At 40.6% G+C, this 72089-nt stretch overlaps 4 protein-coding genes across 4 annotated transcripts in view; 1 reads left to right on the top strand and 3 right to left on the bottom strand.

Annotated features, from left to right (window-relative positions):
• Positions 1–2765: 2765 nt before the first annotated feature.
• med30 (mediator complex subunit 30) lies at positions 2766–41388 on the bottom strand. Its single transcript, XM_078267960.1, has 5 exons — positions 41304–41388; positions 40042–40361; positions 37363–37521; positions 31881–31988; positions 2766–3564 (listed from the first exon to the last, which is right to left on the bottom strand). The coding sequence occupies exons 2-5, from the start codon at positions 40267–40269 to the stop codon at positions 3469–3471; spliced, it is 591 nt and encodes a 196-aa protein (XP_078124086.1). The 5' UTR covers positions 40270–40361; positions 41304–41388; the 3' UTR covers positions 2766–3468.
• A 6296-nt stretch (positions 41389–47684) lies between these two features.
• On the bottom strand, positions 47685–55794 carry slc30a8 (solute carrier family 30 member 8). The gene is made up of 9 exons (XM_078267769.1): positions 55724–55794; positions 53559–53725; positions 52297–52443; positions 51571–51724; positions 51271–51383; positions 51021–51133; positions 48533–48638; positions 48266–48400; positions 47685–47868 (listed from the first exon to the last, which is right to left on the bottom strand). The coding sequence occupies exons 1-9, from the start codon at positions 55792–55794 to the stop codon at positions 47723–47725; spliced, it is 1152 nt and encodes a 383-aa protein (XP_078123895.1). The 3' UTR covers positions 47685–47722.
• Positions 55795–65991: 10197 nt separating this feature from the next.
• Positions 65992–66543, bottom strand: aard (alanine and arginine rich domain containing protein). The gene is made up of 2 exons (XM_078268288.1): positions 66319–66543; positions 65992–66114 (listed from the first exon to the last, which is right to left on the bottom strand). The coding sequence occupies exons 1-2, from the start codon at positions 66541–66543 to the stop codon at positions 65992–65994; spliced, it is 348 nt and encodes a 115-aa protein (XP_078124414.1).
• Positions 66544–71653: 5110 nt separating this feature from the next.
• LOC144528413 (double-strand-break repair protein rad21 homolog A-like) overlaps positions 71654–72089 on the top strand; it is a 9418-nt gene continuing 8982 nt past the window's right edge. Inside the window, exon 1 of the mRNA XM_078266959.1 lies at positions 71654–71833. Within this exon, the coding sequence (XP_078123085.1) occupies positions 71690–71833 (144 nt within the window). The 5' untranslated portion in view covers positions 71654–71689. The remainder of the gene's footprint in view (positions 71834–72089) is intronic.

A 72089-nucleotide genomic window follows, 5' to 3' on the forward strand; every position in this document is an offset into this window, starting at 1 on the left:
ATCATAGATAAGCTCTTTTTGCTGACAATGTAATTGTATTCTTAAAACAATTAAACACATCCATATCAGCACTGTTAGAGCTAATCAGCCTGTTTGGTAGTATGCTTCAAAATCATCACTAATGCTGCTTAACGGAATGAAAGACCAATATAAACCGATACTTATTTACTTTCAAGCTCTCATCTAATTTTACATATTTGAACATCAAAATAACACCCTATTTAGAAACTATAGCACCAACAAACTATAAAGTAATAATGAACTCAGTACATAAATATACAGAAAGGAGGATGACCTTACTACCTTACCCTATATCTACGATACGGATTGCCTAAATTCCCTTTCTTGTCACCTGCAGGAATCTTTAAGAAACTCGCAGCTCTCTTAGGGAAATGTATATGGAATAAGAAATGTCCTCGAATCCGCTTATCTCTGCTGTATCTTACAGTTGATACTGGAGGGCTGAAATGTCCAAATCTTTATTAGTACTATTTAGCAACACAGTTGAGAACTATAATGTTCTATTTTTCTTCGGGAGAGGCTCCGTCATGGACGGACATGGAGTCATGCTCCTTTAAGGTACCACTGCATTTGTACCTGTATTTAGCTAAGCTAAATTACTTAAGGACACATACTGCTCACCCTAAAGTTCTTCACATGTCATAGTATAGTATGTCATAAGTCATATGTCTCAGTTTGTCAAAGTGCGGGCCACAGGCCAATGGCGGCTTTCAGAAACATTTTGTGTTGGCCCTGAACATGACATGAAATGCATGCTGCGCAAATTGATTTATCAGTTTAGCTAAAATTATACATTGTACCATTGACCCTGTCTAATCTACATATGACTTATACAAACTTGAAACGTATTAACTTTTAATACTTTTTAAGCGCTTGCTGAGTTTTGTCTTAGATCAAGAAAATGTGTCTGGGACAGGCAAATTGTGGAAAAATGTATTTAATCTGCATTAGACTAGAGTGAAACAAAAATCCAGTTTGGGCCTCAGTTCTTTAGAATCAAGGACCAGTTTTGCACAATTCGCACAGCAAATGGTCATTCCAGCTTCTCCTAAATGCCATTCCTCCACTGACACTGTTTAACGATGTCTGAGGATTCCTTTTTCTTCCTGAACATGACACAAGCGCACATTGTTAACATCAGAGTATAACCCAGCACATTTTTATTTGCCTCATCATTCGTACTCAGTCCCTGACCTCTACCTTGGCTGAATGAGAACACACTCCATTTGTACAGTAATAATTCTGCATTGCCCTCGGCGATAAAATAACCACCTCTGTATTAGACAACTAAGGAGGGGTTTATTAGTCACTAGTCAGAGCATTGATTTACCCCGCTGAAAGCCTTCTCGCTGCTCCAATGCTGCATCTGTCCTTCTGCGTCTCCCTGAGGACGATACCCTCATAACACATCTTAGATATGACCCCAGCTTTGCTCTGAATTATTAAACGCACCCATATCACACACTGATATTCTCATGCATATCTGTGACCTGACAGTGGAGTGTGTGTTTGTGCGTGCGCACATGTACTCAGATTTTAGCTCATGTTTCATGTTTGTATTGAATGAGGTCCTTTATGAATTCTTCTTTCTCTCTCTTACTTCATCTGTCATTTCTCTTCTATAAAACAATTGTCTGGGCAAAGATACAAAACGTAAACAGAGACCAAAAGCTCCTCCTAGTTGAATTAGCTGGCCTCCCATCAAAAAAGGGCCAGTATTTATCATGCACCTGAGGAAATCACTCTAAATGCCTTAAATTTCCTGAGTGATGGGGAAGATTTTTAGTCCTACTTTTGAGCCTCACAACCAACTATTTCTGCAGAAATAAATCAAACTTTGATCACTCTCACACATCATCAGATAATGGTCAGATTATTTATTATTTATCTACTTACTAAAAACAAGCTGCACTCATGCAAACTGTGGGTTTATTGATTTGATAGTTAATATATTCATTTAAAATAACATATGGCTGAGACATATTTAAGTTATTATTTTGTTACGGTGCAGTTCCCAAACGAGCTCGACTGATAAATTGGCTAGGTTGACATAACTTCAAGCATATTACCTTATCTCAGATACATCAGTATCTGTGCATATGACGGCTAAGTGACAATAAATGCCAAACTAGGTTTAAGATCTTTAAAGTGCTCATATTATGCTTTTTCCCTTTCCTTTATAGTGTTATATATCTTTTTTGTGCACGTTATAGGTTTACAAAGTGAAAAAGCCCAAAGTCCACCCCAAAGGGACTTACCATCTCCAACAGAAAACACTGTTCACAAACTGCTCCAAACAGCTCTACTGTAGTCCAGCCTTTACTTCCGTGACGAACGTGCGTCACTTTGTAACAAACGTTATAATGCTCGCCTAGCTGCTAGCGTGGCACGCCCTCATACTCTGCTTCTGACTGGCTAGTTGTCCTTACCTAGCTACTGCACATGTATGACTCCCAACAAAGATGCAACAGAAGCACGATGTCTCACTCTGTAGCTAAAACAGAGAGCTCAACACACAGGGTGAAAATAGGAGCTGCAGCAATGTGCAGTACAACAAAAATATGGTGTTTTTTGAAGATTAAACCATGTAAACCTATTCTGATATAACCTCTAAATACAATTATGAACCTGAAAATGAGCATAATATGGCACTTTAAGAAACACTGTGTTTTTTGAAATGCTTGATAAATACAGACGGGATAAACAACAGATACACAGACGAAAAATCACAACACAACACAGCGTTGATTTTTTTTTTTTAAATCACAGCAAGATTTATAGTTCAGCAGAATCCTTAACAAGGCATTGTATTGACATGTCAAGTCCAATCAGAGCAGAGCATAGATGAGTTTACATATTACATCAAATAAAAAAAGCAGATCAATATAGTAAGAATAAGACTCTTTTGCCACAGTGTTTGTCCTTCTTATTAACGTTTTTAGGGATCATATAAAAGCTTTTTAAATGTAGGGCTTCACTTGAAATTGGTGTTGATACAGGCATAACCCCCTTTCTTGAGCTAGTGCCTACAAATACATACAATTTAATATATCAACTCTTAATTTAACTATTAATTAAGTCATTATGTGGATTGAAATGCAGAATATCGAGGTAGACAGAATTTTTTCTGCCTCTGATGTCACCTGCCCCCTCCCTCCCGGTGTTTTATTGGGCCTCTCTTCACGTCTCTGTGGGGTCAAGCGCTTTTCGTCTTCATGTGTCTCCTCTCGGTTTTCCTTCTATTGTTTTACTTCTTCTTCAGGAAACAGGTTTATATTGCCAAAGTCCCAATTTCTTCTGTAAAGTGCAGCCTCAGCCAGCCTGTGGTACCCTGACCAAGTCCAGTTCACGACCAAATAATCCCATTTTTGGGGCAATTGTGTGTGTGTGTGTGTGTGTGTGTGTGTGTGTGTGTGTGCGCGCGTTGTATATAACGGTGTGTTTGTTTTAGCTCCTGACAGCCAGCATGGAGTTGATCTCCCAAATGAGGTTGCGGAGTTGGTCCATGATCTGCTTCAGCTGCTGGTTCTTCTGCTTTAGCTTCTACAGGAAAAAATAACAAAAAGAAAAAAAATATTACATATTTTTAGATGTAAAAAAACCAACAAATATGAATGTCATAGTGCCTTTTTTGTTTGCTAAAACAATGAAACTACAGGTTTACAAAAGACCAAACAACCAACCAAACACTTCAACAAACACCAAAGCAATTACCTTTCAGCAGAAAAAAATAATTCATGGCTTACAGGGTATTAAAGTTGCACATACTGTAGTATGTGTAGTCAGCACTACATTAGCATCATGCTATCAACACAGCATAAACTTCACACTTTCTACACCACTGGAAGTCCTGTAAAATATAATTTATTTAACTATAGTACTGAGAAAAACAGGTTCCAGATGTAATCTCGTTCCTAATGACTGTTGCTGTTTTGCTGCTGGCATGAGAAAATGGACAGGGAGGTTTTTCTCAGCAGGAAATCCTGTGAGAAACACATTTAAAAGATTCTGTTTCCTGTCTTCAAATTTAGTATTAGTCCAAGTTATTATTGTTGTTACAGTATGAAAACAAGGTTCAAGGTTTTTATGCTTCGGTAGTTTCAAAAATGGAGACCAATTCTTTGGAGAGTATAACAGCTATTGCCAGATATAAGTGTGGCAACAAAGCCATATAAAAGCCTAAAACCTACAATAAATTCAAATTGAGCCTACTAAGTATTGTGTGTGTGCAGCCAAAGCCTGATATAGCTTATTCCTCTGTGCCATTGAGCTCTATTGTGTGCAAAAACGTACAAAAAACACATCTCTAGATAATATTTACCATATTCACCATCTTAGTTTAGCATGCAAACATTTGCTAATTACATTAAAAACAGCTGAGGCTGATAGGAATGTCATTACTTTTGCAGGTATTTGGTCATAAAGCAAAGTATTGGTACATATAAAACTTTGACTCGCTGGTGGAAGCAGATGAAAAGTCAGAGAATCATCAAAGTCATGATTCATCGCATGGAAACCATGAATGTCTTTACAAAGTTTGATGGCAATCCATCCAATAGTTGTTGAGGTATTTGGACTAAAGTGGGGGATCGACGGACCAACATTATATTTGTGACCTATTTCTGAAGATTAACATCCTCAGTAGGAATGAATGGGGCCTGGGGTTGAGTACCATAAACACGGCACAAGTCAAAGTAGAGAAACGGACTAATGTATTGTTGGTTTAGTTTTTTTCATAGGATTTATTGACAGTAAAATAAATAAATAAAAAAACCCTGCCTTATTGTTGTATGGGGTGGGACAAGGATAAATAAAAGGTAGAAAGCCATCTTTAACTTCATTTCTTTCATTGTATTTTTTCCTCCAACATACAATAGACAAAGTCTTCCCACCTGCCCATTAACCTCTCCCCAAACAGTACTGTAGTTGACTTTATCAATCCTAGCCTCTGCTAATCGCTAAACTAACACATCTGGCCTGCCTCAGGGTTGTACAGGTACATCACAGAGGAGCAAACAACCCAATCACCCCGTCAGTCACTGAGGGCTTTGCCTGCTGATTGCTTCTGAATGTACTACCAAGATCTCTAAGTCAACAGCTACCATGGTCTGAAGTACCTCATTGCCCGAGCTTTATACATCAACAAATAATGGCTCCGGAGCTGCTGCTGGAGAGTCAGAATAAAAACAGGCACAGCTGCCAAATGCGTGCTGCCTCTGAACAAGTAACAAAACATCTACAATTGAAGGTTCAGGCAAATTAAGCAACAGCAGTACATCACAGCTACTTACTCAGCTGCTTTTCTTCTGATAGATAGCCAGAGAAAGAGATTAGGGGGGGGGGGGGGGGGGCTTACTCACTCAGGAGCTACTGTATCTGCAGTGCAGTGAAATCTATTAAGATTAAATCCATCTCACTCTCTCGGTAACACTCCCTTAGCCATGACTAATTACCAGCCATTTTAGCAGTGCAGATAACACCTTGAGCAATCGATTCCACACAGCTCTCTTATTATCAGCTGTTTAGCTGATTGTCCTTGAAGATATTCCAGAGTGGAACATTTGGAGGCCTTCCAGTCTCTCTCTTTGGGGGGCTCTCACTTCCTCTTAAGCTCTCTCACTCTTTTCTCTTTCTATCTCTCTCTTTGACTTTCACTTTAATTCTGTGTGTGTGTGTGTGTGTGTGTGTGTGTGTGTCTGTGTGTGTGTGTTACATGGGATATGCCTCATTTCCCTGACGAGCAAGTTCTTGAAATATCTCGGCCATTTACGCTGTATTAATGAGATGATACCATGAGCCTTTGTATTTTCAGTCAAACACTTTTTAAGAATACAACACTGGTCCTTTTTTATTTTTAACAGCAAAACAATTTTTTATACATAGCACTTTAAATGAAAAAAGCTGCAATAACAGATATAGTTTTCAAGCGTTAACAGGCAGATTTGGCTTCAAAGACAAAATGTCTTACTTTTGAATCCAGACTCTCCGCTCCGCTTTTCTTTGAAGCCAGACATGAAATTCCACATTTTTCACAGTGGAAATAAGACTATGGAGGCAGCGAAGCCTTCATGGCACATTCATCACAAAAAGGCTCGCTGGCATACCTTGATTTATGAATAACAAGACTGCTATTATTACAGAAATTGTTCTGCAATCTATAATTCCATTCATAACCTTGTAATTAGCATAACTCTAATCCTTCACACCAATAATGCGATGTTTGGAAAAAAGGGTATACTACAGCGAACAAAGCAGAGAAAAGAAGCTCTGAACCTTTTTTTTTTATCTCGATAACAAGGCTTTTACACACATACACACACAAAAACAGGTATCCAGCGGATGCACTCCCTCATTTCTTGGCATGCCACTCAGCAGGTCAGCCCCACAATGTTTTTGATGCTTTTTTCAATCCGCAGTAAGCATTTTCTGACACTGCATCGGCCGCGGCAGGGTGGCCAGTCAACAACTCATGAAAGTAAACAAGGAAGCGCTGTCTGAGCTCCTGTCTCCGAAGGCCTCCTGCAGACTGGCAGACTGCCTACCTGCTTCAAATAACCTGAAAATGCTGGCAGACGTCGGCGGACTAGCGGAGGAGAGAGTGGAAAAGCACAATGACCCGAGATGGAGTGGAAATGGAGATTGGCACGCACAGAGGAGATGGTGTGATGTGAGTATGTGAGTGTGTGTCTGAAAGTGTGCATGTGCATCATTTCCCAAAATAAATGTCTTCAAACAACTAGTCCAAAACCTAAAAATATTCAATATACAGTAATATAAAACAGAGAAAAGCAGCAAATCCTCACATTTTGAGAATAAGAAACAGTAAATTCTAGCATTTTTCCTTGAAGTATTCTTGATAATTACAACACAGTTGTTGGGAGGTTGTTTTGAAAAATTGCATGGAAGTTTTTATTACATGTAGTAGGTGTGCACACCCAATATCTGATCAGAAGGGTTGGGTACCGAACCCGGTACTTTTACCGGTACCGACCGAATCATGTCGGTACTACCGAGTATTGGTTCACGTAAAATCAAACGGTGCCAAATTTCGGTACCTGAGAGTAAGCGCAAGCTTATCGGTCCTCTCTGCATGTTGACAGAGAGCAGAGGTCCAACACACACGCTCGCGCGCAGAGGTGCGGCAGGAGCAAACTACGTCGGCTACGCTGGCTCTACAGTTTTGTTGAAGTCACAGTGAGTCACGGCAATGCCGATAAAGCGGTTTCAAGTGTGGTTACAGTTTTTCAAAACTTCACGCAGGCACCTTTCACTGTGATATGATATTAATGGCGAGCCGAAAGTGGTCACGGTGCTGTTGACGTTACACTTCCTCTGAGACGAGCAGGCACAATGGTGGTTTCTGTGCCCTGGGGATTGACTGACAGGCTGAGGTTGTAAGGCAAGGCAACTTTATTTCTACAGCACCTTTCAGCAACAAGGCAATTCAAAGTGCTTTACATGAAACATTAAAGAGCAATTAAAAACGGTCGTGATGAAAATAAAACAAGCTAAAAAAAAGAATAATATACAAATACAAGAATAAAAGTTACAGTGAGTAAGAAATTAATAACTATTCAATTTAATAGGTTGTAAGGACAGGTTTGGGAGGAGAGAGGGAGGGGTTTTATTTTTGTTTAATTTCTGTCAGTGTAAAATATTCTAAATAAATAACATAATGTTCTAAGTAAATAGGTTTGGAATTATTTTTACAACTGAAATAAATTTTTTGTAATTACAAAGGGAAAGTACCGAAAAAAGTCCCGTTGTGTACCGGGAAACGAATTCCAGGTACCGGTATCGGTAGTGGTTCAGATGCAAAAGGTATCCAACCCTAGCAATCAGAGAGCCAGAAGAGAAGGTCATGTAAAGCTCTCGGGTGCACTTACAGCAGATCTGGGCAGAGGACAAGCCAGGGTGAGATCTGTTTTTCAAACAGAGTCTTGCAAGCAAACCAAGTCGCCTTGTAAACAAAAGTCACATGGACTTATAAGTAGTTTGTTTATTGGACAGAGTTTTGGCAACCTGTCCTCTTAAGAGATTTAACATTTTGGCAGTGGGGGTGGGGGGGTCAAAAACAAATCCGATTCTAGTCCCTGTAACTGCAGCTAAGCCTAATGGACATTTTACAATTTACTTCTGATTCATATCCAGTAAGAACGGATTCTAAAACCAAGTTGAACATAGTGTAACTAGAGTCGCACTGTGGTTTAACCTACATTTGTTTAATTTCCCAAGCTTGTGAAACTGTGGGTTTTCAGATGTTAATCACTCCCACATAAACACAAACACAGAAAAATTTGATGGACATTTGACACAATTTTCTGATAAAATAATCTAAAGTAATCGGCAGAATAATTGATAATAAAATTAATCTAAAACACCTTGAATGTGGTTAATATGGACATCTTTATCGGTGGTTCTAGCTTTTCAAAAGTGAAGATTTGCTGCTTTTCAGTGTTTTATATTATTTAAAATTAAATAAGTTTTAGACTGCTATTTGTAGTAAAAAGACATTAAAAGAGGTCATCTTTTGTTCTTAGAACTTGTGATGGCCATTTGTTTAATATTTGTTTTACATTTTACCGACAATAATCAGTAGATTAATGGATGATGAAAATGACTGTTGGTTGCAGCCAGCCATATTTAAAAGCAACAAGGACAGCGATTCACTATAAAATTGATTTCATTTTGTCTGTTAGTTATTTACTGATTTATTTTTGTTTTTTAATTAAGTACTTGTATTTGACTTTTCTATGTAAAGCTTTGACTTGGGATTTCCAACATTCAGAAACACAACTCTCACTTGTCTTGTTTAACAGCCTGTACAACTGTAGGATTACCATTGTCCACGTTGTTTTCCTGTCCTGCCATCATTGCTATAGTAAGTGTAAACGCCTCACTTCTTATCTTTGTCCTCCACTGTCTCTTAAAGAAAATAGTCCTATACATCTGCTGAGTCACAGACTAACAACTAGAGTCCATTAGTATCTGCAGCTTTGATTCTGACAGTATCTGATACTTTGTTCACCATCAACTTTATAACAACCCAATCAGTTTGAATTTCAGTGATAAAATAGCCACAGATTACACAGAGATGGCTTGTGCATAGTGGAGTGGAGGACAGCAGCTCCTTAGCTGCGGCCTTTAAAAACAGAACAGTAGGAAAAGGGATGGAGAGCTCTTAGCTAACAGGACAGATGACAGTTTGTTTGAATGACATAGATGAGGGGCTGTTACTCCGTCTCCTCCATCCTTCGCTGCTTCTCTATCTCTGCCTTTCGCAGACACCCTTCTTCATGCTCCCTTTCTCCCCTACCCATCCAAATCAGATCAAAGAAGCTGTCCTCAGTGGAAGGGTGTAAGACAGATGTAAAAGAAAGTAAAAAGATGAATTTTTCATCAAAATCACTTTATTAAAATTCTGCTCCAGTGAAACGTTGCCACAAGAGAAGCTGGAACTGCTGTATCTCTGTGTCATGTCACGACAGATCCTGGCTCGGGGCACCAAAAGACATTCCCTGACCTGCAATCCATTAGTCACACAATTGGAGATTGCTTTTAATTAAAAGTGAATGGATTTTTGTGATTTCATTACATCACTGCTCGAAAGTCGTTATGTGACAGATCGGACGCAACAACTCAGCACAACATTGTAATCTGTAAACACTTGGGATTTGTCAAATGTAGGCCATCAAACAACAGGGCTTCTTCAGGCTTATCAAGCTTGATAACTGGCAACTCTATATTAATTAATTCTGTTGCTCCACAATAAAGCTGATTGGGGAGTTTTTTTTTTATCTATTAGACATTATAGAAAAATCAAGCTAATCTTGTAATTATATTATTATATGAATAAGATGAGGTATTCATCCGCTTTTTAGCCATTTAACCCGTTTCATCTACGATTAAAAACATGACCACTATGCTTTAAGAACGCTAGCGTTGCTTTTTAATGAGAAGCTTTGAGATAATGGTGGGGAAAAACAACTTAGATTGAAAAATACACACACACACACACACACACACACACACACACACACACGCACACACACGCACACACACACGCACGCGCAGGAGGAGAGAGGGGGAATATAGCAAGTGGAGCGGAGACGTGCTTTCACTCAGGATTCCTCTGCTAATCCGCCCTGTCGCTGACGACTCAAATCGCAGCTTTGACTCCGACGGATCTGGCTGGGAATTACAAGTGTTAGTGTCTGTGAGTGAGGAGAAGGGATTAGGGAGAGGAGAGGAGAAAGAGAAAAGTAGGTAGGAATGGGTTCCAAGTTGGTAAAATACCTGAATTATTTAAGCTCTGCAGCCAATGAATCCCTTATCTAATGTTAATGTTACAAAACTGACTGAATGAACATGAAGGACCGCCTTAAAGGTGCACTATGAGTTCCTGCATGGTTTCAGCGCAATTTCATTTTTGTCTCAAATCGTAGGCATCTCTCCTTGATCCGCTAGCTGCCTGCCCCCTGAATACACTGTAAAAAAGCCCAGTCTCGGGAGACAACACAGGGGTCGTAAACGTCAAACAAACACTAGAGGCACAGGCTGTGCACCAAAATACAACAAACCACTCCAGCCAATCACCGACAAGATGGCTGGGGGAGGAGGTTAGGTTAGTGACAGTTTGTGAGTCAGTCATGGCAGTTACGGAAACATGGGGGGAGGGGCGAGCTTGCTCTGTTTTGTTTTGTATTTACTTGGAACGTCAACAGAATTGACCATGCAGGAACTCATAGTGCACCTTTAACTTAAACAATCCAAAGTGTGGAAAAACTTCACCAACATCAACAAAACAACCGCCAAAAGCAATAACTGCAGGAGGCCACTCATGACAAAGGGAGGAACGATAAGTCCCTTGCTTAAAATATTTATCTACGGCCAATTATGTTAAAGTTTCCTAAAAAAGGTTGAGTGTTTGGGAAAGACTTGATAAAATACAACAGAACCTGATCCCTAATGGAGAGGAGAGAATGACGTGACTGCATCTCCTATATATATATCTTCTATATCATCACTGCCAGAATGAGGCAGGTTGAAAACTCCATCACCATCCACACACTCAATACCTGCTGTTCTACTTTAAGATGCCTTACATTTCACATGGTTTACAGAGGCTGAGGTAAAACCACTTGCTGTCCTCAGACAGTGAGATTGAGTGTCATGGCAGAAACGCAGGTCAAATTTAATTAAATAATGTTTTATAATAAGTAGGACAAAACCTTGGAAATGAGCCTCAGCTATATGCAGTCCCACCAGGATTTCGCGATGTCACGATCGCGCCAATTCACGCGAATTCAACCAATCACCGTGACTTCACACTTTCAACAAACATACAACAGACATCGCAACTTTTATCGCAATTTTTTACAAAAGCTCCCGCAAAATCAGGCATTTTGGGCTGCAACAATCTTAAAAAAAGTCTGCGAAATCCTGGAGGGACTGTATATGGAGAGGTGCCTTTCCAGAAACCAGCATTCTCCTAAAAATTGCTTGTTAGTTTATATAAAGTATTTATTTTGGAGCACATACATATTGATTCAGGGGAACAGATCCACATACACAACTAGTTGAAGATCATTTACAAACATGGACCAAGGTAAAGCAACATCAATGCATGGTTCATTTGAAATAAAAAAAATAAAAATGATTTGTTGAAGATTGCTGTGGATTGCACTTGCAGTGTGAGTGCATGCGTACTAAAAATATGCCAAAGTGAAATGTAACTTGAAGGAAAACGCTCTGCCCACTCTGAGGAAACTTAGAGTGGAAAAGTAGAAAGCACAAGTGAGTTGGGGGGGTAAGTAAGCTGCTTACTGCTCTGTGCCCTGCCTGGGGAACCCTGTGACGCTAAGTGGGCCCTTGTTGACCCATCTGACAGTATACCCATAGGGAGCTGGGCCAAGAAGCTTTAATTTGCCTGACATCAGTTAAAAAAGCCTTAATTGACTTTATAAAATGTATTGCTTTCTCTCAACGGAAGGTTTAAGTGCAAGTGTGTTCTGTGTTTGGCAGTGGATTTCCAAGGGGAATAAAGCCATTTAAAGGGATTTTGAAGGCAGATAAAAGCCTTCTCTTCCAGGAGTGGCAGAAATACAATAGCCATGTTGTCATCTTTGCATACTCCTACCAACAGGTTTCTTTCAATACGTCCTCAGCACTGAGATGGAAAGCATGCAGTGTCAGCCGACTGGTGCAGAACAGCTACAATCGACTTGGCCTTTTAGAGGTATCTGAGGCTAGGTGCCCCCTCGCTGTCTCCTAAGCACTTGAGTCTCTGCCAGGTAGCCCCATCGATTTCGCTTACCTTTGTGATTTGGTTCCCAGTCATAATAAATGAGGGTCAAGAAGGTTGAAGCGCTGTTTCTTTAAAACCAATGATGGGCAGCCATGCAAGTAACTTAACCATCACTGCAGAAGTCTCATTATGTTAACTACCTTTTTTTGTAGACCTAAGAAAATGCAATAAGTTCTTGTGCCTGAGTGCATAGCTAAGTTCATACTTTAGTTCAGGAGAGCAAAAGGGGTAATTTGTACCGAGCAGCAGATTAGCTACAGCAGGGGACTGATAAGGAGAAGGAAATTCAAATCACAACATTCTGGGTTTCAAAATGTGTCATCTGCATACAGGGCTCCTGACCATCGCTGTCATGACAGTATAAATATAAAAAAAATATATATACCATACATTCAGAATAAAAAAAAGTGCTTAGTAACCTTTCGGTCATTTCACAGTTAAAAACAATACTTAACAAATGTATGTAAACATTAGGGGCACTGATCCTCCTGTGTTCCACTAGGAGGCTCAGAAGGCGTTACATTTCAACATCATCTCTACCTCATCTGCGCTCTGATTTACAGCCTCTTGTCTTCTAAAAGCAACCGGCAGTGGCGTTGCTTTTTCAGTTATTAACATGTCACGGCATACTCTATGCTTGAGGCTAAGATTGTGTTTAACTAGTGTATTGTGTTTAATCTGCGAAGTGCCTGCAAACTTCGTGTTCCCCGCAGTTCTGGGATAACGACTACAACATTCGCAGTTCATGGAGTTCGTCTCCTTACAGTACCTCAACCAGCTGAATTCCCGCAGCCAGTCTTCCCGAAAATGGTGGGTTCGGGCCTTTTTTGCCAAAGAAACCTCTGACTCTGAATCATCATCCGACTGTGACCGGTGCTCGAATTACGTGGGAGCCAGAGGGAGCCGAGCTCCCATAGAGTGAGGACTGGCTTCCATAAAAGCAACAAAGTAAAAAATCTGAGGGGGTCTCTCATATCTGAAGGTGTCTGCCATATGTGGCATTGCAATTTAAAATATAGGCTACTACGGGACGTAGACCTAAGCCTACTCTACGCTCATGAACGCAGCATGACTTCACCACCACACCACTAGGCTATGTGAGCAAACCGCATACGATCGATTTGACAGCACTCGCAAGTCCGAAGAAGTCACCTTGCTTTTAGCTTAATGGGCTTTTGAGGTAAATGGTAAATACCACCAATACATCTTAAATATAAATATCACTGTCAGTTATGCCACCGAAAAAAAGGCCACCTGCGCCAAATTCATATTCGGCCCCGACAAGTTTCGGTTTTACCACCAAAAAACAAAAAATAGTCTCAGATTTAGAATCAGAAAATATGGCCCTAGCAACAGCTAGTTCTAGCTAGGCGCCTACTATCTCTACCGAAGAAACTCAGAAACTAGATTACAGTAACTGCTTTCGATGCGAGTTTTTTGTCTATTTACATAGGCGTTCATTGGGCTACATGGTTTGACAAGTGCTGAAAAAGTCCTGTTTGCTGTTGATCTTGCACTTCGCCTCTTCTATATTGATTGACAAAGCCAATATACATAATGCAGCCTACTTCAATGATTGTGTGAACTGATCTGTAGCTATCCTCTGCCATTCAGAGCTGTGGAAAGTTCCCAGATATTTTTGAAACACCTGTCAGCAATCTCTGATGGCGGAATATTCAGTGAATAGGCTACCCGACAACATCTCAGTGCAAATTCCAAAATTGTTCGTCTATTTATTTCCACGGTTCAACACACGAGATGACTGAACACCCAGGTGTTGTTATCAATACGTGTACGTTATAAGACTAGAACATAGTTTGGCTGTGCAATGGCTTTATTAATTTTTGCCAGTTAGTGCATTTTGTGTATAAGTTAAAGACTACATGCATTATTGTGTTTGACACTGAGGATATCTGAGACGGTGGTCTGGTTCAAATGAGTTACGTTTTATTTCATTGTGAAATGAATAATGACACTCAGACTAAATCGTTTCAATGAAATGAAATAAGGACTATTACAATCAATAATATTTTGAAATTAATTGAAAGGAATCCATTTCTGTAAAAAAAATCTCTGTCTGTTGTGTGTGTGTGTGTCAAGTTATATCCTAGGCCTACCATGCGCATATACTGCGCAAAAGCGCCACTCGCGCCTAGGCTATTTAATTGTATAGCCTTGTTAGGCTATAGATGTGCGGGGTGCGGCAACTTTTTTTTTTAATGAGATAGAGAGACCCCCTTAAATACAAAAAGATAATTCGAGCACTGACTGTGACACTGTAGACTCTGGCACTAGCATACTAGCCGCAGGTCGGAAGAACAAGTCAATAGTTCGCTTGCTCATTGTTCAGATGCACGTAAGTTGTGATATCTGTCTCCTTCCTACAGACGTTTACGCACGCTCGATTATCTCTAGAACCCTCCCCCTCCACACATTAGCCACTTACAGTGGCCATTCCCTATCCTTCTCATACTCATTGGCCTGCCACAGATTCCGGATTCATTGACGCGCCCCTTCCACGTTTAACGTGTAAAAAAATAAATTAAAAAAAATAAATAAAAAAGGGGCAAATTTACTGATCGCACATGTGCGACTGGATGTAAAATTCAGTCGCACACTCTCAAATTTTGGTCACAAAATGCAACCATTTGGTCGCAGTCTGGAGCCCTGGCATATGTATGGTCGCTTAAGGACAGACATAGAGTAAAAGCCATAGTTACAGGTAGAGCCAAACAAATATGGGACTTTGATCAATATGTGAGAGACAAAACAAAACCTGATGAGGAGGATGCATATGCAAACATTTTGTTTTTAATACACTTGTAACGTAGCATTTTGATCCTTTTCACACACATCGAGTAAACATATTTCTTTGCAATTACCTTGCCAATTTGGTTATTAAGATACAGTATGTACAGTTGAGCAATAACCTTTACTATCAAAGATGATAGTAACAGAAAATTTAAGACAGCAAATTCATAACATTTAACTTTCCCAATAAGAAAATAATTATACTTAGTGTAGTATATATAAATCTTGATTTAAGAAACATAAGGGTAGGGAAATTGTTGAAACAGTGATTGATAATTGGAGAATAATTGAAGATCATTTTCAAATGCACCATTTTGTTGATTTCTTTAAATCTTTAAATTGGTATAAATAAAAAGAGAAAAACAACGGATAATATCTCCCACTCCCAACATAACAAAAACACCAATATAGCGGTCTTAAATTGATATCAGCCAACAACATCAGCCTACAGATGTATCGGTCGGCCTCTAGTTAGAGGTTCAACTATTCATCAGTCAGCATGAAATGGTGTCAAATGGCTGAGGCTTCCAGCTCACTCTGTTTAATTAGAGTACGTTCCTGTTTGACATCTGTGCTGCTAACTAGCTAACTTATGGCAGGGCCAGGGGAAAGAAGAGCTCAGTTTAAAAGTAGCTGCAGAGAGTGAAGGCTTGCTTGGAGGGCTGATTTGTAGACTGGAGCAGATGATGTCTGAGCGTTAAAAAAGTGTGTGTGTATTTGTTTTGTGTGTTTGTGTGTACTGTAGGTATGATTGTGCGTGTTCTGTAAGTGTTGAGTTTGAAGCATTTGCAGAGTGATACCCTGTCGTCTCCATCTCAGAGCAGGCAGGACGTCTGTCTTTCATCTCTCTGAGGTTTGTCAGGAGCTAATATCATCTGAGGCCAAGCTGTAAACCTCCTCTCACACTCTAAGTAAACATGATTAAGGTTGCAAAATTCCAGGAATATTCACGGTGAAAACATTCCATTAGAATTAACGGGCAATTTATGTGAATTAACGAGGGGAAAATGGAAATATAGGGGTTATCTGCTCACACTGTCATATGCAGATAAAAAACTAACCTTTTACCATTTATTTGCCATTTATTTGCCAAATAGGCAATTTGTCATATAAATACATACAGTGTGAAATGCGATATGTGGTGAGTTAACTAGCTAGCAAGTTAACTAACAGGAAAAAGTTCTTTGAAAATTTGAGCCGACAATGTGGGCTGTGTGCAAACTTCTGGTTTAAAGTGAACAATGAATATAGAAAAGGAATGTTTTAAAATAAAGAATGAAAATAGAATCGTTAAAACTCCTCAGCTCATTCAAGCAACATCCACATGGATGGTAACTAGCTAGCAAAAACTAGCAGAAGGTGTTAAGTTATAAAATGTGTACTCTGTTTTAGGCTACTATCCGCTGCTAAAATATATAAAACATATATTCACTCCAGTAATATAATCAAGACTTAAAGAATACATGTAGTCCTTTGGCTCAGACAGTGCAGTAGTGTTGGTGTGGGCTGCACATGCGATGGGAGAATGCACTGTGCATGCAAAGTGTTAATTATAAGTTCACTAATAAAATGCCTTTAAATTGAAATTGTGCTGAAATCCCAAAATTCCTGAACTTAATTTACAGACCCTTTGCAACCCTAAACATGGTACTTCAAGGGCTTCTTTAATTGGCAGTGGAGACTGCCTATGAGGTTAAAAAATTGGTTGTGAGGAGGAGTTGAGGTTGAAAGGAGAACAATTATGTAGGGCTGGGCGATAAAAATATTTTTCAGCTCAATATTTTCATATTTCCATAAAGCAACATAACTGTTTGATTCAACCATTTGATGCTTCTGATCCTTTGAATTTATAGGTAAAACGGCTCATATATGACATTCTAAAGAGCTTTCATTTTAAAATTCCACATCAGAATGTCCTGATATTGTCTGAGTGGCACTCTGAGGTGGTCTGCTGTCAATTTGAAGTGAAAATGTTTCCGTGGAAACGGGAAGTTTCTTTATGACACTCTGAGGTGGTGTTTTATCATTCATTATATTGTTTTTGTTTTATTTATCATTGACAGACTGACTGACTTATTGAATGAATGTGAAGTTGCATTAGTCACCACATTGTGCTCAATGATGAACCCTGAACCCATATTATTAGAACTGAGCATCCAAACTACTGCCTATAACTCTCCATGTAGAATGCACAACAAACACCTTTTAGCTACCATGTCAAGCCAATATTGTGGCACAGTGGTGCTGTCACTTATTAGTGGAAAAAAAATCAACTTCAACTCAAATTTGATTTGAAAACAACCCACGCAGCCTAATCCTAAAATTGTTTCAGAGTTGTTTGAATGCATTTTACCATTTCTACAGAGTGTAGAGGGTCATACAATCAAGAATCAAGGTCTACCCATTAGAATAAAAGTTGAATGTCTTTTGTGTCATCACAAAGCAGTGAAATTAAAATCTCAGAAATGCCGCCCTCGAAAAAAATAAGAAAAAACATGTCAACGCCAATGGTTTTCATGCTGCTCACACTAGCCAGCAGAGAGGTGGTGCAAGATGGTAGTAGCAACATATTGTCCTTGATTGAAATGGAGTTGTTAGGCTGGCACTGTTCTGCATCAAAGCTGAGTGTGGCACAACTGCACCAAAAGCAACGGAATAACTGAACGGAGAAAGCAAAAAGCCGCAGAAAAAAGACACGTACAGTAAATAATGGTATTGAAAGAAGAAGAAAGAGAGAAGGTTTTGCAGGTGGCATTGTTTTCACCAGACTAGCAAGTCATGAGGTGTCTGGCTTTGCAACATGCCCGTTAAAGGGGCTGTACTCGATTTTCAGAAAAAAGTGGTCTGGGATTGCCTCCACGCGGCTCCTCCACACTCGGCGTCTGATACCGACGCTCATTCTCTTCTTAGGATGCCATTACTGCTCAGGATGCCACTCTAGCAAATAGTTGTTTACTGCTATATTAATTTTCTGAATATTGAGTACAGCCCCTTTAAAACCGGACACATCGTGTTTTGGTGAGAATAACTCAATCAACTTTAACAAAACATTTGCTTCCACTGAAAACTGTCTGTCTGACACTGCATTAGTGAAGGTAGTACATCCCTGGATGACAACTGAAGAGAGGCCAAAGACCCCGACCTCCTCCACATAGACTTGGACTACAGATTGTGCTAGGAAGTGAAAAGGAAGACGGGGCATGTTTCAGGCAATCCACTCCGCAATCCTACCACTTCTACATCTACTGCACCACGTCTACTACCACTGCCACCTCACTACAAACCCCTACGTTTCAGCCATTATCTTCCACGTAGGATACGTAAGTAATATAAGTGTAAAAACTAAAGATAGATTTCATATACATGTATGTTGGATTCTGATGAGTCCACCAACCTGCTAGAATTAATATATCCTCTCCAGCATGTACTGTATTTGAACATTGATTGAGAGCATTTAGGGCATACTAAGGGTAATATTTATTCAATAATCTGTTTTAAAAGTATAGTATATTGTATGTGATCTTTTTTACGGCTTCTTTTAAGCAAACAGAATAAGAAAAAGTTTCTTTCCTCAGGCCATCAGGATGCTGAAATCCGTCCTCCAACCACTGCATATCCTAAGCCTTGCCTTGCACATTATCTTCAGCAAATCCTTTGCACTGCCCTGCATTGCATATTTGCAACTGTGACATAAGTAGATTTTACTTAAAAAAAAAAAAAAAAAGTATAATCTTTATCTTGAATTTATATCCTTTACGTTTGTTTTTCTAATCCTTATTTTTCACACTTTTTTTTTAACCCAAACTTAGGAACAGCCCAGATTGCAAATCAATAGGGCTGCAACCAACAATTCTTTTCTTTAACGATTAATCTGCCAATTATTTTCTCAATTAAACGCTTAGTCTACAGAATTTTAAAGAGGACAAATTCATTGATTTGTTGCATCTCTACAGCACATTTCACAACAAATATTGCTTGTTTATGTAAAAAATAAACCTTGAATCCTTGCAGAAATGTAGACATGTACAGCCTTGAAGAGTCAAGTATTTTACAGAAATGTACAGACAGTGGCTAACTTACTATATAAAGTACCACGTCATTTATGCTTCCAGAGGATGCCTGACGACCTGAGAGTGCTCCGCGCCTTGGCTCCTTTAAAAATGATTTAAAAACATCTCTTTTTAATGGAACCTTTGGTCTTTTACGTTAACTTCCCTCTGATGTATATACAATTGCATCCATTCTTCTTTAAAGCAGTCTCTAAGGCATCAGAAAAATATAAAACTGGCCTTAATGTGCCTTTTACTTATGTTACACAAATGTCCTACCTTCAACGCAACTGGCAAATAGGTGCACAATATAGCGTGAGCAAAAAAAAAGGCTGTCCAACTTACCTCACCTTCCTTTCATGTAAATAATAGTTCTAAACACCACAACAGACAGACAATGGTTTAAAACTAATTGCTTACATGGCCCTTAAACACTGTAACACAAAGCAGAAATAATTGGGGTTGCACTTGACACTAAATGCAGCAAAATACTAGGAAAACACTTATTCACCAAAAAAAACCCAGCTCTGATACTCCGCAAAAGCTTTGCAGCTACAATGCCCCTCTGACCCCCGCAAAACAATTAAAAAGCCCTAGGCATAAAGGGAGCCTCTAATGGGCCACATATGAGGCTGCTAATAAGACAGAGGTATGGGCACCTGCTGTGCACAGACTACTAATTCTGGAGCCTGAACATAGCGGTGGAAGGCGGGATGGGAGCAATAGAGGGAAAGAGGAATGGAAGAATAGAAGGTATAAGTAGGAAGGGAGACAGAAAGGGAGAGGAAGTGGAGAACAGCAGGGGGGTAACATGGAGTTTCAACATGGTGGGAGTGGAAAGAGAGACACGCCTAGAGAAGAGAAACAGAGAGGAGGAGGAGGCAGGGAATCAGAGAGCAAAGCGAGGGCGATGGAAAGAGACAGAGAGAGAGTATCTGCCAACCAAGCTGCATCCCTCTCTCCTGGTCTTATTACAATTAGGAGTAGGGTTGGGCATCGAGAACCAATTCCTACTTGGAATTGTTTAAAAAATTACAATTCCATTGGAATCGTTTCTTTATTGGAATCGTTTAGAGGATTTGGTTTCAAATCCGATCATCGCTTCCCAATTTAACATGCGCAAGTTTTGGTTTCCGTAGCGACCAGGCGCTTGTGTTGCAGCCTTGGAACCCAGTAAGCAGCGCTCTAGTCTGGCTTTATTTTACGTTAAAAAAGCAGTAAAACTGCAATCCACCGTTGACTCAAAATAAAACGTTCCTCTTATTTGTGAAAATAGGCACGTGACCCGTTCCAACTCCACCCCTCAAAGAATCGGAATCGAGAATCGATGAGAACCGGAATCGAAAGGAAGAATCGGAATTGGAATCAGAATCGTTAAAATCTAAATGATGCCCAACCCTAATTAGGAGGTTGCGTTTGTTTATCATCAGGCCTCGGCAGCCAGTAACACTGGAATTCATTACACACGCCGAGCCGGCAGCTAGCTCGCACAGGTCTGGAGAGGAGAGAAGAGTAAAGCCAGACAGTGGATGGCTTTTCTATTTGAAATTACAAACAACCCCCTGTTTTTAATTTCTCCCTATCTCATTTGAATAAAGAGGACAGACGCGGTAATTAACGGGGTATTAAAAAAGCAAGGCAGTGTGCAGTGAAGGAAAGGAGGAGGAAGAGGAGGAGGGTGAGGGGGCATGGGAGGGAGAGCAGCAGCAGAGTGGAAGAGATAGTAACTAAAAAAGGGGAGAGAAAGAGAGGAGCTGTGGAGAATTAATAACAGGCCAGATCTCTCCAAGGCCTCCTTAATGGGCTGTGACAGGAATTTATTCACACTTAGGCTGGTATTAAATCAAACGTGAGGCGAGTGGCAGTGGCAGACTGCAGCAAAGGGGTGGGGCAGGGGGGCAGGTGCAGCAGAGAAAACGGCGGGGGTCTGACATGTCGCACAGGTCCAGCATTACAACCCCCTACCAGGGTGGAGGGTCAACATCAAGGCCCCTGGGATAGATAGAAGGATGGAGAGATGGAGCGATAAAGGAACGTATGAAGAGAACAAACGATGAGTGATGTGCCAATGACAAGACAGCCTGTCCCGCGCCCAAGATGGAATGATTATCAAGTAGTCCGGAGAGTCGCTATGAATCATCCTTCCTCCATTCTGCAAAATGCTGTCACTCAGCCAGCCAGTCAGTCAGTCAGTCAGTCAGGCAGAAAGGAGGCAGATTCCCACAGCACTTGCTACAGACAGCTGGTCGAAAACGGAAGCTGCTCATAACAGAAACCTCTGTACAAATTAGTGCTTGGTGAAAAATTCTGCTGGCAAATTTACCTGTCATATGTTTTGTTTTTCCTTCATTAATTGGCGTGTGTCCAGTATTGTAGGATATTCATTAGGGCTGTTGCATTTGTGGTCACTTGGGTGCCACAGAATTCGGTCCATGTATTGGAGTAGAAACAGTCAGTATGTTTACATGCACACCAATATTCCGCTATTATTCCGAATAGGACAATATTCCAAATTTGATACGGATCATGTAAACAGCATATTCCGGTTGGATATTTAGAATGAGGCCTTTTTCCAAATATAGCATCTTCAGATTAAGACGTGGGATATTCCGGTATTATTCAGGTTTTAGAGGCATCGTTTGGACATGTATACAGCGCATTCGGAATATGCGTTTCAATTTGGGTTTTCACGGCAGGCATATGGTCAGCTCTGTGCGTTGCTATGGTTTCTGTACACAAACCAACCAGCCAACAGTTTGCAAGGCTGGAGAAACACAGCTAATTTTAAACATTATGAAAGACTTGGATATCAACAGGTTTTTGGATATGCGCAAACATCGCTACGCCGACATTTTCAAGAAGCTGGTTAAAGGAATGAAAGAGGGACGCTGTGTTTGCACGGTCCATCAAGTCCGCCGCTGCTGGTAAACTCTGAAAAAATCCTGTTTTGCACGGCTACATTGTAAACAGAAATATTAGTGGAATATTCACTTTCATTAGCCATGTAAACAGCTTAGTCGGAATATCGTCTTTTTCGGAATTAGGGCAAAATACAGAATATTATGTGCATGTAAACGTAGTCAGTGTGGATGACTGGGGACCCTGAACTGAAATGCATTCACATTCTACAGCACCAGAGGTATGCAGCACAGAGACTGAGCAATCACAACCCATTAGGCACCAATGAATTATGGCTAATGCATTTCAAACATTTATGCAAACACTGGACTTTCACACATGCTCAGATAAACTCTACTTCTTCATACACACATCAATTGCACACTGGGACGCATGACATAGAGTATACGAGTATTGTATAGAAGCAACAAGGACAAAGAGGCACACACTTATATTTACATCCAGGCACATGTACACTGGGGGAATATACACATTCAGGGCTCCAGACTGCGACCAAATGGTCGCATTTTGGGGCTACAGAGCTCCTAGTAAAAAAAGTTAGTGTGGAGCCCTGATATTCAAACAAACTTAAATTCAAATACATATTGTCACACGCAGCATACTTCCAAGTAAAGACACTTGTGGAGAGTGATGAGAGTGATGCCTCCCCCTCCAACGCTGGGCAGATTGCATCACCATCCGTCAGCCAGATTTCGACAAACAGCAATTACCCCAATGGACAGATAACAAGAGCAAGGCTATCACTCACAGCCAGGACATCCCATAAAGCAGCCAGACATTACCATGGAGGAGTCATTTATCTGCCTCTCCTCCAGCCATCCCCCTTCAACCACCACTGCACCCCACAGTGATCTTTACTTCTACTACCTGTTCAATGCCGTTAGCTTGCGGGGTGGGCTTCAGGCTTCAACTGAATAGAGGTAGGATTATGGGCCTGGGGTTATAGGGGATGGAATAAAACCTGAAGTGACATCTACCGCAAGGGTCAAGGTCCCTACCTTTCAGATGCAGTTTATTTAAAGGCAGCTAGACGGTGATGACGTAAACTACACTACTGTACTACAACTGTAGAATAGGATGTCAAGTGCATTTTTTCTTTTTTTTCTTTATCATTACAACTCTTTTAATCATGTCACAAAGCCTTCTTCTTCTGCAATGGTTATCTCATTGGGCCTAACCCCTAATACTTACATAACAGTCGTGGATGGAAACAATTTTCTGCACTATATTTGGATGGAAACATGCTAATTATAGCTGAAATGATAAGCTGATTAATCATTAAGCCAATCAACAAAAAATACTGCAATTTCCATGATCAATTAATAGTTTAAGTATTTTTTTAGGCAAGAATGCTTAAAAAAAATAATAAATGTGAATATGTTCTAGTTTTCTAAGGCTTCTATGACCGCACACTGAATCTACGGGTTGGACAAAACAAGCAATTTGAAGAAGTCACATTGGGCTCTGTGAAATTTTGATGGACATTTTTCACTATTTTCTGACCATACAATTAATCGAGAAAACAATTGGCAGATTCATCTTTAATAAAAGAATCCTTAGTTGCAGCCCTAATGGCAATAGCAAGATCCCCAATAACTCTCCGGAAATCAATTGTGTGTTTCCACCTCATGTTAGAGTCTCACTAGTTAATTTCACTAGTGCTAATGAGTATTTTGGTGGCCTTTTCAAAGATTATTGTTTTATCAAGGGGATATCAATGCTTACAGAGACACGTTTTCAAGCATGTTTGCTTCAGTGGACTTATCACACTCAGAAGTGGTGTCGGCGGCCACACGCTGCACCAATATAAACTTCACTAAGGTGCCACCCTACCTTTGGAGGATTTTATGGCTATGGTAGCAGACATCCGGCCTCCCTCTGTGACATTACAGATACAATGTCAATATTTATGCAGTCTATTGTGGAGGCAGGGCTTGGGACAGGGCTGCAGACAAGGATTAAAAGGTGCTGTAGGTAGGATTGTGAAGATCCAGGACTTAGCCCAACACTTTGAACATCGACAACTTCTCAGTCCCTCCCCCCTTTTCCGCTAAAGCCCAAAACGGTTTCCTAAGCCCCTCCCCCCACAAGGGAGAATGAATATGTGCACATGAGCAGTAACTGACATGCAGTTAGACACCCCCCCCGGCCCTGATTGGTGCATCTGAACAGGGAGCGGTAGGTTTTTGCAAATCGCACTACAGGCTGTAGGTGGTGCCAGAGGAGCCAGATTTTTTTTAAATTACCTGCTTCATGTAGTTCTACTGGAACATAGGGTCAGTTTCAGCAAATATGACGGAAAGTTAGTTTTATAAGTCTTACCTACTGCACCTTTAACATGGACATTGTGAACATTTAGGGCTGTGCCAACACTTCTACTTTCCATTATTCCCTCTTGTAAGCACAGAACACATACTTCAATGGCTCTCTTCAGATCACTCTGTTCTGTTATATTGTAACAAGGGTGGTGTCTGTTCCAAGGTTATTTCACTCAGAACAGAGCGCACAAAAATCCCCATCCATGGATTTAGAATCCCATTAACCTGTCATCCTATCACTCTGCCTATCACAACCATCCCATAAAGATGCATTATATCACTGTCCATTACTTACAGCATTGAGTGATATTCAATTTTAAGTCATTGAAAGTTGCTTTTGTGAGGAGAAATATAACGCTAGCGATCCTAAACCAGTGTGACATATCAGGTGGAGAGTCTGAGGCATGATTGTACTTATCTTTTCACTTATGCATCAATCTTCTCTCTTTCTTTCAGTATCTCTGGGCATCCTGTCACAGAAGGCATCCTATTTTCTCTGCTGCAGCTTAATTTCATCAGTCTCCTGTTATTCCTTTTCAAGACCCTATCTGAATGGTAACAGCTTATCTCTGACAATTCACAGCTGCCTACACATCTATCAATCCATTCTTTCATCAATTGTTTTACCTGTCTCTTCTTTCCTGTACATCCCTGAATCTTTGCTACCCCTATAGACATTTTAATTCATTTCAAAAACACCACACAAATGATTTTTACCTGCGTTTTGCTACCTGTTTGCTCCTCTGTGTCCCTTCATCCTTTACCCTCAGCTTTACACATCTACTCTCTCTGACAACACAAGCCATTTGTCTGGTCATCCATCTTCAAACACCTTTCCCACCTGAACAGTTCATTTATCTTTCTCCTTTAACTCAAAGGCTTTCTTTCCATCTTTCTTTTCCCCCTCTATCACACATCTTTTATCTATCACTCCATCAACCTTTACATGGTAACACCAGTCTGCCATTTAGCTCTCTTCCTACCCATTTCTCTCTTTTTTATGTATCTCTCTTTCTAGTTTATGCCACCTCACCCTCATCTCGATCACCCCCCTCCTCTCATCCAGAACTATCCTATCTGGCTGGAGTAACTGCAGCAGATGTAGCCAGGCCACAAACATCTGCTTCCCCTGTACTGCTGCATCTCTACTCTGCTGATCAGACTAACCGCTTTAACTCCCCAAAGCTTGCTGTCCTTACTGCGGCCTTAATGTGCAGCTGGGCAGCCTGGGCAAAATCACAGTTAAATATGCTGCAAAAAAATTTAGCCTCTGGGTATGGTTGGGCGATATGAAAAAAAACAAACCCTAATCGTGATAGAACATTTCTTCAATAAGAAACTGGAAATGTCAATATACTGTTGCCAAGTTACATTGCTTGACAACGTGTTATCAACCAATCATGTCACAGAAGAAGACTGGCTTTGTTTGTATCATTCATTTACTTAAGTAGATTCTCTGTTTGCAGCTCATATAGTTCTTGGTCATTTTCAGGTTCTGAATCTGTAGAAGGATATTTAAGCTTAAAGGGGTAGTTTTTGACCACTGGTAGTGCTATGCAATTGTAATGTATGGGTCCCGGTTGTGTCTGTTCTTGTGCACACAGGTAACATGATAGACATTTGTACCACAGTTTAACATTATTCCACTGTTCAACAGGTAGTGTAATGCAGCAAAAAAACAGCATTGAGACAACAAAGGCAGAGAAGAAGAAAACTGCAAGATAGTTAACATGTCGCAGGTTTCAAAAATTAGCTTTGCAAATTTGTTAGGGGAAAGGAAATGCATTCAACACTTTTGTTAGGTCTCAAGGATGCACACACGGGCGAGTTGGTAGAGCGGGCGCCCATATATAGAGGTTTACTCCATGACGCAGCGAGCCCGCGTTCGACTCCGACCTGCGGTCCTTTGCTGCATGTCATTCCCCCCTCTCTCTCCCCTTTCATGTCTTCAGCTGTCCTGTCAATAAAGGCCTACAAATGCCCAAAAAATAATGAGGATAAAAAAGATGCACACACTACTGAATTGTAAACAAAAGAGTGAGCAGTGAACAGAAATGATCCTTTACTAATCAAGACTAATCATAAAGCGATCTGATGTAGATCAAGAAAAGCAGACTAGTTTGAGAAAGACGACTGAGATGTGGCTAAAATCTATCATCACATCCTTTATATATTGTGCATTCAATGTATGATATATTCCACTTCAAAATAAGTGAAATGTATTGCATACACAATACAGTATAATGAGCTGTTTTTTAGATATACTACATAATAAGGTCTTGCTATGTGTTAACGGATTGTATTCTGTATTTCAGTCCGGTATTGCATTTAAAGAGTTGGAATAAGCACTTGGTTATTTATCTACCACAATATCAGCATGCTTTAACTGTGCTCTTTGTGGGTATGGAGGCTTTGTGTGAAAAGGCGATGCAGTTTGTTTTGGATGGAGCTGAGTGCAGTTGAGCGAAGGTTCACTGCAATGTTTCACTGTTGTGTTAACATTTAAAAGCAGCCAGGGGAGCTGTGCTGAGCTCTTAAAAATAACCAATTCGCATCTCTGTTTGCTGACACTCCTGACCTTGGACCATTATCATTGCAGACAACAACACGAGTTGGCATGCACAATCTGTACAGATCCAGCACAATGCACATACAAAGAGGGGAAACAGAGAAGGGCTTCAGCCAGCAAGCGCACATACTGAAAGCTTGTGTGAAAGCAAATGTAAACGAAATCTTCTCTCTGAAGAAAGAACAAAAGCTCTTTTGCACTCTCTCAAACTCAATATACACACACACATACATACACATATATAAAAAAATATATAAAAGCAAACTAAAAAGGCCTCCTAAATAATGCATGCTGTCTTTTCCTTGAACCTTTGCGACGCTCCACTGTCCATAACTACTGTACTCAGGTGATATGGAAACTGCTTGGAGGTATTGTGTCTGACTTATGGCTGTCTACCTCACCTGCATCTGATGCCTATGCAGGATCTAGGTTTCATCGACCCAAAGCTGATATTAGTACACAGCGCTTTAATGTCATCTTGATGGGCCCCATTTCCCTGGGAGAGATTAAACCTAATCCTGGACTCAAAAATAATCTATTATGGCAACTGCCAAAACATCAAGGGGCAGGTTTTTTTTTAGTGTTAAGAGGTCCTGTGTTGTGTCCCAGTGGTCAGTTCAGCAATGCTAAAAAAAAAAAACTAAAAAAACACCTTAAACATGTATTTTGTCATTTTTTATTTGCTTAACATGTCATTTATCCTGTCTTTGTCTTGATAACACTGGAGTGATTGGTCTCGTTTCTAGTCATGGACATAGTTCAACCCTGTACCTCAACTGTAACAGTGGAAGTAACGTAAATGGGATTATCTCATCACACTTATCTCATCACACTCTCATCACAATATTTTGAACCTTTTCTTTAGAATGCTTATTATGAAATCACAACCCATGTTTGATATTATTCATGGTTGGACGTTTTTTGCAACACCCACTCAATGTATTTACATTCAGTAATTACCATTCAATATTGTAGTTTGCATGGTTCGTGGCGGGGTCCGCTATTATCACGCTGGATTCAAATTGCCTTTCTATGCACAAGGGATTCACGAGAAATTACATGCATGCATGTAATCCAGCGTTACTGTTTGTAATTGTATATCATTCTATCTCCTCAGGTTACAACTAATGCAAACCGAACATTTCCTACTGCTGCTGCTTCACATTAAAAGCATTCAAAACACTGGGTGGCTTTTATTGTGAAGGAAAAGCAATATATATGAAGCTCAGCACAAATTCTTTCAGGAAGACTTCTAATTACTGCAAAAACCACTATCTCTCCCTAAATCTATTCAGCTGTTAAGAGGAGTTCACTCTTCAGTAAACCAATCAGAATTGGCCACGAAATTCATGATCCAATCACAGCTTGACTTCCTGCTTTAAATGTCTCTCTCCTTGCTATCAGCTGTCTTCTCAGGTAAACATGCAACCCTCCTCCTCCCCTTCCACCTCCGGTCATCGTCAACCACTGAAACCTGAGTCCCTTTCCGGCAGACAGGTTCTTCGTTTGGCCTCCGGGTTCCCTCTCCACCATCACCAGTGTCTAGGCTCCATCGGGGGGGAATATGTTCCGTGTACCGTGTATGTTCCTGTACCATTTTTAATGATGGAGTCTAATCCCCAAAAACTCTGTACATTTCATGTACATTTCATATTATGCTTATCTACAATAAATATTTGCATATCTGTAACAAGGTTAGCTTTGACAACTGTTCATCACAAATGTGTAAACATATAAACATAAAACACATAATATTCTTTGGCATTCTTTGACAGTGCACTTGCTATTACCACAGTAACCACAGGAGTCGGAAAATCAACCAGGACTCATATTACATAAAAAATGATATATTACACAAAATTATTTTCAAAAATCAAAGTAAGATTTTTATTTATTTTTTATTGTTGGATTATGTTTAATTAACATCTGAGACACCACCCTTCACCCTTCTATGCATCTCTATGCTCAGATTCAACATGTTTGTCTGTGGCGTGTAACTTAAGCCATGACTCAGGATTAAAGCTTTCCCCAACAAACTTTCAGACTTTGATTGACAACATGGCATGTCAGTCTGAAGAAAAGCTCTCTGCTCTGCACTTCAGAGTGTCATAAAACCGATTCTCTATCGGAGCTGGCCAAAACATATCTGACAGTAAATACATTTGAAAAAGCTCTTAGGTGTGTTTGATGTCTGCCACTTGAAACCACTCCAGAAGTGAATACCTCACTCACAAGATATATATAAAAAAGTAAAGGCTTCTTCCCTTCTTTTAATATTTAACACCATCAGCTACTATCTTGTTTAAATCAGCTCTTGATCAGTTCATTCACTTTTATATTGGTGTGAATACAAACTATAAAAGGTAAGTTATTAGCTTACTTATACTAGTATTATAATCTTTGTATGCATTCTGGCAACTCAAAGAATGAATCTGAGGTTCTGAGGTTGACAGGAGCCTCCTTTAGGGCACACTGGCATAATGTTTAAAGGCCGTTACAGACCAACCAGACGGCCGACCGTTGGCAGAAAAGGCAGTTGGACTGATCAGTCTCCCCGAGTTGGTCAAAAAAGTGCCTCGGAACACACCAAAGCGATGAGACGTAATACGTCTCCATAACAGCAGGCGCCGCTAATCTGTATTGTCGCCCAAAAAATGAAAACCGGCAGCTGATTGGATGAACGAGTCACGTGGATCTGGCTACTGCTTCCAGATTTTGGATTTTTCAACTGGCCATTAATGGCGACTCATTCAGAATACGATCTCATATTGTACTAAAATAGTTCACCGAAATGTGTTTCTGAAAACATTTTAAGCGAGAAATAGGCCATGCAGTTGCTGAATCTGTCTTCATTTCAAATCAACAGATTTTCATCCGATTTTGAGAGGCTTAGTCACGCTCATCCCGCTTGCCATTTCCGGGTGAGTCCCGACCGCCCTGTCTCTGACTGAGCATGTCAGGTCGGCCAAAATGAAGGCCGACAGCTCCTCCAATGGACGAAGGCACGGAACAGACCGAACAGACTCGAGTCACTGACCTCGCCAGACTGTCCAACGGCCGATTATCGGCCCAGTGTGTAGATGCCTTAAGAAGGCTGAGCAAAGTGACACACTGATAAAGGGGGCACATCCTCCAGTCCCCTTTAAAACTGGGAACCATCAGCCTTGTCAGTCAGTCCATGGGTACTCTGCCCAATCTCCATGTGATATTGAAGACGCGTTTTGAGTAAGATAGCCCAACAATATCCAGAGCCTTAGCATTACCCACCAGCACATTGCCCCCCTTTAAACACACAAACTCTATTAGCAAACAACAGATATGTTCACAAGTCATTTTTTGGAAGTCCAAGTCGAGTCTTAAGTCTTTTGCCACGAGTCCAAGTCAAAGTCTCAAGTCTCTGGCCATCTGATCTGTCCCTAACACTGTACTGTTAAATCTTATGAATTCAAAGCATGTCCTGTAGCTACCATCCATACAGTATCAAAATCTGTTGTAGGATAACTTCATGGGGTCTACTTAACACATCCCTCTAGACCTCGGACCTGGTGAAATATTAACCTAAGTCTGTCACATCATATGGATACAACTATAAAGATACAATTTGCCAGTTCCCAGCATTAGCACAACACTTTGCGATGGTTAGCTTGTTACCTGTGACGATATTTGCTAAATGTAACGTCTCTTTCACTAAAAAAAATGTCTAATGTCGAAGTGGAAATCAAGAGAATAGTGGCAGCGCCACACCAGTTACAGAACAACATGCATCTCAGTGTCAGTCTAAATTACGCACAATAAGCAGTTTGAACTCACTGATGTAATGCCATTTATTTTCTAAGATCCGACTCAAGAGAAGGAGAGGTTAGTGAGGCCACCGTCTCCGAAGCAGGTGACAGTGCGCACGGATCCGCTGCGCCACGCATGGATGAAATAAGGAAATAATAAATAGGACTACAGTAACAGAAATATGTGCAAGTTATCATTTATCTTGGTGCCACACACCTTGCATGTAGCTGTTCGCTTACTGCCACTGTTTACGAAGTTATTGAAAGCTAAACTAATGACAAAAGGCACAACTCCGGGAGGACTTGGTGTCGCCATCGTCAATGCATTTTTTTATGTGAGTGCGCGCACATAAGGCATGGCGCATGCATTATGTTGCACATTATAGCAAAGGGCAGGGGACATGCAGCTCGTCATACGTTTCCCCAATGTATATGCGCCAATAAAAGAAAATAGAAATACATGAATGAATTTAGATTTAAAAAGCAATAATTGCATGAAAATAGGTTGTTGACGAGTCTCGAAGCTCGAGTCCAAGTCAAGTCTGAAGTCTTTTGGGTCGAGTCGCAAGTCAAGTCTGAAGTCAGCTGTTTGTGCGACTTAAGTGCAACTCGAGTCCGAGTCTCAGACTCGAGTCCCCATCTCTGGCAAACAATAAAGTTCATCAAGTGTAGCCTCTTAATTTTGTTTTTTATAAACCACATCTTTACAACCTGGATGGTTGCTATCCAAATAATGAAAGCTGGGCTATTAAAGCTTCAGGTTAATGATGGTGAGTAAAATTACTAATCTGTAATGAATTTCATGCCTAATTATTATTTCAATCTATCTAATTATTATATCTTTAAGATGATATTAAACTTTGTTTTCCCTCAAGCTCAGGTAGATTTGAAATGCCTGCAGGCCAATGGATGTCAGAGGTGAACTGAAACTTTACTGATTTGAAATAACATGCTAAACTGTGATAAAATCTCATATCACATCACTTTTTGAACCTTTTCCCATTTTTCCTTTATCAGCCCTACCTTCTCATTTCATTACCATTGGCTGGGAATGAAACCTGTAACCCTAACAGTGTTGTGCTATTGAGATACAGAACACAATACCTTGTTGACCTCCAGGATTTCTCTCCTCTCCTCGGTGGCAGGGCGGCTCTGGCCAGCTGAGCGATCCTCGTGTTTAGAGCGGTCATCCTCCACAAAGGGTATCAGTTGCTGGAAGGGACAGCAAACAAAAATCGGACTGTATTATTTACTGTAAAGCAAGACGACTGCCAGAGGATCATTTCCAAAATGCTGACAAATTCAACTGATATGGATTGCATTCGGTTTAGAGATGGCCCGATACCATTTTTTGCTTCCCAATACCGATTCTGATACCTGAACTTGCGTATCGGCCGATACCGAGTACCGATCCGATACCAGTGTGTCATATATTTTATTGTTTTAACAACTGTATACTACTATCCCTGTATGGATGTGATATGATTTTTATCTTTGTTGTCGGTCTGGCTCAGGTTAAACTCTTTGTGAAACATGAACAAACACAAACAATGAACGCCACAGAACTTTCTTTTATTATCCAGTTTGACAGTCAGTTATAATGGAAAAAGAACAGAAATAAACTACTTTAACGTAGATTTTCTTACGGGCTTTATCACGTGGTATCGGATCGGTGCATGAACTCCAGTACTTCCCGATACCGATACCAGTGTTTTAGACAGTATCGGAACATCTCTAATTTGGTTTATCAAATACAGTAGTACAGCACATATATAATCTACAATGTGAAAGTACAGTTTTATTTTTGTGACAATCAACTCCATTTTAAGAGTAGTTGTGAAGTACAGTACAGAAGTTCTGGAATAAAACTCATATTCACATTTTTCCTATATATGCCAGCTGAGTGCAGTTATAGGTCAAAATTATGTGTGTATGGGCAAGCTCAACCTTTGAGTGCTATCCTACACTGAGCTGTCTCATAATCTTGTTCCCATGAAGTGGTGAAAATGGGGATTCTGTGTAAGCTCTCGAACACAGTCTCACTCGTCTCTCTTTAACATAGAGAGAGACAGTACAGAGACAGAAAGCGAGTGGGAGATTAATACATTTTTAAACGCTCTGTGTGCTTGACCTTGTCTGCTTGACACTACAGTGAGGCTGATGTGCGAGAGCCCTCAGGCGAGGCACAGTTCCTGAGCCGACAGGGTCACCGCCTGCTGCTTTACCTCACACTGCCCCCTAGTGGCCACCTCAGGGAGGAGGCTCGCAGGAGGCTCGCTGCAGTACCACATCCAAGTGATGTGTGTATGTCTTGAGAACACACTGTTCTGTACATAACGTACAGCAAGGACATAATGGGTTTTATACTGAGAATGTGTGATTAATGACATGATTGATGAGCTACTGAATGGAGACAAATGTCTGTGCTATTGTACAGTGCTATTGTATAGTTTCCAAGAAATACACAGTATCAGCTATGTATAAAGTCAATTTTGTGGATTAACAAACTCTCAGAAATCTAAAAACTATTTTCATGACACCACTTTTAATGGGCTTTCAATTACAGATGCAAAAATAATCTGCATCTTTATTACACTGGAAGCAAGGATTTGCTGTTCCAAGGAAAAAATAACATCAACAAGAGCTACCATCGCCAAAGTTTCCTTTCCAAAACAAAAACTGTCATACCAGACAAGATCACAAACACAGATTAGGTATGAGACTATCCAAACAACCAGAAGCCAATAACAACTGCCATATAATGGGAAAACATACCTTGCTCCAATAACGACTTGGCACGATGCTAATCTAAATCATGCAAAGTTGGCTCTTTAGATTAGTCTGCTTTTCTACACCATTTGACCTGAGGTTGTGCAGCTGGAGTGGAGACCCTGCGGAGACTAGACAATGATTGGAGTAAGCTGGTTCGTCTGGAAGCAATGACTGACTGGTGTTTGAATACGGCTAGAGCAGGCCAACATCAAGACGAACATGTAAGGAATGAAAAGGAAGGTACGAAGGAAGCTGGAGATAAGTGTAGACAAACAGATGAAGAGAGAGGTGAGGACTGTAAGACAATGGGCAAAATGTCCGATAGAGAGAAAAAAAGCTAAGGTTAAAAAGAAGAGAAAATACAAACAGAAAGAAAGAGAAGAGAGAATATGAGAAACACAAAGAGGCCAAGGGGGAGGACAAAAAAAGAGCGACTGAAAGATGTAAAAATGTGGATAACTTTCTGTGCTGCTGTCAGTTTTCAGGCAGATATTCATGCCAAACTGCAAACTGACTGTTGGAGGGAGAAAAGACAGCAAAGACATGTGCAGGATATTATATCAGACAAACTATGAGCTTGTCTCTGGCTCAAGGAAACTTTAAGTAGGAAAAGAGGAAAGTTCTTTCATTAGATAATTTCAAACCAAAGCCAATGACATATCAAATTTTAAAGGTAGCGGGCTGATTTTGGCAGCTCCTGAGGGGAAAATGAAATGTGCTGAGTAGGGTGGGAAAGTGGAGTGTGTGTGTGTGTGTGTGTGTGTGTGTGTGTGTGTGTGTGTGTGTGTGTGTGTGTGTGTGTGTGTCATAACCCCTGCCTCTTCCACAGAAAGATGGATGTGGTTTGCCGCCTGACAGAGAAGAATGGGCTATAGAAGTTTTCCAGGTTGCCTCGCTGAGACAAAAAGGGTAGAAAAGACAAACCCAAAAAATAACAACAACAAAATAGCAGGGTGAATGTATAAGGGGAGAGGGAAATGAAATAGCATGGCTGAACAGGGCAGGAAATGATAGAGGGGAGGAAGACCACAGAAAAGAGAAAAGGAAACGTAAAGAAAAGAAAAAGAAAAGGAAAAGTAGAAGAGAAAGCTGGAGAGAAAGAGAGTGAAACAAAGCCAACATGAACAAATAGATTAAAAGAAAGAAAGGGAGAAGGAAGGAAATGGAGAGAGCGCCAATGTTGAGCAGCTATCAGAGAGAGAAAGAAGACAAAAGGTGGAAAAAGGAGGGATAGGATGAAGAGAAAAGAAATACAGAAAGTGTAAGAGTTTGAGAAAAAGAGGAAGGAAAAAGCTGCAACGGAGCAGCAAAGAAAGACAGCTGGAAAGAAAAAGGGGAAAGCGCAGACGTGTGCATTTGGTCCAGCTGTTCATTAAACGGGTCTGTTGCTAATTAGACTGCGATGAGGTCACACTGCCCGAGTCATTGATTCCACTTCCTGTGTCGGGCAGCCAATAGTGAGCGGCTGTCAGGCAGGCACCTGAATTCTGCGGGATGATAAATGGCATGCATGCTGGGGCCAAAATCAACTACCCTCAGCCCCAGACAAACATGGTGAGCCGAGCTATTGGCTGGTCAGCACTGAACTGGGTCTCAGCCTCGAGGGGAAACAAATACATTTAAGTAAGGTGGAAATAAAAAGGGGGAAATAGCCAGATGGCGTAATGACTCAATAAGGGTTTACACTACTACAGCAAAGGAAAATGTCGAAGTGAACCACTCATAGGCTTTGATATAGGAGGTGGAACTCCAGATGAGAGTCATTCTGAATAACCAGTGGATAGATCACTCAAAATGCTTCTGAGCAACTGCATTATTCAATGTGGAAAATGTACACAGTGGCAGCCATCACAAATTTGTTCCAATTTAAGACTGGTCTCCTCCCACATTCTCCCTTTATCCTCAGTATGAGTCTGGTGAGAGAGATTAGCTCCAAACCAATCTGTCGAAATTGGGAAGGGACTGCCGCAGTCATAAATCCAATCAAACAGTGGTGGATAGCCTAGCTGTAGCCCTGCATGGAGCCTCGAACAGTGCATGCCCAGTGAGCCTGTGTGTGCCTGTGTGCCTTTGCGCGTGTGTGTTTTGTTGTTCCTGAAGGTGGATGGCAACCATAACCAGTGGTAAAGAGACTCTGGAGACTCACCTAAGCGACTGAATCTGCTGCGAGCGGAGAAAAGACAGACCTGGAGGGAGTAGGTGAGATAAGAGTCCCCCAGGGTAAAGATGTGTGTGAGTAAGGGGGGTTGTGGCAGTAACAATGGCCTACTTTCTTTAAACTAACAGCTTCCTAATTTAGCAGGCAGTTAGTGTGAAACGCTGGGCCACATGTAGATGAGATGTAGATGAGGCAGTGTCTGAAAGCACACACAAAAAAATCCTGACAATCTTAAACAGTACGAGTTGACATTTGCATCTGAAAGGATCAATCAAGCAGGATACGCCACTGTCCTATTTTCCAACTTTAATGAAAGTTATCACAATCGTCCCAGATCCGCTACTGTACCCTGACTACTACTTTTGTCTGTATGATGCATGTCCAGTGTGTGCTACAGCACCAACACTCAGACCCCATTTTCACCTGGCATTAACATCCGTCCTGAGTGGTCAGATCACAAGTGGACAGCTCCAAGTACAGGTGAAAACCCTCTCAGGACGCATTGAGATCGAATCGCAAAAATAAACGCATTTGGAGGTGGTTTGAGCCACGTGTCCACATTCTAATAGCAGTGAAAACGGGAACGTATGCTGTGTCCACATTAAAGTCCCAACTGTCTGTTGAAATACGTAGGCTAGCCTACTCATTCAAAGTATTTCTCATGTCACAGCGACCACTGAGAGAATCGTGTGTTTTGGATGTTATCATATTCTGTTAGTAGTGCGTCTGTGTTTTTGTTCCTGCATGCTGCCTGATCCTATATCCCCGGCTGTCTTGAGCTCTCTGCAGCTCTGTTGCCCTGGAAATAACGTTACTTTTAGTTTCATAAAATATCCCTGAATTCACCAATATAGGACATTAGGCTGCTCCCAAACTTCCTGCTCTTATGTCATCTCCTTCTGTTATTTATTAGTCTTGTATTACCAGAGTTACACAGCACTGTCTGGAGGGTTTCATTTCCTATAAATTCTTCACAATAAAAGTTCCCTGTTATTTTGTTATTTAAAGCTTTTATTATGAAGCCGCAAAATCAGGAAATGTTGGGGTTTCATCAGCAGTAACGTCTCTTTCTCTCCTGCACAGGTCCCGGCGCCCCTCACTAGACATCCTTATATCGGCACACAGGCAGACTGTAGGCAGTGCTTTTTCATTAGTCATTGAACGTTTCTAATGTATGATTTATGTGAGTGTAACAACTGACATTTATAGACACACACACTGATAAACACACACACAGCCTATATGCAATATATATATTCTGTATATACTATATACATAATGATGTACCTGTTCATTTGCAGTTAGAGCGGGGAAGTGAGATCCGATCACAAGAGGTCACTCAGGACACATTTGGAGACACATTCTACTGCCAGGTGGAAACCCACGTACCTACAGCTGTCCACTTGTGATCACTCAGATCAGATTTAAATACCAAGTGGAAATGGGGCTTATGAGAACTGTAAGTGAATGACGGTGAGCATGATTATTTGACTCTCAACTATTAGTAAGACTTCATAGTGTGCAAAACCTTGGTTGGAATTATTACCTGTATTCACACTGGCCCAAACCACACACACATGTACACATCCACTTGCATTTTAATCACATTAATATAAGAAAACGATGTCAAATCTTGTCAGTGTCACTACGGCTCACCTCTGGAGGTATGAGGTCCATCCCGGCGCAGTTTTCATTGCATTTGTCATAGACAAGGCGCAACTTGCGGAACAGCACAGAAAGCATTCGCAGGTGCTCCTGGAGTTTTCCCAGTCTGTCCTGGTGGGTGTTTGGGTGGTAAGTGACTCCATTAGGCAGCTGAGAAACACCACAGAGAAAACATTTTGTTAAGCAAAGTACAAGTCTACAATTTTAGAAGAACTAATAAAAAGAAACAGCCATTGATCCCCACTGACTGCAAAAAGCACTACAAACCCTCTGTTGTTCCCTAACTGGTAATAGTTCATTGGAAGCCTTCTGCTAATGCACATAGTAGAGGCACTTTCATTTGAATGAAGTGATACTTTCCTTTCTACTTAAGAATGACAGCAACAGGGGTGGCCTCTAGCTCACCCAGCAAGAGCGGTCGCCCCATGTTGGCTGAGTCCTGCAGCGGCACAGAGTTTGAATCCGACCTGCTGCCCTTTGCTGCGTGTCATCCCCCATCTCTCTTCCCCTTTCATGTCTATCCACTGTCACTTCTTAATAAAAGGGAAAAGGCCCAAAAAATAATCTTTAAAAAATGACAGCAACCTAGCTGTAGAGAAACCTTAAAAATGTACTGTGATCATGCAACAATATGGTAACTGGTCCTGATAATATAATACAATTACAGTTTAAACTCAAAAACACAAATACCAAAAAATCAGCTGCAAAGGTTAACTGCATCAGCTGCTGCGCTTTGAATGTTTTCACTCACTCTCATACTGAGATCTGGCATCACTGGCTTTTAACCACAATGGGTGTTAAAGAGTGACAATACATGTTTTTACTGAGAAAATCGACAAGCCTCTGGGGCAGCACAGTCTGATTATAAACATCCTACATAACATGAAACAAGCATGCCTTCGGGGCAAGCAAAGTGAAGAGAGAGAGACAGTGAAACAGGGGGGAGACAGACAGACAGACGGACAGACAGGGGGAGAGGGAGAGAGGCAGGGAAGATGAATGAAGATTTTTTATGACTATAAAGGCAGTCTGTGATACAAAAAAAAACAAGTCACAAGAATGCTGTTTGTGCATTCTGTGGCTGAGGCGTGTTTGTTTGGCCCGTCTCTCAATTAATGCATTTATATGCAGTTTGAAAACCCAATTATATTTGAGTAAAGGCAATACCCGGTTTTCTCGAACGCCATGTTAACACATTACCCGGCTAATACCCCCGGTTAACAGACCTAGATAACTTCTTCAGCAACCGGGGTATTTAAGCATGTATACACCTTAACCGGGGTAAGCTCGGGTTACGCGTGTGGGCATGCTCCGTAGATTATAAGTGCCCCTGCCCACTCCACTGCAGTGGTTTTTGACCCGGAAATGGAGGAGAGCAGTTGGAAGCAAAGGTGTCAAAAACATCAGCAACAACATGAGCTTTAAACCTTTAAACCCACTGAGGACTTTGCCATGGCAGGTACTATCAAGAAGACCCATTTCTGAAATGTACAGCACTGAAAAGTCATCCATGTTCCCCCTACCTACAAAGTTGTTGTGATTTTATACAAAGGTCAACCCGAAGAAAAAGCCTTATCCTGACCAGTTGTACTTTGGCAGAGCGCCACCTACTGTACCGGGTGTAAAGTTACTCCCATCATTCTTTCTATTCTTCCGTGCTCATGTATACGGGAGAACTGGCATAACAACTTTCCTTAATCACTTGATTGCACTAATTTACCGTATACAGTACAAATAAGAGACATATTTGTGCAATCGGTATGACTCATAAGACTGTATAATGATAATATGTCAGACAACATACTGTGTGTGATGCAGTCACGACTTGTTCAGCTAGTGTTGGATTTCCTATCATAAACACTTTGACAACAAATGACATACAACACCAGTGTCAGAAGTGTGGAAATATGCATTATTTAGCCAAAAAGCTTTGATTTCAACAATCTGTCCACACTAAATAGCTGCTTAGTCCCTATTCCTTATCCTCTCCTCACAAATTCAACCACTGCTTGGACTCCTCATTCCGAACATTGACTTTTTCTGTAAGATCTTTGGTGTTATTTGTGACAGTGGCCATGCTTTTACCAATTCATTAGAGAATTAGACCTGCTTTTTGTATCCTTACACTGGAATCCGTTCTTTACCTGCCTTAATGCTCAAGCATGCTCAAACAATTTGTAGCTGAGCTTGAGTAAAATTCTGCATGCTTCTGACTAACATTTCTCCTATATTACTCACATTTTAAACTTCTTTGCAGCACTTGTTGACATTTCTTTTACAATCCATATAAGGTCTTAAACATAGAAACAAGTGCCCTTACATGATCCCCAGATTACATGAACTTTAAACTTTCTAATGTCTCATTGATCCACTGGTGCAAACTTTTGAGCTGATCCTGAGTTTATCAATCAATGGTTATTCAAGCTTTTGGTTGACTGTTGGCTTTTTTATGATTATATTCTGCTGTTCTATCTTTTGCATAGATCAGTTCAATTATGTTGTGTCTTCATGTTGTGTCTTCATACTGTTCTTATGATATTTAGTGTCTTGTAAGGGTGTTTGGGCTTTGGGAAACATACGCAAAAAAAAATTTGAAAAGGCAGAAGGAGAGGCAAACAGAAGACTGAAGGGGGATATTTGACAGGCGTGTGGGCAGAGAGTGAGACAGACCTGCATGTTCCTAAGGAGCTGAAAGATCTCCATGGTCCTGAGGACAATGTCTTGGACCGTCTCCTGGCCAATGCGACAGAGTGAGGCTGTGTTGACATCCCGTGCTGCCTGGGCCTGCTGCTGCTGCTGCTGCTGCTGCTGTTGTTGTTGTTGCTGCTGCTGCTGCTGCTGCTGCTGCGGGGGCGGAGGCTGCCCGCCAAAAGGCGACACCAGCGGAGGGGTTGTCATGGAGACAGCAAGAAAAGATGCTGGTGGAGGAGGTCTAGGTCCTAGGTGAGACTACCTGTCAGGCTATTTCAAACCAGCACACCCTTACATGCCTACATAAAGTGTTTTACAGGAGTAGGAGAGGAAAATGTTGAGGGGGGAGAAAGTAGGACAATTTAAGTCACAGAAGTCACTGAGTAAACGATAGTCACCATAATGTATAAGGATACTGGCATAACATTTAGCTTGTATCATCAGTCAAGTTCAAGTTATTTATTTATTGTCATATGCACAACAATTACAGAAGAGCAGTCATTTACTGATCTCAGGCTTCCTCTAACAATGAATGCATACAAATATAAAAAGAGAGTAACATTTTGAATCCAAGACATAAAATAGTGCATAAGTTAAATATAGTGATACAATATATATAAAAATAAAATATATATATTTGTGGTAGACAGGTGTACAGTAATTGAAAAATGAATCAACAATAATATAAGTAGGAATATAGTTAATGTGCGTAATGAGAAGTAATAAATAAATAGATATAGATACAACGTTAAATCAGCCACAGTGGTATAATGTGCAACACTCACATATACACTCAAGACATGAAGTAACGTTACAGCTCTCTAAAAGCTTCACAGCTGTTACAAATCAACTAAAACGAAACGCGGTCTAACTTAGCTAGCTAAACAGAATCAACATTGACAAAGTCTCTGAGCTAACGTTATAGCCTTTAATATAAGTTGTATACCGGGTTTTTAGAAACAGTTAAACGTAGCTTTAAACCAGCACTAGTCTGTTAGATGCTGTCCTGGACTTTTAAATGCCACACCCAAAAACATTCAGTCTGATAACGTGTTAATTAGCTAACAAAGTGGAGTGGTTGATACCAAAGCTAAGGGGACAGTCACACCACACACGACACTTCAGCTTTTTCTCGGTTTATTATTCATGTGTCGATTGATTATTCCTGCACGACGTTAACTCAACACCGCAGTGCGTGTTCATATTAATTTAATAGCATATTAGACAACGTGTAATGTTACCTGTGTGGTGATAATTTATCTGTTTTGTTGACATGTCAAGTTGCCTGCTCTGCTCCTAGGATTTTCAGCTACCGCAACTATCGCGAGAATTCGGCTTGACACTGCGACTGATTATTGTAAATGATGAAGGAGATGTGCAACTTGAAAATGCCATTTATTTTTATTTTTATTTAATGTTATTTTAAGGAAGGAGATATGATCTACATGGATTGAGATGTCATTATTATTTAGATTAAAATAAAAACATATTTATCGATATTTACCTCCCCATCCCTCCTAATGGTTCGAAAGAATTAATGACAACAATACGGTAAAGCAAGGCGCACTACAATGTGTTCAGGCTACTTAGGGTAACAGCGCCATATGCTGGTCTAGTCTTATATAACAGCCAAGTCACACACATGACTTCATCAACCCTCAGGCCAATTTACGCCACATGGTTACCGCTCATGGGTCATTATAACTTTTTAAGTAAGCATGATTCAAATTCATCACATAAATGGATATGTTGTCTAATTTGTGTTCAATAAAATCCTTCAACGCATCCATTCATCCATTTATTAGGCCTGCCTATACTGTACAGCTGTGCTTGGATTAATTTGTGAGCCATCAGAATTCAAATTAATTTGAAATACAAGAGGTGTCATAAATAGACACGCTGCTTCCTCAGCATGTGTGCTGCCATGCAGCAGAATTACAGCTCTGATTTACAGAGACTGGAAATAAGAGCTTTTGAAAAAAAGAAAGGCTTTGCCTTCAGGCTTGAGTAGGGCTGAAAAAGTAGATTATGATGCCTATTACTTGATTTACATTATTTAAATTTGGGGTTACAGGCTGGATTTCAATTTCCTTTTATCTAAAACACATTTTGTGTAATAATAACCTGTAGGCCTAGTCGTTTCTTTTCACATATTCTCTTTCTTTAAAAAAAAAAAACCCTATCTTCAACATGCAAAACATATGAAAAGCACAAGTTCACTTGACTGCCCACAACTTCTTAATTGCAAAAGGAGCTGTCTTCTTGGTGTTCGATTGGGACGATAGTGATGGTGAGTGGGTGGAGGCAGCTTAGTGAGATGAATATGCGTTCCCTCATTTGTTGCTGAATTATACATTTGACATTAGAAGAAATAATTGAAACAATAGCCAAGTTCATTCACACATCATATCAATGGAAAAGGTTGGAAAATGCAAATATGTGTGTGAGTATATGTGCATGCTCATTTTGTGTGTTTGTGCAGTAAATGTGTGTCTGTCATGGGGCCAGGGCTGAGAAAGAAGCTGTCTACAGGTCCTTAGCTACTTGAGAAATCATTTATCATCACTGATCAATGTGAATAGAGACACATCAAGGCAAGCTGATGGAAAACGTATAGATTTTTCATATTTATGTAATTGAACCTCATTGAGACAAAAACATTCTTGTACATTCAAAAATACTAAAGACCTTCATTCATCACAAGCCAATGAATCTGAATCTGAACCTCTGTGTGCAGCATCCTGTACATCATGTGCTGTTGCATGTTATTGAGGCCTCTTGCATAAACAAAACATCAGGCAACACAGATTACCTTAAAATTTGCAGCACTGCATCATCTCATCAATGCTGTATGGGCTTGAAACTTGAGCATGAGAGGGTGAGACAGCAAGAGTCAGACAGACAGAGAGAAAGAGGAGGAAGTGGTAGTGAATGGAAGAAGAGAAGTAGAGAGGAAAACACGTAAAAAGAGTTGGAGAGGAAGCACAAGGTAACAAAAAGCAAAAACAAAATAAATGTACTTAAGTTCAAGGTAGAGCTTTCAACTAATATAATGCTGGATAGTTTAATGAATACTACTGCATCATGCATCATATATACATTAGTGGTTATATATACTGTATATACGATTTGATGGACGGGCGCAGCCATAAAAGAAAGTCCATGAAGTGTGGAATAAGATGCAACTTTACTGAAGTAGAATTAAAGACTTACATTTTGTGTTAAACACAACATTAAAATGTTAAATGAAAATACCTAATGTAGAGAAAATGGTTTTGGAAAAATAAAATGCTAACTTTATGTACAGTCTATGGTGGTGATTATAGAAGTGCATGTATGAGATTATAAAATGTGTCTTAAATCCAGTGATGAAAAAAGTACTCATATATTTTACTGAAGTAAAAGTAACAATGCCACTATGAAAAAATACTGTTTACAAGCAGGCTAAGTGTCTTACATACCTACTATCAAAGTAAAAGTACTTGTCGGTCCTTTTCAGAGTGTTATATCATATATTATTCTATAATATTGTTTATACTGTAAAGGTTTAATTTATAACTATCATTTTATATATATTGATCATATGTTGATTGTAAAATCTTAATTTTAAAAATCAACTCCAGCTGTCAGATAAATGTAATGAAATAAAAAGTACAATATTTACTCCTGAAATGTAGTGGAGTAGAAGTGAAAAGTACATGAAATGGAAGTACCTCAACATTGTATATTACAGAACTTAAGTAAATGTACTTCATTATTTTCACCACTGCCTAAAATCAGATATTTTTAAAATAAAAGACCGGCCAGCTGTGTCAGTTGTTATTAATGATGCCCTTGGCCGTGTTACTGCTCAGGACACCCAGAGCTCTTACCGCAGACAACAACCGGAGAGAAGAGGGACAAACTGAAACGAGCCGTAAACACTTCAGCGTCAGCAACATGTCAGAGGGCCCTGGTACCCAAAATGGCTGCACAGGTACAGTACATACATTTTTTTTTAAAAAGACAAAAAAATATTTTCCCCCCACAAACAGGCTCAAGGTCAAGTAGATGGGGGACTGTTAACTGGGATCAACATGCCCCTCAAAACAATGGATCCATTTGTGAGCTTGTTGCCCAGCAACAGAGGAGCTGGTGTTGGCAGTACAGTGCTTCATCATGAAGAATGTTATGACATTGTAAATCAAACTTTGAAAGCAAGACAGAGTATTTGAAAAATGAATATTTTATTGAATAATTCATTTTACCTTATAACTGTACTAAGGCAGTGGAAAGACATTTGTATTCAAATGCACGTGATGCTCACATGCAGTACATCGGAGGTTGCTGGTGGAATAGTCAATGCATATAAATATGTATTCTATATTTACATTCCAGATTGTGTGCAAATGGCTGTATGCTATGTCTTACATTGATACTATAGGTTAATTCTCAAACAATGCGGTCTGAATGCTTTACATAAGGTCACAAAGTAAACACAGTAGTTAAAATTTCTGTGAGTAGAAGTATAAATAAACAGTCATCTAACATGTATAAATTCATAATGGAGGAACATTTAGTTTATACAGTGCGTTGGGATTTCTATTTCATCATAAATACACTCAAAAGCAACAACAACTCAGGAATATTAAAGGTGCAATATGTAATACTGCCAGCTAGTGTTTAAAATAGTTACTGCAGTACAAATTCAAAATACTGTAGAGTCATCTCCCCCGCCCCCTCCTACCCAGACTCGACGTTCACAGAGGTTGCCAGGCTGAGACCGCAGGATCCATAGTCTCACTTTGCAAGACCCTCCTCCCAAGCACGCTGAAGGAGCATCCACAACAATGTTGCTAGACGCTTGTCTCACATAGCCAGACATTACTTCACAGCACAGCGGAGTAGCTAACGTTAGATGCTGGCTATATCGACAGTCATAGAAGCCCGTGCTCACGCGGAGCTCTGTAACCAACTGACAGACACACTTTTTTCGGCTTAGAATTACGGTAGGAACCACTAAAAACACAACAACCTCGTCGTCCTCTCCACCCGACGACAGACACACGTCCTAGGCTTAGAATTACAGAAGGAACCGCTAAAATAACAATACCTTGCCGTCCTCTCTGTAAAAAGCTGTGGTCCGCTTGCCTGGTCCTCCGGTAATGTTAGCAGGGTTAGCATGGCAGTGTTAACCAGGACCAGTCAGGATCACTTTACTGGCTGTGTCTCAATTTGTTTTTGCGAGTAACCAACTTGGGAACTCTAGCTATATAATTTAATGTGAGTACCCAATGTTGAAATGACATAAAATGCCCGTCCCTTGTAGCCGTGATAAATTAGCCTGAAGCTAATGCTTAGCTACCTGTTGAGGAGGAAATCAGCCAACTCGGCGTCCTTTTGGGCTCTAAGCTGTCTCCATCTTTCAAATACATCTCCAATATTCACCAGGGTTTGTAACGTCTCTGGTCACGCAACTGTTAGAAACATGCCGGGGGTTTTTTAGGTCGGGTAGAATTTATCTCCGTTGATCCTGTGCGTTTGTTTGCTGCTTTCATGGCTGTACTAACGTTACAGCTGTAGCCAGTGGCGTTAACGAGCCAACACCGGGCCCCTAAGCAGGATTATCAAGGCGGGCCCCCCTACTACAGCACGTGATGACGGCGCAATGTCCACGAGTAGGCTACTATCAATAGGACAGGATAGGATCATAGAGACACAGCATATAAGAGCTGAGATGACTGACAAAATCAGGAGTAGCCTACGCGCACCACAACAACAACAAAAAAACACTGGTGAATCCGCACCATAACACATGAAAAAACACAAAGGGCAGTCCCTCCAGGATTTTGTGGCCTTTTTTTTAGATTGTTGCGGCCCAAAATGCCTGATTTTGCGAAATAAAAGTTGCAATGTCTTTTGTATGTTTGTTGCAATGAAGTTGCAGAAGACAGTGAAAGTTGCAAAAAAAACATTTTTGTATAGTTCTTTAAAAAAAAAAAAAAAAAGGAAACTTGTTTTGGGGAGAATAATAATTATTACTATTAATTAATTACTCTGGACTGAGATTTTCTTAGGAACCTTACCAAAAAGGCTCAGGATGCTGCAAAAGTTGGTATAATATGAAAATGGCTGGTGGATTTAAGACAAAAAGTAATAATGTATTGAGTGGCTTGTTGATCTTTACATTGTTAGTTAATGTCCTATCCTGGCCTGGGACACACATTCATACGGTTTGATAAAGTACTTATTGGACTTTAACTTATCATTGCACTTACAATAACGGTGCACGGTCTTTCGTTGTACGTTTTGTTGGTAAATGTGAGATGTTCGAGTCACACACGTGAAGAGAACGGTCTCTGAAACAAGGAAATGAATTTGACCCGTTCTCACTCCCGCTTGGTCAGTGGCCAAATGCGATAGGGGGCCCCGGCTGTCAATCAATATCTTCCAGTCACGGGCCCCTGATTGGTCCGGGCCTGTAAGCACCGGTTACCCTGCTTACCGATAGTTACGCGTCTGGCTGTAGCTCATTGGGCTTACATTTTTACAGGTATATCTGGCAACCCGGCCTGGCTGTCAAACTGGGCAGTTGATAACAACACACAGGCCAAAACACAAACAGAAATTCCGTCACGGATCGGAGATTTCAAAAAGGAGAAAATACTGGCATTAGCATTGTTGTTAGAAAAGATAACATTTCAACTTAACATGTTTCCTTAATATCTGATGACGCATTGGGGTCATTTTTTGGATTCATTACAGTAAATATATTACATATTGGACCTTTAAAGTTTTTGACTACAAGTTAAAACTACACAGGAAAAGGATGTGCTTTTCTAAAAAAAAAAAAAACTTGCCTTTGATTGGCACATGCTCATTTCAATACAAATATTTCTTTGGGAATGTCAACACAAAAGGCACTTAAGGCAAGACACTACCAGTTAATAGGGTAATAAATTTAACTAATACTATAGGTATCACCATGAAACTTCCCCAGTTGATTACAAATTGTGTGACAAATTGTAGTAAAATAAACACCACTAGTCTAAAAGGCACTTAAGGCATACTATGCAAGATTTGTACCTTAATATAACAGCTTCAAAGTTATTTCGATGGTAAACGAACTTGTAGTAGGGCGAATCATCCTGATAGCAAAGTGGGGGGCGGGGGGACGCCGCTGGTAAAACCAGCAATGCAGGTTTGAGAGGTGGCGCCCCGCCAAATCCCGTGAGAATCACGACTTGCCTTACAGCACAACGTCACATACATCAACAACATAAGAAGCAGCCTCTATGGAAGACACTAGCACGCATTTCAGACGTGAATCATGGCAGAGTCGACGAAGAAAACGAAGAAAGCGCGTTCGGAAGAGTCAAGGAAAAGAAAACGAGAAACTGACAGCGTGAGGAACCGGACAAGAGTCCCATTCGGTCAAGCTTTCACTCGTTAGTGAGAGCTAAAAAGCACCAAAGGTAACGTTAAATACAAGTACTCCACAGCGACTCTAGTGGTCGCTGTTTGACAAAAATGGAAACTGCATAGTATGCCTTTAAGGAACAGGCCTTAGGATCCAACGAGCAGTGCAAAACAACTTGTTATAATTATTGAGGTTACAAGAGCAAAAACATATAGCTTGGCCTTATTCTGCTGGAATCAGATCAAGAATTTAGGCAGATTCCTACTTCTTGGGATCCTCACACAGGTAACATCCAGGCTTCAGGTCGGCCTGTCTCTCCATTTGAATCGTAACAGAGTGGAAGTTGTAGGAGGAGAAACAAGCCTGTGTCATTTCCCTCAGGACAGTGTGAGCATCCCCTGTCTCGTCTGTGGAAGGTAGAGGAATACAAAGGAAATGCCGGTAAACAAATGTTAGTCACCCTGTGTTTATACTGTAGGCTATGTGTGTGTGTGTGTGTGTGCCTAAAAAACAGTTTACAGAAAAAAGTCCAGAGGCATGTTAGCAGCCCATTAAGGTTGTAATGGTCATAAGATAAGAGAGACTTTATTAATCCCACACTGGGGAAATTCCTGTGCTCATCATAGACTGTGTATAGTAAGGGTCTATGTGCTCATTAACAGTGGTGGAAAGAACTTCACTATAATGAACGTTGACTGGGTTTTGACTCCTTCATGACGTCTGGTTACAAGTGGCACCGATTTAAAAAAAGTAAAATATGATTAAATCGTGCCAGCAGCTCATATGTTTACATTGTTTTCTCACCTATGGCTACGTGTGCAGTCATTACAGTCTGGTTCATGGTGAGGGCCCAGATGTGAAGGTTGTGGACCGCCGTCACGCCCTTCACTGCTAGCAGACCATCCCGCACTTCACCGTACTTCACCCCTGCTGGAGTGCCTTAATAGTAGATCAATAAAAAAGGAAAATGTAAGACTTTGATAGATGATAAGGCGTCAGATAGAGCGAGAAAGAAAGCTGCAAACACTGTATGTTGTCATTGTTTTTAGGGCCAGAGAATGAGAATCTCACCTTCCATCAGGACAATTACAATATCCCTCAGGATGGTGAGGGTGGTGCACAAGACAAATATGGAGAACAGGAACGTGCAGATGGGGTCAGCAATCTTATATTCTGGCTGGAAGAAACAAATTGAGTAGAGAAGAGAAAATTGAGTAATATCAGACATGTTAATGTTAAATGTACTGAGTATACTTTAAGAGTAGTATTTCTCAAAGAGCACAATATCTCTATAGGCCGATATTTGATCCAAAGGATAAAGCTGAAGTAAATATTTTTAGTAATGGTTATAATACTAAATGGATATAGGACATTGACAATTTCTTGTGTAACTGTCCATCCATCCATCTTCGTCCGCTTATCCGGTATCGGGTCGCGGGGGTAGCAGCTCCAGCAGGGGACCCCAAACTTTCCTTTCCCGAGCCACATTAACCAGCTCCGACTGGGGGATCCCGAGGCGTTCCCAGGCCAGGTTGGAGATATAATCCCTCCACCTAGTCCTGGGTCTTCCCTGAGGCCTCCTCCCAGCTGGACGTGCCTGGAACACCTCCCTAGGGAGGCGCCCAGGGGGCATCCTTACCAGAAGCCCAAACCACCTCAACTGGCTCCTTTCAACGTGAAGGAGCAGTGGCTGTACTCCGAGCTCCTCACAGATGACTGAGCTTCTCACCCTCTCTCTAAGGGAGACGCCAGCCACCCTCCTGAGGAAACCCATTTCGGCTGCTTGTACCCTGGATCTTGTTCTTTCGGTCATGACCCAGCCTTCATGACCATAGGTGAAGGTAGGAACGAAAACTTACCGGTAGATTGAGAGCTTTGCCTTCTGGCTCAGCTCTCATTTTGTCACAACGGTGCGATAAATTGAATGTAATACCGCACCTGCTGTACCACAGCTCCTCACCGCAGCTTCAGCAATGGAAACTTTGAACATTGTCCACTCGGGTTCAATGCCCCCAGCCTCCACAGGGATGCACGAAAAAGCTCCACCGGAGGTGTGAGTTGAAAGTCTGTCGGACAGGGGCCTCCTCAGACGTTCCCAATTTACCCACAGTACCCGTTTGGGCTTACCAGGTCTGTCCAGAGTCTTCCCCCCACCCCCTGACCCAACTCACCACCAGATGGTGATCGGTTGACAGCTCCGCCCCTCTCTTCACCCGAGTGTCCAAAACATATGGCCTCAGATCAGATGAAAGCGATTATAAAATCGATCATTGACCTTTGGCCTAGGGTGCTCTGAGTACCAAGTACACTTATGAGCATCCCTATGTTCGAACATGGTGTTCGTTATAGACAATCCATGACTAGCACAGAAGTCCAACAACAAACAACCACTCTGGTTTAGATCAGGGAGGCCGTTCCTCCCAATCACGCCTCTCCATGTGTCTCCATCATTACCCACGTGCGCGTTGAAGTCCCCCCGAGCAGAACTATGGAGTCCCCGACTGGAGCCCCATGCAGGACTCCACTCAAGGTCTCCAAGAAGGCCGAATACTCTGAACTCTTGTTTGGTGCATATGCACAAACAACAGTCAGAGTTTTCCCCCCCACAACCCGCAGGCGTAGGGAGGCGACCCTCTCGTCCACCGGGTTAAACTCCAACGTAGCGGCGCTCAGCCGGGGGCTTGTGAGTATCCCCACACCCGCCTGGCGCCTCACACCCTGGGCAACTCCAGAGAAGAAAAGAGTCCAACCCCTATCCAGGAGTATGGTTCCAGAACCAAGACTGTGCGTAGAGGTAAGCCCCACCAGATCTAACCGGTAGCGCTCCACCTCCCGCACAAGTTCCGGCTCCTTCCCCCACAGAGAGGTGACATTCCACGTCCCCAGAGCCAGCCTCTGCTGCCCGGGTCTGGTCCGTCGAGGCCCCTGACCTTCACTGCCACCCATGTGGCACAGCAGGTGCGGTATTACATTCAATTTATCGCACCGTTGTGACGAAAAGAGAGCTGAGCCAGAAGGCAAAGCTCTCAATCTACCGGTCAGTTTTTGTTCCTACCCTCACCTATGGTCATGAAGGCTGGGTCATGACCGAAAGAACAAGATCCAGGGTACAAGCGGCCGAAATGGGTTTCCTCAGGAGGGTAGCTGGTGTCTCCCTTAGAGATAGGGTGAGAAGCTCAGTTATCCGTGAGGAGCTCGGAGTAGAGCCGCTGCTCCTTTGCGTCGAAAGGAGCCAGTTGAGGTGGTTCGGGCATCTGGTAAGGATGCCCCCTGGGCGCCTCCCTAGGGAGGTGTTCCAGGCACGTCCAGCTGGGAGGAGGCCTCGGGGGAGACCCAGGACTAGGTGGAGGGATTATATCTCTAACCTGGCCTGGGAACGCCTCGGGATCCCCCAGTCGGAGCTGGTTAATGTGGCCCGGGAAAGGGAAGTTTGGGGTCCCCTGCTGGAGCTGCTACCCCCGCCACCCGACCCCGGATAAGCGGATGAAGATTGATGGATGGATGGATATTTAGTGCTTCATTATATTGTTTTTTTTTCACTTCTAGAGAGACTCCTAACCTTAAAGAAGATAATGATGGCGCTGAGAAACACGCTGACGCTCTGGAGAAGATCTCCCAACACATGGGCGAAGGCTGCTCGCACACTGGCGTTGCCCTGCTGTGCCCTCTGTCCTGAAAGAAAGAAAGTAGTTCAGTAAGATCTATAAAGATAAGTATACATCATTTTATAATCCACTAATGCAGTGCAGTTCAAAACATGCCTGTTGGAAACGGGCCGATTGCGAACCACTGTACTCTAATAAACTTACTGTGTTCCTTAATGTGGCTGTGCCCTTGACCCCCGTGACTGTGGCCGTGCCCGGGTGAACTGAGACCCCCGTGACTGTGGCCGTGGCCGGACTGGTGAAGAGCGAAGGCCATGCTTTTGAGAGTAGGAACAAAGTTATTTCAAAGTGTGAAAATCAGCTCTGAGATACAACACAAACTTCTTCAAGAGTCCATGAAAGTAGATTTAGTATTGCCCTCCTCTCTGTATCGGCTTTAATTAAATCATAAATATTCAAAGATAAAAGCAGCATAAATGAGAACTGTGTGTGTATTTTACTCACATAATATTAGCCACCACTGCACAACCAGAGGTAATGAGCATGATAGTGCCCTCGATGGTGTAGTCATCGTTGAGAATGCGCTCCACAGCCAGGTAAACCAACACTCCTGTTACCAGCCAGATGGTGAAAACTGACAGCAGCGCACCCAGGATCTCTGCATGGGACGAGAAATGAGGAAGAAACTCAATCAAGACAAATACAACAACTGCGGTCAATAACTGACTGGAAGCTTTTTCAATACAAGATTTTCCAACTCCAAATAATCCAAAGAAGAACCGGAAAATTATTAGATTAAACAAACTGTTCACAGAAGTGGTCTGCTTGCAAGTTAATATGTACCAAAACAATCACCTTCATGTGATTCAGAACCCACCACACGAGTCTGTGGCTTTACTGTCAGTCCAAAATTACGATGGCTTGCAAATTTTGTTTTAATTTTCCTTTAGTTGTTTAAAAAAACATATATACATTTAAGTATTTTCTTTTAAAACATCCTATTTGATTTGAATTTAGATAAGCATTAACTATCATAGTCAACCGACAATTAGTCATCCATGTAGTAACTAAGTGGACAGTAAAAACGATGCATATCGCAAAAACTAGGACAAAGGACGCTCACCGTCGGCCAAACTTGGACAATTTCACATCCATCACCCACTCAAGTCGGATGAAAACAGCCCCCACCACACCTTTAGCAACAGTAGATAAAAGTTGTCAGTACTGGACCTGCACGATGCCAGCCGTAGCTGAGCTTGTGTGTAGCAGGTCTGGAGGAGAGCCAGAGGGATAACAGGCTGATAATGAAGCTGACTAGGTCCACAAGCAGGTGGGCAGCATCTGTCATCACCGCAAGACTGCCTGCAAAATACCCACCTGCAGAAGGAGACAATTAATTCATAGAAATATTATAATATTGTATGGCTAAAATGCTAGATTGATACTTGTGTGGGAAATACTAAGCAGGGGTAAAAGTGAGACGGAATGATCGCCGTTCCTGCACCTTCGATTAAAGGTGCTCTAAGCGATGTTGGGTGATGTCACTTCTTGTTGACGTTTGAAGTATTGTCAAACAAAACTGAGGCTAGCTCGCCCCTCCCTCCTCCTCATCCTGTCCACTCCCCCTCCCTTCTGTGCACTAACCCCCCAACCCCCACCCCCAAATCCTTCTTGTCGGTTATTGGCTGGAACACTGTTTATGTTTCGTGGTGCAGGTTGGCGCAGTTTGTTTTTGTTGCCGTTTGTGGAGCCTGGGCTGTCTACAGATACTGCGTTTTTTTTTACAGTGTGTTCAGGGGCCAGGTAGCTAGCAGATAGTGAGGAGATGTTTGCTGTATGTGACAAAAAATGTTGTAGCCTAAAAAACGCGTGACATCGCTTAGAGCACCTTTAATAAGTAAATTAATCCCATGGGCAGTTTCATACATCAGTGTTTTCCGTTCCTTTAAAATAAAAGTTTCCCCTATTTATTCTCAGCAGCGCACCGCCATGAGTCCATGCAGGTGAACAGGTGAAGATCACGTTGTCGGTAACCTACCGGTTACAAACAGGACCGGCTTGCTCTTATTGTTCTTAGTGAAATTAGCTGGAAGTGAATGTAGCCCTGGTGTGTTTTATGTGGACTGACTGCGTCAGACACGGTTTAAAAAATAGTTTTTAAATGCTTGTCAGCAACCGGTCGTATGGTAATTTAGGAGGCAATTTGGCCTTGTATGCTCTGATAAATGTGGCATGCAGTTAACACACCAGTCATACTTTTAATAAAAACTCCTGGCAATTTCTGCTGGTGTTCATCACCACTGTTTTGGAAGGAAATAACGAGAGTGGCAGGTGAACTAGCTTTAAAAGTGAGTTTTCTTTATGTGCTGTGTAGTGGATAGAGTTCAAAATTTAAAATTCAAAATGTTAAATTTGAGAATGGAATTTGGTGTGGTGTTAGCACGAACATAAATCAGGGATTAAAGAAATTTGAGGAAAACAGAATGACTCACCAAGGATTTCACCGATCATGAAAACCAGGCAGATGACTGAGACTACATACAACCTCTTCTTGGCGACTTTCTTCTCTCGTTCACGATCCTCCTGTGCATGGCTGTTGTCATGGCAATGCTTGATGTCACCTGTGCCGTCTATCTGTAAAGCCTCCTGGTTGGACACGCTGGACAGAACATATGCAGTGAAATGACTTTGTGACTCTTCAACGTGTTTAGGGTGCAACAAATCATTTTCATTGTCGATAAACCTGTCAATTATTATTCAACGTTCCCAGAGCCCAAGGTGTCGTCTTCAAATCATGTGCTTTGTGCGACCAACAGCACAAAATCCCAAAAATATCAAATTTCCAATAATATAACAGAGAAAAAAGAGCAGATCCTCCCACTGGAGAGGCTGGAACAAGCAATTGTTTGGTATTTTTGTTTGATAAATGGAGTTCATTGATTGTCAAATTTGTCGACAATAAATATTGATTCTGCTTCGCTTTACATTTGTCCAGGTAAAGGTATGTTTAACCCAATAATGTGTAGCCTTTTCTTATACTATCTCTTTTTGTTGTGCTTACAGCGTCCAGATACGTACAGTATAAGTGCAGGTCAAGGGGGGAAATGCAGTTGTGCAAGACTGGAGTAGAATTTTATCTATTTTATATATATATATATATATATATATATATCTCTCTCTTTTTTTTTCTTCTTTTTTTTTTAAAGCTGAATTAAAACAAAAACAAACTTTAACAGTGGATTTTAAAGTTATATTAAGTGGGTTTGTTGTATACTAGGATATGAATAAACTAGAAATAAGTCTATTTAGTTGTCACTGGGGGAAACTGGGTGGCAAATGAAACAGTTTATAAAAAGGGAAATAGGTGAATAATTTAATCCAGTGATTCTCAAAGTAGGGTCTGTGGCACTCTGCCACAGGTCTGTGAAAAGTTTTCAGAGTGTGTGTGTGTGTGTGTGTGTGTGTGTGTGTGTGTGTGGGTGTGTGTGTGTGTGTGTGCGTTTTCTCTTGGTTTGCCTTTAATATTTTGTGTCACTTAATTGAATTGATGTCAATTGCATTGTTTTATGGGTATTCTGTGTTGAGATAGTGCACATATTTTTAAAGGTGCTAAGCGATGTTGGGTGATGTTACTTCTTGTTGACATTCGAAGTATTTTCAAACAAAACGAGGCTAGCTCGCCCCTCCCTCCTCATCATCCCGTCCCCTCCCCCTCCCCCTTCCTTACATGCTTCCATGCACTAACCACAAATCCTTCTTGTCGGTTATTGGCTGAAACTCTGTTTGTTATGGTTCGTAGTGCAGGCTGGCACAGTTTGTTTTTGTTGGCTTTGGTGGAGCCTGGGCTGAGACTGCGTTTTTTTTACAGTGTGTTCAGGGGACAGGCAGCTTGCGGAGAGTGAGGAGATGTTTGCTGTATGTGACAAAATATTTTGTAGCCTAAAAAACGCGTGACATTGTTTAGAGCACCTTTAATACATGTCGAATATCTTTCTAATTCATTTATCATGTGTTGTTCTTTCACATAAATAAGGCTTTAGAAATGTAAAGATATAGGCTACGTCAAATTATTCCAAGGGAAATACATGACATTGTAATTTCCCCTTACGGGATTAATTAAGTATAATTATTGTCATTATTATTATTATTATTATTATTATTATTTCTGAGGGGGTCCCCGGGATATTCTCTGTCTTGTAAGGGGACGTAGGCTGAAAAACAATCGAGAACCTCTGGTTTAAATAATGAAATATTAGAGCACAGTGCTGTAACCTGTGCACACCTCCCTGTGTTTTTAATAGTGACGTTTCCAGCAGCAATGACAGGAATGAACCTACACGTTTGCGCACTGCTAATCAGACCAGCAGAACCCAGACCAGTACCGTGTGGAAAACTAGTAGTTCACAAACTAGGGAACGTGAGCAAAGACCGTGCCCACTGCACAAGCATTACTGAGAAAAAAGTTGTATATTTTCACAAATGTTTGTCAAACGTCCTATATGTAGGCTAATTTGAGTGTCACTAAAAGTCATTGAACAATTTCAGGTAAACAAATTACATAAACAAATAAAATGCTTCATAACACAGCCTATGGTTAAACAGACAATTTGCCATGTTCTTCGACTAATATAGCGCAAATGAAAGAATAAAGGTTTACCTTAGAGTGGTGTATGAGTTCCTCACGTCTGACACCAGGGCAATTTTTTCTGGATCCTTTTTTTTGAACATGACTGACGATGTGGAGAATATCAGATTTAAAAAGATCGCTCAAAGTCAATAAAATCTCAGACTAAAACAAAAACATGCTTAAAAAAACAAAAACGATACAATGTAACTTAAAAGTAGCCTACTTCTAAGAAAGCTATATAGTTCTGTTAATACAAACTGAATTTGTTCTGATCTTCTTAAGGCTTTGTTGTCTCCTCTCGAAATGTGTTTTAACAGCCGCTGAACATCCTCTGAAACCATCCGGAGTGCAAACGGTTACATATGTGATGCAGCCTTGTGACTACCATTGATTGTACCGTGTGCAGATGCACGGCCTGGCCGCCTGCAGCGCTATCAGAAGAAGAAGTTGACGGGGATTCAAAATATAGGCTAGATGTAGACACCTACGATGGGTTTAAAAGACACCAAATCTCTAAGCACAATGTTGGTGGGAGAAGCACCACATAAACAAGTATCAATTTCATGTTCTCTTGAATGTAGCCCTAAAAGTTGAAGATAAATTCACCTTGTGCGCACTGCTCATCTAAATCGGAGGGGCACAAATAGCCTATTATACTGTTCTGTTCAGCGAGCCAAAGGCTGAACTCATTCGGGATCCGCCCCCCTCCTGCGATATTACGAATCCCACTATGGCCACGCCAAGACCCGCTCTTCAATTGCATTTATTGGCCAGGCGTCCATGCTTACGCAAGGTAACGTCGCCGCATTTGTACAGGTCCTATCCCCTGACCAATCGGCTATCACTCGAGGTCAAATGCCTGACCCCAACCAATCGACCTGCTTCGTAGGGCGGGTCTTGGCGTGGCCATAGTGGGATTTGTAGTTTCGCCCCGCTCCTTTGACCAGCCGCCACTAGTTGTACAATCAAACCCGTGAGCTCTTTTCGTGTGTTTTATCACATGGCCATTCATTTCTGAATACAGGCTTCCTCATCCCAGTTTAAATAACAATCGCCATGCTGTATAAATAACATAGGTCTACTTGTTAATCGAAAAATCTGCCTTAAGCTGTAAACACCAGTATAAAGTTGATGTTACTACAGTGTCTCCTGTGAGTTTAGGATATCAGTTTTATAGAAACAGCATCTTAGACTCCATGTTGATTGTCAACTATTAAAGTCCCCCTCACTCAAAAATGTGTTTTGCTTATTGTAACTTAGGCTATGTAAGCTTCACTTTGCTGAATGATGTATTTTTATTGTTTGACACTATAAGGCTAAATGTTTCTCTGTGTTCACTTTAATTTAGAGTTCAACACATGTACGTATGCTGATTTTGATTTTGAGACATCACAAAGAAGTCAATCTTGGAAGAAGAAACTTGAAGCCTCCGGTGCACAAACACTGATCATTTACTTTTCAGTGAAGTCAGAGACATCTTGTGTCCAACAATTAAACTTCAATTCAACTTCAAATAATATTACTATTTTTTTCGATGAGGGAGAAGAATTATTAGAATAATATAAGATAATATATAAGAATTAATTTTAAAGGTGCAATATGTGACCTGGAAATGTAACTTTTTTTGTAGAAAAAACACAAATTATTATTCAAAGAGTATATTATTTATGTTTTAACAGACGGTGGTTCCTAAACTTTTTTCACATCAAGAACCCCTAAACTGACACAAATTAAACCACAGACCCCAATTTGATAAGATTTTGCATTTTTGTTTTAGATGTTTTAATAAAGAAAGCGTATGAAACCCATGACAAAATAGTCATACATTCATTCAAGTCATTGTGTTACTTCCTCAGACCCCACTTTGAAAACCACTTGTCTGTTAGACATTTCAAAAATATTAGTAAACAAATCCAAAAACTAGAGTGCTAAAACTCAAATTTGTTATCTCATCAAGTCTGGAACTGCTAAGGTTCTGAGTAACATATTCTGTTTCAGAAATGAGAACACTACGATAAGCTCATTTGGGTATAAAAAAAGAGCGTTCTGTGGGTCCACAAAATCATTCCCATTCATTGTCTGTGGAGCAGCTCTAGACTTCATTCTTCATGAAACCACAAGTTTGAGACTTACTTCTCTGGTTTCTGACTTTAAAGGAGAGTGTAGCTCATGTTCACAAATATTCATTGAACTTTCCTAGGCCATGGAAATAACATATTGGAATTCCTAATATTAAGGTGGTGTGTGTCCTCGTTGACATGGGGTATTTTGTATTTCATGCGTCCATCTTAATGAACCATACCAAAGGTTTTGAAATCACATGTTGAGATATACACTCACCTAAAGGATTATTAGGAACACCTGTTAACTTTCTCGTTAATGCAATTATCTAATCAACCAATCACATGGCAGCTGCTTAAATGCATTTAGAGGTGTGGTCCTGGTCAAGACAAACTCCTGAACGCCAAACTGAGTGTCAGAATGGGAAAGCAGCTTTGAGCGTGGCATGGTTGTTGTTGGCAGACGGGCTGGTCTGAGTATTTCACAATCTGCTCAGTTACTGGGATTTTCACGCACAACCATTTCTAGGGTTTACAAAGAATGGTCTGAAAAAGGAAAAACATCCAGTATGCGGGAATCCTATGGGGCGACAATGCCTTGTTGATGCTAGAGGTTAGAGAAGAATGGCCCGACTGATTCAAGCTGATAGAAGATCAACTTTGACTCAAATAACCACTCGTTACAACTGAGGTATGCAGCAAAGCATTTGTGAAGCCACAACACGCACAACCGTGAGGCGGATAGGCTACACCAGCAGAAGACCCCACCGGGTACCACTCATCTCCACTAAAAATAGGAAAATTAGGCTACAATTTGCACGAGCTCACCAAAATGATTAGAAAAATGTTGCCTGATCTGATGAGTCTTGATTTCTGTTGAGACATTCAGATGGTAGAGTCAGAATTTGGTGTAAACAGAACGAGAACATGGATCCATCATGCCTTGTTACCAGGCTGGTGGTGGTGGTGTAATGGTGTGGGAATGCTATACTATCAATATGGGCCAACGTTTCTAAAGAATGCTTCCAGCACCTTGTTGAATCAATCCCACAAAGAATTAAGGCAGTTCTGAAGGTGAAAGGGGGTCAAACACGGTATTAGTATGGTGTTCCTAATAATCCTTTAGGTGAGTGTACACTCAGTCTCACATCTTTTGTAAAACTAAATTGCAAAGCAGTGCTCAACATGCCAGGACACGTTGAGCAGGCTTTAGGTAATTATAAAGTTTGCCAAGCTCATAGGCTGTAGGGAAATCTGCTAAAAGAATGAATGGTCCTTAGTTTGTTAATCTCTGCAACTCTCAAACACAAGCAGCAGTTGCCAATGTTTGATTCCAAAATGTACCACAAGATGGCGACAATGAGCCATGTACAGAAAGTGTTCCCATGTACTACACATCTGTCATGTGAAGAGAGGTTTTTAAAACCCAGGATGCTAATGATGCAAATTCATATATTATTATTTCTCATTAATATATTTGTCTGATTGTTTTTTCAGAGATTTTGGCACCAATGGCTTTCTCTATGTTTCTGTTTTTCATTGTTCTGAAAAGGGACACTGCATAATGAGTACTCTTGGTAATTTAAGTATATTTTGATGCCAATACTTTTTTACTTTTACTAAATATTTTTACACTGTGGTTTTGCTATTTTTACTTAAATAAAATATCTGAGTACTTCTTCCACCACTGTAACCATCATACATGCAACACAAAAAAATTGAGGGAAGAAAAGTGGGTGCAAACTTTAACAAAGATATACTGTCAAAATATATATTTGTTTTGTATAATTTTGATTTAATTTAATAAATGCATACTCAGATGGACAAGTATGGTTCCTTTTTTCTTCCCAAAAGATATCATTTCATGATTTTATATTTAATTCACAGTAATAACAATGATATAGATATAAATAGAGAATGATAGAAGGTGAAAAAGTGTAATATAATGATCAATTGTACACTTTCACTCATTCACAAAGCAACTGGTGACGTTACAACTCATACAACTTGCGTCAGTGCTCTTCAGTCTCTTTGAAACCTGCTTTAAGCGCATGAGACAATCACACAATGAAACTTAAAGGCTGCTTTTTTTAATTCCTTTTGAGAGTCATGGCACGTTATCTTCTTGGAGAGGTCTAAAAGTGGAGTCAGTTTGACTAAAAATAGCTTTCAATGTGGCTATTTTGGTTGATACTGTGTGTGGACTCTGTGTGTGTGTGTGTGTGTGTGTGTGTGTGTGTGTGTGTGTGTGTGTGTGTGTGTGTGTGTGTGTGGTGAAGTAGGTTTGCTAGGGGCTGCAGAGTGAGAGGAAAATGGCACGAGAAGGGTTAGTTACACATGGGTGTTCACACTGTTCTTAAGATCCTGACCCTGCAACGGGCCACTCACCAGATCATGAGAGCTCTACGTACACTAAAGCCCTTTGTGTGTGCATGCTTGTGTATCTGTAAGTGTGTACATACCTTTTGTCCTCCCTGCATCCTCTTTCAACAGGCCATAACCATTGCAAGTATTTTTTTAAAGACACACAACGGTTGTCGCCATGGCAACCACCCACCTCCTCTCCATCCTAATGATCATTCTGTGTGTTTGTGCATCTGATAAAAGGCCCCCCAAAAAAATGGTAAAAACAACTCCAGGTCAGGCATCTGGACAAAGCCCTGACGTCAGACCTTCTCCGTCAACATTCACACTCCACACAGAGAGACAGGCAGCAAGAAAAGAGAGAGCAGAGGTGGGGGGTGAGACAGGAGTAGGGATGAAAGAGAGAAAGGGAGAGTGAGTTCCTCATAAGTCGTCAGAACTGTGAGGCACCTCATAACAGAAGAGACAGAGAGATCAGACGAGGCTGCATCTACACAGCACTACAGCTGAGAATAACACAAGACACTCCACAGGGTCTAGAAGAAACCCGTTTGGAAAAATTGAGGATATCACTAACCTGACATGATGGAGGTTGTCCTAACTAGACTGCGGGACTTTTCCTGCAAGACCTCCACCTTTGATAATTGTAAAACAGCAGGGCAGAGTGCATGCAGGGATCCTCGGAGCAGAAATGGGTGCACAGCTGAAGAGGACGGCAGAAAACTTGACATAGAAAGCGCACTGGCCTGGCTGCGAAGGGAACTGGTAAGACTATGATGAAGTCTCACTCTTCTTTCTACATTAAATCCATATCACTGTGTTTTTTTCAGTAGCAAGTACATAAGGACAATTTTGAGTTGTATCTGAGAAGTATTTACATTACTTTATACTTGTACTTCACTACAGTTAAGTTAGATATTGTACTTTTCACTACATTTATTTAACAGCTATAGTAGTTGTTATAGATTAAAGCCCCTGCATACCCACACAGGTCATGTTGGAGTGGTGCAGGTAATGTCATGTAATGTCATTTTAATTTTTGGCACAATTGCTATTTTCCGCCAGTAGTCCCTGGGCAGGTAGATAGAACAATCAATTATTAATAGAATTCAATGCAAATGGAATACAAAACGCCATGTTTCTATAAGAATGATAAAGTTAAAACGTGTCCCACATTAAAACTAACAAGAGAGCCCCTGAAGTCCAGAAAGAAATCACACTTTCTATCTTGTGCTCTCAAATAATCATCTTGTGCACATAAGATAAAAACATATCCACTTTCAGGACCTCGGGGGCTCCATGATTTAACACTCTGAAAGGGGAAATTTTGCATGACTACTTTCGATACTTTAAGTGAGACTATGTAACTTTTGAAAGAAGAAATTAATGAATTAATGGTTTCTTTTCCAAGGAAAAGTTGAATTCATGAGCAATTAAATGCACCCTCGCTCAGGTAAATACACTCAGGGATTTTGTTGCTACAACCTCACTTAGTCTGGTATGACTAGTAGATTATGGTGCCTAATTTTAACTAATATTGCTATGCAACAAACATTAGTGAGTCAGTTTTTTTTTACTTCTGCTACTCTTATGTTATCTTTTAGCATCGTCTTGCTTTCAGAACTTTTTGCTGGTTAATATGCAGTACTTTTACTTGGAACAGAGTATTTTTACATTGTGTTATTGTGTAAATGATCAGAATATTTCTTCCATCACTGCTGTTTGTGATATGTTGTGAACTCCAGAGTTTCAGTGTTGAATTGAATCTTTCAGCAAAAGTGAAATAACAATTATATAAAAGCATTTTATTGTCCATAATGCTAAAGGTCAAATAATATGTCACCACAACAAAATGACCTCCTGGAACATCTTGAATGTTTCTGTGTGGGAAGTTATTGCCTTTTTGTTCCTGAGATGCATGTAGGTCTCGTTGTTACAATGTCAACCCCTATTAAACCATCCTTTGTGTGTGTGTGTGTGTGTGTGTGTGTGTGTGTGTGTGTGTGTGTGTGTGTGTGTGTGTGTGTGTGTGTGTGTGTGTGTGTGTGTGTGTGTGTGTGTGTGTGTGTGTGTGTGTGTGTGTGTGTGTGTGTGTGTGTGTCAGCTTAATATATCACTTGGCATTTAGTGCATTCAGCCAGACAGCTCGTCATGGTAACCGAGTGTCCTGAGCACACAGAGGAGGAGAAACCTTGTGGCTGAGTAGGAGCCTGACATAACAACCAGTAAAAATAGTTTACCGTATTTCAAAGCCAGATCTTATTAAAATATTATGTCCCGTCAGTTATATGACATAACTTAGCATTAGCATGATATAACTTAGCATTGTAGGGCAAGTCCACAGGGCAATCATTAGACCTTTAGAAACCAGGATAAAGCTCAAATAGCTGTTCTCAAACTTTTGAATCATATAATATGATCCTTATCAGCAGATGGAGTTTGCCAGTTGTCATAGAAATGGAGATATCCAAATGTACAGTTTCTCTGAGCACTTATAGGAGCTTGTTGAGTCCATGTTGGCTTTAAAGTTGAGTTTTTTAAGTTTTATTCTTGACTTTTGAAACAGCAGTTGACAAAACAATCTCACCTCAAAGTCCATAAAGTAGCTGTTCTTCACTTGCCAGATGGAGTTTGCCCAATTCAAAGAAAGGTTCTGAGCAACAAACTAGACTAGATTTATCCTGGTTTTTGAAAGCCCTAACTATTTCCATATACAGTATATATTCCATTCCATATATTCCAACAGCATAAAAACATGTCTATTGTGATGTTTTACTCTATTTAGAGACATTTTGATCATCCAGAAATAGGAGTTAAAGTAAGACTTTTCTGTCTATAGTTCTTATTTTTCAAAGACACACCCAAAAGACAATTATTTCCACTTCACGCTGACCAATAGTTAACCTGCTAGGGATTTTGTCGCTTGGGTGAAAGATCCAACTTCTCTGTCTGGCATTAAACTGGGGCTGCAATTCAGCACAGTTAGAGATAACCTCTATAAATCACCTCTTATCAAACCCCAAGGTGTTGTGTGGATGCTTTCCTATAGAGAAACATATTTTATAAGAGCAAGAAACATGGCTGGTGTTTTTTTTTATCCACATAAAAACCTCTTGATTTAGACATTTTGATCAGGATAGTTTGCAGTGGAGCAGTAAGAAAAGGGCACAGGCAGATGCAGACACACCGCACACAAACACACACAGTGTCCAGCACATTATTTGAAAAATAATTCACGTTTCTTCTCTCAGTCCTCCAAGTGCACGACAAAGGCGTTAAAACCAGCATCTTTCAGCCGGAGCCCGGTCTCAGCCGGGTGCTGTAATTAACAGGGAAAAGAAATGCAGATCAGCCCAGATGGTTTTTGTGTTTGGGACATTCCTCACTCTTGAGGACAAACTTGGACTCTGAAGTTGTTGGAATTTTGAATATCTTATTTTACAATGCTCTGCAATTAGACAGCCTCTCATAAAAAAGAGAAGAAAGGGAACAGCAGAAAGATGCATTTGCATTTGAAAGAAGGCAACGTTCGAATGAAATGGCTGTAGTGTCACACTGAGCATGAACCCCCTTGAGTAAGAAAAAAAAGGCAAGAAACTCTTGAAGTTCAGTTTCAGTTTCAGTTTCTTTAGGGGTTCTTTATTGAACTATTCATTAAAGTTCATAATATGCCATTTGGGCCTGTTTGTCTGTTTTCCTCTCTTTCCAGCAATCAATATGTCTAAAATGTATAAAAGTAAAAACTAAACAGATGTTTTTTTATAGATGGAGATGCGTTCTCAGGATCAAGCTCTGATCCGGCAGCTGATGGTGCTTCACTCCGGCATCCAGGAGCTCAAGCAGGAGTTGTCTGAGGAGGAGCAAGACGATGGAAAAGACCAGGGGGAATCGGAGGAGGAAGAGGAAGGCAGCGACTGGGACTCTGAGAGCGAACAAGGAAGTGGCAGCGTCTATTACGGCTCAGCGGAGGTGGGCTTTTCCATTTCCTGTCTGAAGACGTCTCCATCCCTTTACTCAAGGGTTTTATCAAAGAGGTCGTTCAGCAGGAGAAGTTCTGTGCCTTGAAAATCCAAATATATTGGAAGAAATTCAACTTTTGAAGTCTCTCCTCAACTTCCTTCCATATCCTCTAAGACAATCAACAAAGACAAGATAGAGCAAGATAAATACATTTGCAATTTTCCACCATAAATTCACTTCCCTCTCTGTATTATTATTTATTTATTTTTACAGAGAAGCCAGACAAAAGGATAAGGGGAATTGAGGGAGAATAAAGTAAGCATGTAAATGGTCTTTCTATGTTGATGTAAAGTCATTTTCATTCAAACCCTTGCACAAAATATGTCAATAATGGCTTCTTTAGCTTACAATTTATCTTTGTTGATTCTATTTTCATAATGAAAATAATAATGTAAATTAAAACACGAGCATTTCTGACAAACTGCTATGAACTGTAAGACATTTTTGGAAATACACTTATTCACTTTCTTGCCAAGAGTAAGCTGCATCCAGCATTTGGCTAGCTTTGTTTAGCATAAAGACTGGAAACAGAAGAAACAGCTAGCTTGACTCTGTCCGAATGTTAACTTCATTTTTTGTACAGATCAAACAAACGAGAATACAACATGTTAACTGGTGAGCTTAAGAGGTGCTGGTAGGTGGATTTTGTTGACTTGGAACAGAGCCAGACTAGCTGTTTCCCTAGTCAGCTAGCTGTTTTTATGCTAAGCTATGCTAAGCTAAGCGACTGGTGACTACAGCTTCATATTTTACAGATAGACAAGAGGTATCAATCTTCTGTTCTAACTATAAGCAAGATAGTGAAAAGGTGTTTCTAAAATGTCAAACTATTCCTTTAAGTTAGTAGGCTATATAAATTGTGTGACAGAGGATATATGTCCTGTATTAAACGTTGACCTAAAGGCAATCATTGTTGTCTTTGTATAGCATTGTGTTTCAGAAAGGCACAGCTCAGATTTTCTGGACAAATGTTTTACGTGTGTGTGTGTGTGTGTGTGTGTGTGTGTGTGTGTGTGTGTGTGTGTGTGTGTGTGTTGGAAGCTCACTGACCTTTAATTACTATCTGCAAGCCGAATGGATTTAATGCAGCAGCAGGACAGCCTGAAGTTCATTGCATCTTTATTGTGCACATTCTGGTGACAGTATGACATTGTTCCATGTATTCTTAAATATCTCACTGACAAAGTAGTATTAGGACATCTAAGTTAGTACAGTGACCCAACATGTAAATCCATGTTTAAAAAATATTACTGTGGTCAATTGTGTATAGAAATATTTCTGAATTGAATAAACTATAATTGTTTGGGAATGAAACAGATGTATTTAACAACCATACCTGAACTTCTAGTAGTATTTCAAACAGGTACCACAGTGTGCCAATGAATACACAATAAAGATATAAAATCATTGATGGTCGCATTTTATTTTTTGTCAAATCACAAAATATGTCAACATAAAATTTTGAAAAGTGATGTGCTATTTTATTTTTACATTCATAATGCATTGTTTCTTGACCTATAGCAAAGAAACAAAACAGGTTTCTTTAGCACAACTCTGCATAACTGCAAAAAAAACAAAAAACAATGTCAGCATCACACAAAAGAAAGCAGATTATGTCTTTTCTTTTTTTCTCTACAAGGCTTACTTTACATGCAACAGGTGTCTATTTTTTTTTTACCATGACACATTTTATTACAATGAGCCATTATCACAAGAAAATGCTTTCAATCTCTTCTGTTCTGTTGCATCTTGCAACAGGGCCATTTCCTTGTCCGCCATGGGTTCCAGTAAAGGCATTCTGCCACCTCTAGTTACAAGTCTTTGCCCAGAGAAGGGGCTATCTACTGGGGCCGGTTACTGCTGATCATCCTCCTCTACTTCCACACCTCCGAAACTCTCCCTCCTCAGTCTTTGGATCTCTGTGTTGAGCCCCAGCAGTGTCTGAGCCAGCTGGAGATCCTGTGAGCGCATCTCCAGCTGCATGACAACAATGGAAGAACTTGATCAGCATGTTTGAAGCTATAATGTTTATACTTAGATGCAGCGACACAAAGGTGTCCTTTCCTTCCACATTTTCTACATTAATGAACTGACAACAACAGATAAATCAGACATTTCTGGACATGACAACTGTTGCAAACTGGAAAAGGCACAAAATGCCAAATCTGTCAGTCAACTTACCAGTTCAGACCTCAGCCAGGTTATCGCTCCATCTATCTGCGCCCTCCGCAGCTCTTCGTTGGCTTGGTAACTCCTACCGATGCTGACTGGTCTGACAGTGGAACCAGAGTCTTGAGGGTTTTCTCTAGACTCTCCTGTCGCCCTGAAGGCATGAATCAGTTTGTTTTTAATGTTCTCCAGAACAATAGTGGACAAAGTATCCTCGCTTTGACTGTCCCGGTCCATGCTGGGAGGGTATGAATGTGTAGGGCAGGTACTGTATGTGTGTGCCCTCTCACGTGTTGCCTCCCTGCACGTTCTTTGACAGCCTGATATACACTTTCTCATAAAACTCTGGTAATCTTCTTTCTTCTCTTTTCTTTTCTTTGCAATCCACTAGATCTCCACCTCTCTGAACTGGTCTTCCTCCTCTCCCTGTGAACAGCACTCGGCACAAGTCTGTGTGCTTCTGTTCAGCAGCTGCAATCATCCCTTTTGCCTGCCTGGTGTTAAACTGGCTTGTTTTGTCATTGTTACTATGGAGAAACTACCCTCTGCCTGCATGCCCCATCCCCTCCTCCTTTCGGTAACCCTAATAAGAATGGTGGAAGATCTCGGACAAAGACTATTGTTGCCTCCTAAAAGAACTGAAAAGACCCCCCTAACTACCACCACCACCACCACACCCTCCCCCTCTCTCTTTTTTTCTTAGTCAATCCCACCCCCATACAATTCTAGTGTGAGAAATGTGTTGTGAGTGAGCTCTCATTTGGACAAAGTGCACAAGTGTAGACGAGTGTGTGTGTGTGTGTGTGTGTGTGTGTGTGTGTGTGTGTGTGTGTGTGTGTGTGTGTGCCCAAAACGTTTTTAGTGCCCAAAAAATAAGACCTGTTTGTCGGCTTAGAGATGGACAGGTTGGACGAGGAAGGAGACACAGCCTCAGTGTTCGCAGATTCAGAGGCACAAAGGCCATCCTACGGTGAAATATAACCAGGCCCTTTGTGCCCAAGTTAATTCCATTCCCCTGTGGGGTTTGTGAGATGGTTTTTGGCAGCTGTGAGCAGTTCTTTCCCTGACTTCTGTACAGAGATGAGACAGGGGTCTAGTGTATTTTCCTGCCTGACTTATAGGTCCTGGCTGTGAAGAGTGAGAGGACAAATTCAGAGGGGACATCACACTCAGTCAATGCTTCTTTCCCCAAGGAAATTCTTTACGTTGAGAAATGTTTTGCTCTTTTAAAGTGCTTTGTCTTAGGAAAAAAGAGAAGTGGTGTGTATGTTAGTGTGTTTCTGAGAAAGAGTTGATATCTTGTGCTGTCCAACACCTTATCAAGAAACTCTGTCCACCGTTGACCATTAAATAAATGGCTTTGATTTGCAATTCTGTCATAATGTAATCTTTAAAGATGGATGGACAAGCATGTTAGAGAGACAGAGTACTTGTCAGAGCTCATAAGGGACGTGAGCTATGACTCCATTTGTGAGGTCTGTGGAGCATGAGAAGAGGTGGGAGGGATTGGGCCGTCAGTCTTGAAGGTCAGGAAGCAAGTCACATATGTAACAATGATAGACACAAACAAGCAGCCAAATACACAGACTAAGCCTCAGGTTGCGGGATAGGTGGTCTTATTTGACTTTAAGATACCCCTGCATTACTACAGTATATTATGGTCAGAGTCAACATTTTTTTGAGTACACTGTTTTGAGTGAAAAAGTGAAGACTGCTCTCTTGAATTCTCCTATATATTAGATAAAACATGATAAAGCCTATACGGATGCAAGAAAACGTAAAGTACACTAATGGGTGCCCTTAAAATGGAGAAAACCCGATGCAATACTGTATTTGTATAATATGATTTTTTTTATATTTGGGCTTGGGGAAGATATCACGTCATTGAAGGTTAGAAGGCTAAAGTCCAAGTTGAATATCAAGTCATGGGCGTTAAAATTAAGTTGCAAGTATTTTTTGATTTTGTCAAGTGACGTCATCAGATCTTTCAGATTTATTCATCAAGTCTGCCTCAAGTCCAAGCTATGTGACTCAAGTAAAACAATATTAGGATTATAAAGTACAGGCTGAACCTGAAGGTATCTTACAAAAAAACATGTCTATTTCCATTTGAGGAAGCACAAAGTTAAGATTCTAGGGATTTTTGATGGAAAATAAATTGTAGTTATGGACTGCAGGCTTCATCTCCCCTGTTTAAATGAAATTGTTGTAATTACACAAATGGAATATAATGCATTATGGTTAGTCAAACTCAGGGAACCATTATTGCCTTGAGAAGAAATCCGTCCAATTAAAAGTAAAGTCACTACCTTGTATGGCGATTGTTATGGATTTTTCTCTCCAGTGAAGAGCCTCCACTTCAACATTTTACACCTAACATTTCATATGACTCATCTAAATTCAGTGCTGATGGGATCATGTGTATTATCTGAGTCGCGTGAGACCTTTCAGCTAACTTTGCTGCCTCCTGGTGGTACTTTCAGAAGAAAGTCACAAAAGTGCTTTTTAACATGTGTTTTTGGTGGTTTGTTCATGTCTACTGTTAACTTGTACCGACATTCAACCAAATTGACTATTTTTTTTACTTATTTTTTTATTGAAATTTAAATTCACTATTTTTATTTAACAGCATAAGCTAGTTCACTGGGGGAGACTAACTGAAAGATCAAGTTGATGTAAAATGCATCATTGTTTAAATGGACTATTGGGCAGCCGCGAGCCAGAGAACTGAAGAAACTTGAAAGTGAAACCATGAAGAAATGCTGGTGCATTTTGAACGTCATCAAAAGAAAATAGGACATGCAGGGAAAGCAATTCAGAGTGGAGCTACACGGCTGCCTTTCTAACGCACTCAAATTTGTCTTTTTGGCCTGAAAACCGCTGCATAGAACAGGATCAGCTGAAACTGGAAGGTAGAAAGCAGTTTAGGCTCATCTTCAAGGTGTAGCACTTTTCCTGTTTCTGTGATATGCTCCAGCAGCCTAAGGGACTGCAGTGTTCAGACATCGGTCAGCTGAGCTGGTTCTGTGTCACATGAGCAAACTACAGCAAACTGTTCTCCATGCTGAGCTCCTGATCCGTTAAAGTAGCTTTAGGAGTAGAGTTGTTCAGGCCAAACAATATTTGCATAGAACCTTTATACAAAGTTAAGTAAAATTAGAACTAAGATGAAACAGAGGTAAATATAAGTGCAAGTAAAGACAAAGCTGACAACTAAAAGAACGTTTAATAGATGTTTGCTATATTCATTTGATAGCTAGTTGGTTACTTAGCAGATTCATAATTTAAATACAAAACATGTGCTCAGTTGAAATTCAGTTCAGATATGATCCATTCAACCAACAGTAGGCAAATGGTTAGCTTACAATTCGCTCCATGCTACTACATTAAAATAAGCTGCTGTATGTAATGTAGCCTAACACTCTGAAAAGGATCATTCTGCATTGGTACTTTAAGTTGGCCTACTTTTTTTCTGTACAAACACTTTAGTAATAATTTGGTAGGAGTAGGATTTTAGTATTGTGGTAATATTGCTATACCTTTGTCTAAAAAGTAAATTATATGAATACCAGTGGTAAAAAGTAACTACATTTACTACAATTATTTAGGTACTTGTACGCTGCTTTTGCATTTTCTGCTACATTATACTTATACTTCACTACAATTCAGAGTTAAATATTGTAGGCTACTTCATACCTCACTACATTTAGGCCTATTTATCAGCTAAAGCCAACAGTACATACAAAACATGATCAAATGATAAAAAGTACTGCATACTCACAGGTGTTTTATGGCTAATTAAACCTTCTCATATTGGAGTTGTGCAAAGCTATCACATACTGGGATTTACATGGCGTCACCATGTACTAATAAGAATGATAAAGTTGTAACTTGTCTAAGAGAGCTCCTTTCTCTCTCTCTCTCTCTCTCTCTCTCTCTCTCTCTCTCTCTCTCTCTCTCTCTCTCATCAGCACCACTCTGTATCTTGCTGAGTTTCTTTTTTTTAAGAGTCCAATCCTGTCAGGGGGAGAGAGGGCGCCATCTTGTTTGTTTTAGTCGGAGGAGGGGTGGAAAAACAGCCACCACCACCACCCGCAGCAGCAGCACCACCACGATAAGCACACAACGGCTATCCGGTGAGTAATTTAGGCTTACGTTTGATGTGATTTCTATTAATTATCGGTTTAAACAAAGATACGCTGGCTCTGGGGTGCTCAGGTTTTAACGGCTAGCTTGTCTGCATCATCACCTGTTGTGACACAGGGGAGAGCGTCACCGGTTAATGCGGTTAAATGCAACTGTCGCCTCATTTTAAAGACATTGACGAATAAAAATGCCTGTCTGTTTTTTTACGCCAAAATGCTGGACGCGCAGTCTACCTGTGTAACGTTAACGTTGCTGACTCATTTTGTTTACAGTGATAACAGTTACAGGTAGCCTACGTTACATCCATGGACGTTACATATTAGCCTACCATGTTACTTATAATGCTGCCGGTGATGTGTCCGGTATGGCTAGATACCCACCTGGCAGACATAGGCTTACCACATCCACGTTAAAATCGAACAGTAACATTTTAATTGATAAGCATCACAAGACTGTTCAGATCTTGTACTAAAACTGGTAATACCAGTTTAGAAATACTCTGTTACAAGTAAATGTCCATTCAAAATTGTAGTTATAGTTAGGAAAAAATACGTAAATCAATCAATCTCATGTCCAGCTTGTTAGGCTACTCCTTTTACTCGATTACTTAGGCCTACTGACTTAATTACTCTGCTTTTTAAACTACCAGTTTCAAGGGTAAGAAAGAACTGTAAAGCTTTAAAATGACAACTATAGAAAATATAGAATTTTTTTTTATCATAAGACAATTTCCAGTGGTGAAAGAAGTCAGATATTTTACTGAAGTAAAGTAGCAATACCCCCACTAACACAGAACGTTTAGGGAACGTTAGGGAATGTTAGTTTATAGTTCTCTAAAGGTTAGACTCCACTGGCTCCAAGAAGTAGTCAGTTTCTATAGTAGTTTATGGGGAAATGATCCTACCTGCCTTGATAACTCAATCAACATTTTACTAATGAGTTCATGGCCTCAATAACTATGGTGTAGAAATGTCTTAATTAATCAGCTTGCATCCTTCTGTTAACTGCTGTCACTACTCCCATTTAGCAAGACAACCATGTCTGCATCTTTGAAGAGTCTGCTTGCAAACACTTAGATCACACAATGAATGTGTCCTTTCAACTGCCATAGTTTGTTTACCTATTTAGTGTTGTGATTTCAATCATATAGCCTACAATATGTTCTGTCTTTGTGTTATTTCCTCTCTCCAGGCCTCCCCCTTTCCCCTTTCCCTTGTGGTGAGAAGGCACCGAGACGATGTTTTATGCCCACTTTGTTCTCAGCAAACGTGGGCCGCTGGCCAAAATCTGGCTGGCCGCCCACTGGGACAAGAAGCTGACCAAGGCACATGTATTTGAATGCAATCTAGAGAGCAGCGTGGAGAGCATCATCTCACCCAAGGTAATTTCTCAGGGTCTTCACTTTCACAGTGCTGATGGTTTTAATTGTCCATTTTGTTATCATGTGTTAATCTACAACCAGTCATCCTATAATTACAAAGGTTCTGTTTTATGTATTGTTGGGACCTGATTGGTATTTTAGGCTTAACACTCTGATTTGGGTCAAAAAGTTAAGATGTAATACAGACAGCTTTTGATATTAGTTAATATATTACAAAATTGATCATGCATTTGAAACATTTACTGCAAGTCCCATC

This window comes from Sander vitreus, chromosome 14 (assembly GCF_031162955.1).
Source record: "Sander vitreus isolate 19-12246 chromosome 14, sanVit1, whole genome shotgun sequence".
Taxonomy (NCBI): domain Eukaryota; kingdom Metazoa; phylum Chordata; class Actinopteri; order Perciformes; family Percidae; genus Sander; species Sander vitreus.

Excerpts from the sequence above, each read along its gene's own strand:
- aard (XM_078268288.1), bottom strand. The coding sequence starts at position 66,543 with ATGGACCGGGACAGTCAAAGCGAGGATACTTTGTCCACTATTGTTCTG. Across the intron at positions 66,115-66,318 it reads CCTGGCTGAGGTCTGAACTG|CTGGAGATGCGCTCACAGGA; the intron begins GTAAGTTGACTG and ends GTTGTCATGCAG.
- slc30a8 (XM_078267769.1), bottom strand. The coding sequence starts at position 55,794 with ATGTTCAAAAAAAAGGATCCAGAAAAAATTGCCCTGGTGTCAGACGTG. Across the intron at positions 53,726-55,723 it reads AACTCATACACCACTCTAAG|CGTGTCCAACCAGGAGGCTT; the intron begins GTAAACCTTTAT and ends TGTTCTGTCCAG. Across the intron at positions 51,725-52,296 it reads CTACGGCTGGCATCGTGCAG|AGATCCTGGGTGCGCTGCTG; the intron begins GTCCAGTACTGA and ends CGTCCCATGCAG.
- med30 (XM_078267960.1), bottom strand. The coding sequence starts at position 40,269 with ATGACAACCCCTCCGCTGGTGTCGCCTTTTGGCGGGCAGCCTCCGCCC. Across the intron at positions 37,522-40,041 it reads AGCTCCTTAGGAACATGCAG|CTGCCTAATGGAGTCACTTA; the intron begins GTCTGTCTCACT and ends GGTGTTTCTCAG. Across the intron at positions 3,565-31,880 it reads AAATCCTGGAGGTCAACAAG|AAGCTAAAGCAGAAGAACCA; the intron begins GTATTGTGTTCT and ends TTTTTCCTGTAG.